The 58,939-nt window shown below is 28.7% G+C and overlaps 7 protein-coding genes across 7 annotated transcripts; 3 read left to right on the top strand and 4 right to left on the bottom strand.

The window, feature by feature from the left end:
• Positions 1 to 1,774: 1,774 nt before the first annotated feature.
• Positions 1,775 to 3,565, bottom strand: MKS88_000559 (nucleolar protein 10; the record flags this gene model as incomplete). The annotated part of the gene is made up of 1 exon (XM_067216732.1): positions 1,775 to 3,565. One exon carries the CDS (start codon positions 3,563 to 3,565, stop codon positions 1,775 to 1,777), a length of 1,791 nt encoding a protein of 596 aa, XP_067075794.1.
• Positions 3,566 to 5,337: 1,772 nt separating this feature from the next.
• Positions 5,338 to 5,712, bottom strand: MKS88_000558 (uncharacterized protein; the record flags this gene model as incomplete). Its single annotated transcript, XM_067216721.1, has 1 exon — positions 5,338 to 5,712. The coding sequence occupies one exon, from the start codon at positions 5,710 to 5,712 to the stop codon at positions 5,338 to 5,340; it is 375 nt and encodes a 124-aa protein (XP_067075793.1).
• Positions 5,713 to 8,607: 2,895 nt separating this feature from the next.
• MKS88_000557 (sentrin-specific protease 2) lies at positions 8,608 to 14,766 on the top strand (the record flags this gene model as incomplete). The annotated part of the gene is made up of 4 exons (XM_067216709.1): positions 8,608 to 9,880; positions 10,015 to 10,360; positions 10,440 to 14,255; positions 14,655 to 14,766. 4 exons carry the CDS (start codon positions 8,608 to 8,610, stop codon positions 14,764 to 14,766), a joined length of 5,547 nt encoding a protein of 1,848 aa, XP_067075792.1.
• A 1,426-nt stretch (positions 14,767 to 16,192) lies between these two features.
• On the bottom strand, positions 16,193 to 18,883 carry MKS88_000556 (mannose-6-phosphate isomerase; the record flags this gene model as incomplete). Its single annotated transcript, XM_067216698.1, has 1 exon — positions 16,193 to 18,883. The coding sequence occupies one exon, from the start codon at positions 18,881 to 18,883 to the stop codon at positions 16,193 to 16,195; it is 2,691 nt and encodes an 896-aa protein (XP_067075791.1).
• Positions 18,884 to 26,538: 7,655 nt separating this feature from the next.
• On the top strand, positions 26,539 to 40,121 carry MKS88_000555 (uncharacterized protein; the record flags this gene model as incomplete). Its single annotated transcript, XM_067216688.1, has 2 exons — positions 26,539 to 37,315; positions 37,390 to 40,121. 2 exons carry the CDS (start codon positions 26,539 to 26,541, stop codon positions 40,119 to 40,121), a joined length of 13,509 nt encoding a protein of 4,502 aa, XP_067075790.1.
• A 4,003-nt stretch (positions 40,122 to 44,124) lies between these two features.
• Positions 44,125 to 48,337, top strand: MKS88_000554 (glutamate dehydrogenase; the record flags this gene model as incomplete). Its single annotated transcript, XM_067216677.1, has 3 exons — positions 44,125 to 45,502; positions 45,604 to 47,097; positions 47,184 to 48,337. 3 exons carry the CDS (start codon positions 44,125 to 44,127, stop codon positions 48,335 to 48,337), a joined length of 4,026 nt encoding a protein of 1,341 aa, XP_067075789.1.
• Positions 48,338 to 49,922: 1,585 nt separating this feature from the next.
• On the bottom strand, positions 49,923 to 58,076 carry MKS88_000553 (AP2 domain transcription factor; the record flags this gene model as incomplete). The annotated part of the gene is made up of 2 exons (XM_067216666.1): positions 49,923 to 50,076; positions 50,266 to 58,076. The coding sequence occupies 2 exons, from the start codon at positions 58,074 to 58,076 to the stop codon at positions 49,923 to 49,925; spliced, it is 7,965 nt and encodes a 2,654-aa protein (XP_067075788.1).
• Positions 58,077 to 58,939: the final 863 nt, after the last annotated feature.

Genomic DNA, 58,939 nt, shown 5'->3' with positions numbered 1-58,939 from the left:
AACCTGTAACTAGAACCGCAAAAAAGTTCAAAACGCAAAAAACAAAAATTAGCAATTGTCGTTAGGGTAAATAAACTTTTTTGTCAGTACATAATATTCTATGTAGTCATTTTATTTTAATTTGCTATATTTTGCTTTATTTTTCCTTATTTTGCTTAATTTTGCTTTATTTATTATTATTATTTTTTTTTTTTCCAAGTACAAGAAAGTCTAGTTTTACATGTTTTATTCAGTACCATGTGTCGAATTTCTAAAATTTTTTTTTTTTTTTTACTACAACTACAATTAGATCGGCACTTGTATACAACACTTTTGAAAAAAAAAAAAAAAAAAAGCGAAAAAGCGACAAAACAGTGAAACCACTAGGTGTAAACAAAAAAAAAAAAAAAAAAAAAATTAAACAAAATAAATAAATTATCAAATAAACAGATAAACTAATAAAAAAAATATATATATAAATAAATAAAATATAAATATAAAATAACAAAAATAACGTTAATTTAGATCTAATTTTTAATAATAAAGCAGAAATATTCTCCCCTACAGGAATCTTCATATTATAAAGGGTTTCTACTTTTATAGAATTAAATATATTCCTCACATAATTTTAGCCATTTCAACGAATTTACACTTGAATTTATTTTAATTTATTTTATTTTTCTCTTTATTTACTTATTTCTACCGATTTTCATACCATGACGCATTCGCCCATATTAAGTACATATATAAATATATACATATATATAATTTTTTTTATTTTTTTAAAAAGGACACACTTTCCAGATAACAACACACATTTGCCATTAATTTTTTTAGTTTTTTATTTTTTATTTTTTTTATTTTTTATTTTTTTTATTTTTTTGGTTTCTTCTCTTCATTTATTTAACTTCTTAACACGGTGTTACTATTTTTTTTTTTTTTTTTCTTGATTAGTTTAAATTTTCTCTATTTCATTTTGTTAATTAGGATTTTATGAGTACCTCTTATGCAGTAAAATTTATGTCGGATACTTGTTCAGACCCTTCAAGCTAGGCTCTTTTGTGTTAAAATACAATTATTGTTGTCATAACATGACAATGGGGAGAAGTTTATCCATTAGTTTATTCAAAGTTTTTTTTTTTTTTTTTTTTTTTTTTTTTCTTTGCCTCATTTGCTTTGAAAAAATTACAATCACCTATGCACACAAAATGATGCGTACACATTTCCAATCTAATCAGTCAATAAATGAATAATTTCTCATTTTATTTGGATTCCTTATTTACACTCTTCCTATTCGTAAGTTAACGTAAAAAGGGGCATTTTGTATATATATAATGTTCATAATTTTTAACAAAAAAAAAAAAAAAAAAAAAAAAAAAAAAAATTGCATGCGCTTAATTTATGGTAGCAAAAATAAGTACACGTCTATATAATGTCGATAAAAAAACTTAAACAAATCAAGAGGATTACCTTGTTAAGAATTAGAATACTAATGTCCTTCAGCCGCTTCGGTTTAATGGACAATAAATTAACAAACTAGTGTGGGAATATTACAGTTGAGAAGAGAGTTAGTGATCCGCTGGGAATTTCGTGTGAGCGCAGATAACATACATGGATAATACATACTCACGCATATACATACGTATATATACATATACACGCGTATACATACGTGCAAGTACACATGTGTTCACATCTATGCGAGGAGCGTGAATCGACGCGCGGGAAGAGGGTTGTACGGGACAGAATTTACCTCGTACGCACCTCTACTCAGAACATATGCTTCTCTGAACGACTAATCCAAATTTACCGTTTCCACCATGTAATCGGGATCGTAGAACAACTTGTTAAATCTCTCATCCTGTAACAATTCCTCTGCATCAACTAAAATTTTCTGTTTCTTATCAATCTTTTTGTTCACCTTCTTTAATAACTTGTCAACGTAATCTCTACTTATGAATGTTTGTTTATCAGGAATACGCATTTGTTGTTTATACTCTAATTTTTTCTGTATTAACGATTTTTTAACATACTCCTGGTCATCCATCTTGACCACGTTTTTAATATCAGTGTATACTTTACTCGGTATATAATGTCCATGTAAATATGGAATTAAATTTTTCGTCCCCTTCAGATGAGTTATTTGCAGTTGCTCCACTTGTTCGTTAGTTAAAAATATGTAATCATCGAAAATTTCCCCCGAACAGTTACTATTGTAGTTCAGCATACTACTATTACTGTTTATCGTACTACTGCCAATGTCATTATTAAGAACGTTCGTACCATCATAACTGTAATTGCCGTACCGTTCTTTCTCCTCCAGTTCCTCCGTTATACTGTCAAGGTAATTGCACCATTTCGGTGCCAAACCGATAAAAGGAATAAAATACAAAAAAACCTTCTTGTTGTCACATGGTATAAAACATAAACCTGAACTATCGTAAAATGTGAATGAGTTTATATTTATAGAGTCGCTATTTAATATCTTCATTTTTTTCCCACTCCTCATACTATTACTACTGGTACCACTGGCGCTAGTGTGCTCATCAGCGAAATTTATAATTTCAAAGGATAATAAATTTTGTTGCCTTTCTGAGTATATTTTAATACAGTTAGAATCGCATGACGCGACATACTCGTTATGGGTACATGTTATATCTTCGTCAATGTTTATATTAGCACCACACCATTTGTTACTATACAAATATTTATTATTGTTAATTTTAAGAAATTCAATTTTTTTAATGGCCAAATCGGTACAGTGATCCTTGACAAATAGTGGTTTACTATGCCTAATATCATACAGTTTAACGATCCCTTTTCCTGTTCCAACAGCTACTTTTAAACCGTTATTAGAAAAACAACAACTAGTTAATTCATCCTCCTCTTCATCTTCTTTATTTTGTACATTTAATATATTTAAGCATTTTTTAACTCTCTCATCCCATATTTCTAAAAAACCATCTGATCCACCAGTAGCAAATATAGGCAATTGTTTATTTTTACAAATAAAATTATTACAATAATTTTTTGTTTTAATCGAATTTTGATAACATCCCTTTTGTAAATTTAATATATATATATCTTCATATGATGTACAGATATACAAATCGGAATTATTCTTATTATACATTAAATTCCTTCCTTCTCTAGGTATACGCATTTTATAATATTTCCCTGCTGCATTATGAAATTCTAAATATCTATTCTTACAAAGAAAAACTAATTTCTCATAATTGTTTGTAAGAAATTCAAAATTTACTACTTCTTCATCAAAATGTCTTCTATGTTTTATGCACAATTCTTTCGTATCATATAAACCAACTTGAGGAGGGTACATTCCACTTATACATATGTACCTACCATCATCACTTATTTTTATTTCATCACTTTTTTTAGAAAATTCCAAATCATGTAATAACTCAATACTATTTTCATTATTTTTGTTACTACCATTTCCCCCTGACCCTTTCTTTTTTTTATTTTTTCCTCTGCCCTCAAAACTTCCCCTACCACCTTCTGGGGTTAGTCGCCCAGACGTCAGTGAGTATATTTTTATTCCATTGTTTATGAAAGATTTAATCATTTTTTTTAACTTGACTTATGTTGCATTCTTTTTAATACGTCGTAAGTTGCATTTGTTTTTCATATATATATGTTAAATTTATTTTTCATGCGTCCTACATTACTTCATTTTTTTTAATATGCCGTACATTGACGCATTTTTTTTTTTTTTTTCCCACCCCTACTAAAACGATGATAAAAAGCAGTACATGTAATATACTTTTTTTTATAAATATTTTTCACTCTTCTCACAAGGTATTTTCTGTTTACGGTTAAATTAAAAAAAAGAAAAAAAAAAAAATTAAAAATATATAAAATAAATATATATATAAATAAATATATATATAAATAAATATACATATAAATATATATACATATAAATAAATATACATATAAATAAATATACATATAAATAAATATACATATAAATAAATATACATATATGCGATTAAATATATATATGAATAAACAAGAAGGTTGAATATACGTGAACGTAGACTACCAATTTTTAAAGAAAATAGAGAAAAAAAAAAAAATTACTCAAAAATTTGTGCTTTACTCGTCCTTTAGAGTAAAGTGCGTTTAAGAATATATTCCACCTTTTGTAAGTTTTCAAATTTACCGCTAAACTGCCGTGAAATTTTTTCTTTTTTCTCTAGTATTTTTAAAATATATTATTTGTTTCAGCGACAGATTAGATTGGGATTACATTCGCTTAAACATGATTGTACGCTAGTCGTATTTTACGTACATGTATGTCGTAATGTTTTATGTATAAGTATAAATATACATTCTCATATGTATGTAATTATAAATATGCAAGCACGTATTATACGTATGTATTATGCATATACGTTAATGTGCCTCCTGCGTGACAATGCATTATACCGGGGGGCCTTCCGCGGTACAATTTCTCAACACTCGAGTATAGCTCTCCTCATTTCCTGTATTAACAACATCATAATTTTTTTGCTTTTCAATTTAAATTAATTTGTTCCAAATAAGATCAAAATTGTGGAAACTTTATAAGCAATTGTAAAAAATATAAGGCTATTGTTTTTTCCGTATCTTTTTATCTTTTTTTTTTTTCTTTTTTGTTCTTTATTGCTTGTTATGACTAGCATGAAGCGAAGTCTAAATGATAGCCCCATTTAGTGTGGATACATGCTTTTATACGTATGTTTATACGTATGTATATGCATATATAAACGCATTGTGCATATGTGCACATACAAACATTTGCGCATAGCTTGATTGCAATTACTATCCACTTGGTAAGTGTAAATTAGGGGTACTTATATAAATTGGACGATTTTCCTCCAAATTAGCATTTAAAAATTGTAAAAAAAAAAAAAAAGAAAGTAAAAATACCTAGTTCGTATTTTAAAAAAAAAAAAAATTTCTCTTTTAGTAAATTAATATCCAAATAAAAAAAAAGAAAGCACACTATACAATGTAACAAAAAAGCAGTAATTAACTTGATAGAAACATGACTTCGCTTATATATATGCATACATACATATACATATGCATATATTAGCAAAATATAAGTAACGGGGAAAATATATATGGCCAACGAAAAACATAAATGCGACAAAACGACGAAAAAATGAAAGCCACCCTTAATTTATATTCCCTTAAGTATGCATATACACGTAACATACTGGGGGGGATACTCACCTACATATGTGGCATTTAGGTGTATATGCACGTACAAAAATAAGTATAGTTCCATGAGCCCATATATGTGTATACACTGCAACGAGAAATAGAAAACTACTGCTAAAACGTTCCCTATTTGGGGGCAAAGAAAAACCAGTGCTTTGTGTATAAGGTCAAATTTGGAAGCATCACGAATATAGGTATTGTAAAAAAAAGAAAAGTGGAAAATTTTGGTAAAAATAAAATATCTGTTGAACTCATATTGTTACTATTATAATTTGAAAATAAAGATAACGGCAACATGCTAATTATATTTAATGAATTTATGTTTGACATATATTTGTTATCACTAGTATTCTTTATTGGTAAACTACTTAATCTAATGCTGAACGGTATAAATCCATTGTTCTTTCCTTCCCCATTTTTCTTACTTAATTTCTGGTCCTTTTTGTATATGTAGCGCAAAAGTGGGGAGGTGTATGATCTTTCTTCTAGGTTTATGTCCATTGAGGCTGACAAAAATGGGCAAGAAAATGAGTGCATATGTATGGGTTTATTTGTACGCATAAGCATATGAACAGGCGTATGAACAGGCGTATGAACAGGCGTATGAACAGGCGTATGAACAGGCGTATGAACAGGCGTATGAACAGGCGTATGAACAGGTGTATGAACATACGTATGTATATGCATACGTTTAATTGTATGTATACGGGCGTATTCGTTTGTACCCATACAAACAGATTTATTCACGCATCTCATATATGCAGATGGGTAATTTGTGCGGAAAAGTGTCAAATTTCTTACATGTTTTAGCAAAATTATTTTGCTTAACTCAGTATAAGAGACTTAACACGCATAACGGATTTTCTTTTTTTCCCTTTTTTTTCTTACTCTTTCCTTTTCTTGTCGTATTTTACAAAATTGCCAATGTACTCCTAATTTGTAATAATCACAATCGATCATTTACCAAAAGAAATACCTCAGTTTAATGACTTCTTCTTTTTCTTCTACTTTTTTTTTTTTTTTTTTTCAATGTTTTTCATACAAATAAGCTAAGTAATTGCAGGAATAATTTAAAGTGTGTATATTATCATTCTGATGGTTGAAATGAACAGGTAAACAGTAACTTTCACATTCGAAATTTTACGTGTTTTTATCAAAAAAGGAAAAAAAAAAATATATACATACATATATATATATATATATATATATATATATATATATATATATATATTATATATATATATATATATATATTAAAAAATTGAAATTTATTAAATAAATAAATAAAATTTTCTTCAGCAAGGAGCAAACGTAAAAACGTTATTTTTATTTGGGTTATATGAAATTTTTTTTTTTTTTTAAATGATATGTAGTGTGTCCCCTTCTCAAGGTACTCAAATATATGCATATTTTCATTCAATAGAGGATTCGATTCAATTTTGTAATTTCCTTCTTTTATGTTTTATTTTTAATTACTAAACACTGTTTAACAAATTAATTTATTTTGTTTTTCGAAAAGTACATTACATTTTGTGTCATAATACTACCACTAGATGGGGATTGATGTATAAAAAGTGATATACACCCAAACAAAAAAAATGTATCTTCAGTGTAAACATATATGTATACGCATACATGTAAATATACCAATATACATACATATACCAATATATGTACATATACACATACATGTATGTATATACCTATACATTCACTTATATACCTATGCATAAATATATATTCCTATACACACATATATATATACCTGTACATAAGTATATATGCCTACCCATATGTATATATGCCTACCCATATGTATATATGCCTACCCATATGTATATATGCCTACCCATATGTATATATGCCTACCTACATGTATATATTTCAATAATACAAGTGTACCAATAAGTTTGTACCTAAATATTCGTATAAACATATATATACCTAAATGCCTACGCTAATACACTTTTTGACAGTCGTCTATTTGCTGTGTTTTAAAATATTATAATAACTATTTCTAACTTTTATATCTCTTTGTCTACTAATTGCTATGAAATAATACACCCATTTTTATAAACCCCACACGAAAAAACAAAAAAAAAAAAGCAAAAATGAAGGAAAAACGAAGCATAAAAAATACTGTAATAAAATGCTGGAATGTATTTGTGAACTAAAGTTTTATGAAGTGTATAAACAGTTAATCTTTTATGTATTAGATCAATTTGCAATTATTTTTAAAAAAAAAAAAAAAAAAAAAAATTTCATTCTTTGTATGTACTTAATCATATTGCATAATTCCAACAAAATTTATGTCTTTAATTTCTGAAAATTTTGCAATAATCTAAAGAAAAATAAAAAGGAAACAAAGTTAACATAGAAATTTACGTAAAACCGAATTTTTTTTTTTTTTTTTTTCTTCTATTCGTTCCCTATGTTTTTAATGTATACGCATATATGCACATAGATATACCTAGACTGCATATTGTACATTGCATACATACATACGTATATATATATTGCATATATATATACATATATATGTATATATTTATATATGCGTATGCGTAACCTGAGTTATCTTCGTAACACATATAATACCGTATGTAAATTTTTATATATGCATACAGGCCATATGTGCGTACGAAAGCAAAAAAGCTAGGGTGGAATTATATATTGTTGAAAGGATATATGTAGAATACAACTAATATGTATTCTTTGATTTGATATGTAACAAATTAACCTATTATACCCATATATATATATATATATATATATATATATATATGTACGTATGTATGTATATACATATCGTGTTACACCTCATTGTAGCACATCATAGTCTATTCATGTAGAGAAATTATTTTGGCTTTTATAATTTTATAAAAAGAATACAAGTTGTTAAATATTTTAAAATATTCTTGTTAAAACAGTGAGTATATATGCATCCTTGTAAAATAAGGTAAACGAATTTTTATATAATAAAGGATATATGAACAATTATTTAAATACATTTTTTTTATTTACACACTTCTTTTCATTTCTGTGTCTTACTCTATAGTTTGTTATGTTAATTAAATATTTTCCAAACGTTTCTATGGAGATTATGTAAAAATCGCAGTGATCTTGTTTTCCCAATAAAAAAGATTATTTTCATTTTTAAATAAAAAAAATAATTATGTAGGATTAAAAAAAAGGCAAAAAAAAACAAAGGAACAGACACATAAACGAACATACGATCTATCATAAATGCTAATATAGAAACACGCAAAAAAAAAAAAAAAAAAAAAAAACACCATTAAAATAGCAAAAAAATAGTAAAAAAGCGAGTAATTAACTGAAATAGACAAACAACAAGATTAAACTTTTTTACAAACAATCACTTGGGGGGAGGAAACTATGAAAAATATGAAAAATACGGATAAAGAATATAAGCTTAAATGTGATATAAAAGATAAAAACAACTACAGCTATTTCGAAAGAGAGAGAAAATATAAAAAAGAAATATGCACAAATAATTTTTGCGAAATAGTGTCATCAGATGATAGTGATGAAAAGCTTGACGAAAATAACAATAATTTTATAATTGTTGAACTTATTTCTTATATTTGTGGAAACTCAAAAATTATTTCATTCTATCCAAGTACAAATAATAATAATTCTGGACAAAATAAATATCTGTATCATTTTTATAAAAAAAAAAAAGTCAAGTTGTATTTATGCTTAAATAAAGAAAATAATGAAATATATATATATGAAGTTCAGTGTAAATTCACCAAAAAAAAGGATTATCATAATGAACAAGATAAAGCGAAAGGAAACGCCAATTCGTGCAAATCAAATAAACACATAAGCGAAATTGATGGGAAAATTAAAACAGAAAGTAAAAATAACAGCAATAACGATAGCAGTAACAGTGGAAGTAGCAATAACGATGACGCATTTAATAATGAAGGCAGTAAACCTAGTTGCAATTTTTTATCATCACTCAAAGACCCTAAAGTTATCAATAAATTAACAGAACATAAAATAAAAAAAGAAGAACAAGAAGAAGAACAAGAAAAAGAACAAGAAAAAGAACAAGAAAAAGAACAAAAAGAAGAACAAGAAGAAGAACAAGAAGAACAAGAAAAAAAAAAAAAAAGAAACCAAAGTACAAATGCATCAAAAAAGATTTTTATTACAAAATTATTTGATAGTGTAAATTGTAGTTATGATTTGTCAACAATTGAATATACCAAATTAAATAATACTGATGACAAAACCTTAAATTCGCTGAAAAATATTTTAGAGCAAAAAATTAATAAAAGTCAAGAAAGAATATTTGAAATGCGGAAGGAAGTAGTAACAGGAGAGAAGATGGAGGTGCATATTGATATAGAAAAAAGTAAAATTAAGCAAAATGATATGAATAAAAATAATTATACATACAATGATAACTACAATACGCAACAATTTTTCAAAGAAAGTGATAGCGCTTTTTACGAAAAAATTAACGTGCAGGAAAAAAATATGACTTATTCAGAAAATTATGACAACGACATCATTATGACACAAAATGAAAGGGGAAGAAATACTAACTCTAAAAATGATAACGAAATAAAAATCCTATTTCTCCATTTTCATGAGCCCGCAAATATATTTATGAACCAGTTTGCCATTATTGATCAAGGTGCGGCTCCGCATGTGCACGCGAATACACACGTATAAATACGTACACACACACACACACACACACACACGTGTATGTATTTATGTAGCTATTAATTTTTTTTTCTTTTTTTTTTTTTTCCCCTTGCCGTTCAGGTAAAGAAGAAAATTTCATGAAACAAATAACGGGATTTTTGAATGATAAAAAATACCAGTACATAGAAAGGGAGTACACAAATATGAAAAGAAGAAACAAATATAAATCAATTCTTCGAAAGATAAAAAATGAGATGTTTACATATAGCTTTTTAGAAAATTATGAAAGTGATATAAGCATATGTAGCAACGACCTATTCTTCAGTGACACAGAAGTTGTAACAAGAGAAAATAACTTTGACATGAAAGAAGAAAAAAAAAAAAAAAAATTCTACTCCATTCACAAGAAACAATTTAAAAATCAAATGGCTAGTATTAAATTTAAATTTAAAAAATGGAGAAGAAAGTATGATACAGAAATATGTTTTGTGCAAAAAAGCAAATGCTCAAAAATTATCCAAGGAAATTTTTCATTTTAACAACAGTCATAACATACTCAACGAAAACAGAAAAAGTAATGGAGTAGGAAGGGAGAAAGAAAGATGTGATAGTATAAAGAATAGCACTATATTAAAAATACAGAATAACCAAAAAGATGTGAAGCAATCCTATTATCATACTAACAATAAACAAAGGAGTAGTAACTATCCATTCGTTAATAGTGGAGGCATATCATCTTATCAAAATGAAAATATATTAAAAGATAAACGAAAAAATTATGATAATCATTTAATTTTTAAATTTCAGCAAGAAAAAGATACAACGAAAAAAATAAAAATACAAAATGAGAATAGTGAAGAACAGATGATAATAAAGCGAAATAAAATATTAAGAGAAGAAAATAAAGAAAATTTCGCGGGTGAACTCAATAATTTCGAAATGAACAAACATTTTAATTATGACAAAGAAAAGGAAATAAGAAAAAGTTCAATCATATCAAACGAAAAGGGAAATTTATCAGAAGATATAATAAAAAACGAAAATTCACATAATGTAATAAAATCAAATGATAATATTAACATGCACAGTGCATGTAGTAACACATTTCAAGAAAATTGCCAATTAAATACTTGTTGTTCCTATTCGGATTTAGAAAAAACATCACGTAAATATTGCAATACTGAGATATGTGCAAATGATGAAGAAGAGTTAACATACACTAAAAAAAGAAGAATTCATAATGCTGAAAAATATGACGAATTGCAAAATAACAACAAAGATATTGTGTTTGAAAATTATAGAAATGGCAGAAATTATATTATTCGCTCTTCCCACACAGGGAATAGCGAATATGAACTGGTTAATTATGAAAAAGGAAGAGAAAATAATGGCAATAACGGTGATAATTGTAGTAATAATAGTATTATAGGCAAAGACACCAACAGTAGTAACGGTGCCAAGTGCAGCAGTAGTAACAGCAGCATGAAAAGCATCGGCAAAAGAAGTAATAATCGTTACAGTTGTGATAATCGAAACAGCTGCATCTCCAATGACTGTTATGATATAGGACATAAAAACGAAAAGGGTATGGTGCATAATAAATACTGTAACCCGAATAGGAACAACCATATTGAAGTAGACCAGGCTCACATGAACAATAATACTTATACTTCTGTCGAAGAAATATTCGTGGAAAATGACTTCATAGCAGAAGCGCATGCGCGCAAGAAGGTAGAAGGTGCCAACCCCGTGGGTGAGTTAATTAATGAAAGCAGTCGCATGAATGCGCGTACCAGTGCCAGTGGCTTTGACAACGGAGGTCATAACAACAGTGAAGGCGGTAGCAAAAGTGACCACGTGAGTAACAGTCTCACTGACTGCAGTAATCGCAGTAATCGCAGTAATCGCAGTAATAGCAGTAATCGCAGTAATCGCAGTAATAGAAGTAATAGCTGTAATAGCAGTAATAGCTGTAATAGCAGTAATAGCTGTAATAGCTGTAATAGCAGTAATAGCTGTAATAGCAGTAATCGCAGTAATAGCTGTAATAGCAGTAATCGCAGTAATCGAAGTAATCGCAGTAATCGCAGTAATCGCAGTAATAGCTGTAATAGCAGTAATCGCAGTAATAGCAGTAATAGCAGTAATCGCAGTAAACATAGTAGCCTCCGTAACCGCAGTAACCGACGTATCCTCTGTAATAGTAACGGGCTGAATGACGCATGCAGTATGGGAAGGGGTCATGTAGGGGATTATATGTCAAAACTGAGGAGTAATAGAAACAAAAAGAAAAATGAAGGCAAGTTAAGGAATGAAATAGATAATTCTTTGTTCTTAAAATATAAAGTGAATAATATGTTTGATATCATAAAAATAATATACTGTAATTGCAAAAATTTCAAGTACACAGATAAATTAAAATATTACATTACTACGTTTCTTAATTATTCCATAATTGAAAAAACGAAATTACAATTTATGCAAAAAGAGAGAACAATAGATATAGAAATACTAAAATATTATATATATAAGAAAATATTAGAAAAGAAAAATGTATGGAAATTAAATAATTATAAAATAGATGATTATAATATATTTCGTTTGAACAAATCTAAATATATTGACGATTCTATTATTGATTTTTTTAATAATTATATATATTCATTTGTTCTCAAATTTGATAAAAATAAAAATGATATATATATCTTTAATACATTCTTTTATAAAAAAATTGAATTGTATGATGATATTTTTAAAGCATATATTAACACAAATAGATGGATCAAAAAATTAAGTAAAAAAATATATGAATATAAGTATGTTTTCATTCCTATAAATATTGGTAATACTCACTGGTCCCTCGTTCTGCTTTATTTCCCTTTCAACAACAATTCACAGGAAAGTGAAGCTGGACAGGGGGAATCAAGAGAAGAAGTGAAAGAAGTAGTGGTACGAAATGAAGAAGTGGTACGAAATGAAGAAGTGGTACGAGATGATGTAGTGGTACGAGATGAAGAAGTGATACGAGATGAAGAAGTGATACGAGATGAAGAAGTGATACGAGATGATGTAGTGGTACAAGATGATGTAGTGGTACAAGATGATGTAGTGGTAAGGGACGGATGGAAAGACGACGCGCATGGATGGGAAAGAAAAAGAAGCCAAAACACAAAGGATCCCCAAAGAAGTGGAAAAGTAGCTGCAATAAATAGAAATCAACATTGCAAAGACAAACTTAACATTTTTGCTAATAAATTTAGAAGCAAATCAAATGATTCTTATTTTCTGAATACAACTATTTTTAAAAGCAATAGATATAAGAACAGTATTGTTTTGAAAAACCATTTATATTTTCTAAGTAGCAAAAGTAATGATGATAGAACAAAAAAGTGGTGTTTTGATAAATTACCTCGAAGCTCAAGTGACGCAGGTGAATATAGCGCTCCTTTATGCCCAATAAAGGAGGAAGTTTCTAACAGATGCTTCAGTCATAATAACAATTGCACTGATTATCGTAATGACAATCGCAATGATAATCGTAATGACAATCGCAATGACAATCGCAATGATAATCGTAATGACAATCGCAATGATAATCGTAATAACAACCACAATCACAGTAACCCTCGCAGTAAAACTGTTCATTTTAATAAAACAAAAAAAAAAATTGAGGAAAAAAAAAATGAAAATATCAAAACAGCTTATATGATATATCTAGATTCCTTATTCCCATCGGCCAAAGGAAATAAAATTTTGCAAAAATTAAAAAAATATATAGAGCATATATTCTTACGTGATCATATGACAACAGTCAAATCAGAAATGAAAAATGGCAAAGCAGTTCCGACTAATGCCACTTGCAGTACATCATCAACTCGTGTATCCACCGCGCACATTGCGGCTATTCATACTTCCTCTGCGCACACTGCGGCTACTCATACATCCACTGCGCACACTGCGGCTACTCATACATCCACTGCACACACTGCGGCTATTCATACATCCACTGCGCACACTGCGGCTACTCATACATCCACTGCTTCTACCTCCGCTGCTAACACCTCTAGCGATATTCCCAAAATATATTTCAAATTCGTTTACCCGAATATTATTCCCAAGCAGAACAACACATATGACTGCGGGATCTATATCATTCAGTTTGTTTTGCATCTATGCTTAAATAAGCATCTAGTTGAAAATGATTTAATCAAACCATATAAAGAACAAATCAAGGGAAGAATGAAAAACGAGAAAACCCATTTTAATTTTTCTAACCACTGTCGTGATAACAATTTTGTTTACTCAAAAACATATATGAGTAAACCATCCCCATGGTTTTGCCAAAAGGACATAAACAAAAAGTAAAATTTTTTAATATATGTATCTCACACATGTTAACCTGCATATTTCCCAATATACTATTTCCCTTATACTTCACCGTTAAACTGTGTGCTTAGTGTTTTTATATACCATTCTTTGTATGTATGTATGTATGTATGTATGTATGTATGTATGTATGTATGTATGTATGTATGTATGTATGTATGTATGTATGTATGTATGTATGTATGTATGTATGTATGTATATACTCATACACCCTTGTGTGTATAATAATTATCTTAGTTTTTCCCCTGCCCCGAATATTGCCATTTTCACTGCTTCCTATGTATACATATAAACGTATGAATATAAATACATATAATAGAGGTTACAATTTTATTTCCCCCTTTTCTTTCGCTCTTCCCTCCACCCATTACAGAAGAAAGCAAATGAAGAAAATGCTCTTATATATGAAGAATGTTATAAACTGGAAGTCAGACAACCATATTGAGGCCTTGAATTTGCTATTTTTAATGAACTATAACAATTAAGATAAAGCAAAATAAACAAACAAAATGTGCAAAACAAATATGGGTTGTGTATCCGAATCGCCCTACACAGCTCTTTTCGACCGAGCTGTTATTGAGTTATATTTTCTACCAGTGTACATGTACATTTGCTCATGTATGTATGTACATACATCTATAAATATCCGTGTACGTTCAAAAAAGCGTATTTATGTTACACATCCCCCCCCCTTTTGACCCCGCTAGTCCTGTTCGTATCTATCATATTTCAATAATTTGTATTCTGTATTGTTATTCTGTTTTTCCCTATTCTATTAATCTATTGCATTATGTTATGCTATCATATATTATTATGTTGTGTTATATTTCCCCTCTCTTTTTTTTCCAACATTCATTATGATATTATCCCCCGATTTTTTATTAATTCAAAACTTTTTTTTTTATTTGTTTTTTTTCCACTTTTAAACATTTTTCAAAATTTAAAAAAAAAAAAAAAAAAGAGAACAAAATGAGACAAACCTGTTGAGCATAAATAGCTAATGTATTTATAAACAGCTTTAAAAAAAAAAAAATAGAAAAAAACGCTATAATTTTCCATCTAGCCATAATTAAAGATCGCGGTTTATATAATATCATATGATAAGCACATAAATATATATATATCTATATCTATCTATATCTATATCTATATATATCTATATCTATCTATCTATATATATATATATATATCTATATATATCTATATCTATATATATCTATATATACTTTATTTAAAATCTATTCCTTAATATTGGTTATATAATAAGTCAAATTTTAATTATATGAAGTTAATACATACAACGAAACCTCCACAGAACAAAACAACATCATCACTGTTGAAAAAAAAAAAAAAAGGATAAATAAAACGAAGAGAATAAGCAAAAGATACAGAAAACGGAGAACGGGATGCGAAGAGGGGCGCGCTAAGACAATGATGAATAATCTGGAGAAGTAACAAAAAGCTAATTAGGGGTTAAAAAAATATAATTATTAAAAAGTGTCATTAAAAAATCAAAAGATGAATTATGATATATTAATAGGTGGGGATGAGAAGTTGAGAATTCTAAAAAAAAAAAAAAAAAGTAAAACTAAAAATAGGCATGAACGTGTAATAAGCATATCTCCTCCGAGGCATACATTTCCTCGTGCAATAAATATAACATATTTAAAGATGTAATGATAAAAAATGTTATAAATACTATAATAAAATAGGGGAATGTGAAAGTAAAAAAATGAATATCTAAGAATGCACAAGTAAATAATAAATAAATGCATAAAAAAATAATAAGTAATAAATAATTGTATACCTAAATAATGAATAAATACAAACGTAATTAATCAACAAATGACTGAAATGATTCAAGGCCAAGCAGAAAAACAGTGTAAAAAAAGAAACATGGACCAACATATATTATCGGGATGTGGCACAGTACAAAACTAATTCCTTATCACCATCTTCCTCATTAGAATATAAATTACATATCGTTACCATAATATTTGGAGCTATAATAAAGACAGTGCCTTTTTTTACACTTTTAATACTGGCTTTTTTTTTTTCATTTTTTCTTCCTTTGATTTTAACTTTTTTATTAGAAGCCAAAACAATACAAGAAGTAAAACTCGTGTAAGAGAACAAATAATTAACTGATTCATCTGGTCTAACTTTTATAAATAAAATTTTAAAATGCTTCATTTTATGATAACTATATGATATTATATTATAATTAATGAATTCTTTTTCTAATATAACTGGATAATTATTTTTATAATTAACATATTTAATAAAATTTAATTTATCTATTTCTTTATTCGTTAACCCTCCTCTAATTACTAAATCTGAGTTTGTCATACATTCTAAACAATGTCCAGAAATGTATGAATGAATAACTCCCGGTTTTATATACACAACATCACCATCTTTTAAATTTAAGAGTTGTAAAATAAAAATAAATATTCTCCCTCCATCATTCGGATAATATTTAGAAACATTATTTAGTATTTCAAATATGCTGTTAATAATATATTTTTCTGTTTCTTCACATACATTTTCGTAATTTTTTTTTTTACATATATCTGCATATAATTCTTCGGGTTTTTTCTTAAACACTTTTTCCTCTTTTATGTATGAAGCATATTTTTCATTATCTCTTATTATCGTGTTCACACAGATATTCAAAGCATCATTTTCAACAAGTAGTATTCGGTACGTTACGTATTTATACATGTGTTCATAAAAAGCTTTTATTTTCTTTACATTCTCGAATGCAGGCTCGTCGCTTTCACTCTGTTCATTCTGGTTATCGGCTTCTCCATCAATCCTGCTAGTATTTGCACTAGCGCTAGCTGTTACATTTGTCTCTACATTTGCTCCTCCACTCGCGCCTTCCTGCACACTTGTATTCTCTGCATTGGAAGCGTCCAGCAAGTTGCCATTACCCATAGAGCGCTGGACCTCATCAGAAACTATTTTCTGCTTGTCGGAATCCTCGTCAATGTCGGAATCGTTAAAATCTAAAATGTTTTTGTGCTCACTTAAAAGAGTACATAGCTTCTCCTTTTCTGTTTTTATCAAATTTCCTAAGTTAAAATTTTCTTTTAAAAAATTATCATTTTTGTGAAATGATGAAAAAAAGTTCTCATCAAAAACATATTTTTGAATGCACTCTGCATAATTGTCCACAACAGATATTATATCATGACATGGTCCATTTGCTCTTTTTAAAGAATAATTAATTATATATACATATATACGTGATAACATGTTCAAAATCTCATCTATATGCTCATCTTTTTTTGTATGAAATAAATCAAACAAGAGAAATATATCTTTCGGTTTTTCACTATTCACTTTTGTATTACATTTTACTGCATTGCCTACACGTTTTTTTTGTGCTATATTATGATCTTTTCCTAAAACTGTATTACTACTATTCATTTCCCCTACCTTACCTTTTCCTCCTTCTGTTCCTTCTCTACCACCTACTAATATTTCTTGTCCTCCTTGGCCATTTCCACCCTGATTCCTCACAAGAAAGAAGTTATAAAGCTCATTTATATTTTTTATTAAAAACGCTATTTTGAATATATTCATATAACCACAAAGTAAACTCATCGAATTAATACAAACGCACATTTCCGTTTTAAAAATTTTATCTTTATATAAAAGTGGGTTCACCGTATTAAGGTATAAAGTCTGCGTTTGGTTAGGATGTATTTGAATGCTTAACGGTTTCGATATAGATAACATTTTAAAAAGGTAAGGGAAGAGTGTATTTATATCTACTGTATCATTTACCATTTCATACGTTTCATATAAAGAATAATTTTTTAAAGATGCGCATTCAGCATCTGATGGTCTCTTTACACCCGCCTCTTTACTAGGAGTACTGATGATATTGTTATTATTGCTACTGCTATTGTTGTTATTGTTACTACTGCTATTGTTGTTATTGTTACTACTGCTATTGTTGTTATTGTTACTACTGCTACTGTTTTCATTATTTTTAATGTTGTTAATGATATCTATGTTATTGTTTACACCCTCAGATTTGGTTAATTCATTTTTGTCAATCGGTTTATTTTTTTTATCATCTCCTTTTTTATAAAAGTAATTCACAAGTTTACTACTTTTTCTGTATTTTTTATTTTCAAAAATTTTTATAAATTCTTCAATTTTTATAAAACTGTTTTTATAAAGAACTAAATTTGGACCTTTCTCATGATTTCCTATCCACAATTCTGCATATTTTTCATTTGAATCATATTTATTAATATTCGTATTTGAACCGCTTTCTCCTCCTTTGTTAATCTCTTCTTTTCGTTTCGTTTCATCGATGGCTGTTCCATCTAAATGTCGTCCATCCGTATTACTATTATTCTTACTATTACTACTATTATTTTTACTATTGTTCTTACTCTCCTCACTCTCAATATTGTATTCCTTTAAGTAATCTATGTTACCAGTGCCCTTTTTAATCATATCATAATTTTCCTTAACTATGTTTTTCATAATTTCATAAACCATCCCATCTTTTCCTTTACCCCATGCGTACTTCTGCACATAGGGAATGCATTCATTGATGCATAATTTTCTCGTCTTCATTTTCAAACCAGTTACGTGCGCTTCGTATATTAATTAGGATACATATGCATACATGCAAAAGGGTACATATACAAGTGCTCACATATATATATATATATATATATACAAATATTTATACGTGTGTATACATACACATGTACCTGTGTATGTGTACTCGAACGAAACGTCTTACGGATACTTGAGGAATTAAATTTTGGGGCTAGCACAACGGGCGCAACAGCAAAAAAAAAAAAAAAAAAAAAAAAAAAAAAAAAAAAAAAAAAAAAAAAAATAAAAAAAAAATTAAAAAAATGTAAAATATAAAATATAAAATAAAAAGTAAAAAATAAAAAATAAAAAATAAAAAAATGTAAAATATAAAAATAAAATTATACAAAATTAAAATACACAAAATTAATAACTATTCGACTAATTAAAAAATATTCCAAAATTAAAAATTATTTTCTTAACAGCACACTTTTGTGCAAATAACAAAACAGAATACTTTAAACACAAAAATTATAAAATAAACTCAAATATAAAAATAAAAAAATTTTTACTATATATCTTCAATAACACAAATAATTAGTCAATACTACTTATTCACAAATCTGTTCAATTTTTCTTACATGTATAGGTAAATATAAGCTTACCTTTCTTCAACTTACATACGCGTACATATATATATATGTATTTAAATATATTATGCAGAATATTCACAAGTATATATAAGTATTTATAAATATATATACGCATATACATATATATAAATAAACATATATCTATATATGTGTATACATTCTAACAGTATCCCAAATGACCTCCAATCTCTAACCTCGAGTATCTAAACACGTGTCTAACTTGTGTATCATTTATGTAACTTTAACTATTTATAACTTGTATTTCCTCCTTTTTTAAATTGATAATGTTTTAAAAAAATATAAAAGAAAAAAAAAAAGAGGAAATTTCAAATGCTTCATATGTACATACTATTTATCTGAACTTTTAAAAACATATATATTTCTTTAAAATGTTAATCTTCCTCATTTATAATTTATTCATAAAAAAACAATACAAGTAAATAATAATGTCATATTTTTTTTTTTTTCGCACAGCTACCACAAAAAAAAAAAAAAAAACTAAAAGAAATAATAATTAACGAAAGGAAATAATAATTAACGAAAGGAAATGATAATTAACGAAAGGAAATAATAATTAACGAAAGGAAATAATAATTAACAAAAGGAAATAATAATAAGCGAAAGGAAATTAAAAGAAAACGAAAGATACAAAAATCAAAAGATGTGAAGAATAAAAATTAATAACACTAAAAAAAAAAATATTTTAACGAACACTTAACACAAAAATACAAATTTACAAAAAGATATTTATAACTTATATTATTTACGTATCTTGAGTTTAATCTTAGCACTTCTTTATTATATATGCCCATTTAGCACGTTTACATACACTCGATAAAATAAAATAACGCAAAAATGTATTTAAAACAAATGTTTAAAATATTACATGTTTTCTTATTTTATTACTAAATAGAATAAGGTACTTTCCAAAAATTTTTATACCTTATGAAAAGTGCATTTTTTTTTCTTTTTTTTAACAAATATGTATTTAGGTATTTCTTAAAAAGGCTATTTAATGAATTATGCGAACCTCACTAACTTGTTTACGTTTTTTTCCTACTTGGTGTAATCTTTCACAATTTTGCTATTTTACGCTTATTGTAGGATACCTTTCTCATTTACAGAACGAATTACTAAATCGATTTAATTAATTGTATTAAATTAATTATAATGTATTTGATTCAATTTATTATTTTATGGTTTCGGCAGCAAACGGCATGCATATATATATATTATATAAATATATAGATGTACAAAACTTACTTAAAATTGCATACATTTACATATATTTTTCTCTTTTTCACCAGTTCATCATGTAGTCAATGTTTTCACATATGTTCATGATAAGCTAGTCATTTTTTAAAAATTTGCATTACTTCTTGAAAATTACCATATTTATAAGCTTTTATCTTCATAAAATTTTTTAAGCAGTATATATATAATATAATATGCATAAGCACAACTGTATTACATATATGTATATTTTATACATTCCATAATTTTTATAATAAATTTTATGAATTTGATTGCTCTCTCTTTTTCATATAATTTATATATATATATATATATATGTAATGCATATAATAAAATGTTTTTCAAAATATTCAGCCCTCACCGTTGCATTTTATAGTATATTTTTATTTTCTCTAAATTTACATTGTAAAATTTAAGAAGTTTATTCATACGTATTTTAATTTTATATATAATTTAATTTTTTTTTTTTTTTTATTTCATGTGGTATTTTATTTTTTAGCGTTTTTCTATGAAAAAAAAGGAACAAAAATTGTAAGCTTTACTCGGATATTGAAATTTATATGTAATATAATGTAAGGAGACGTATATATATAATAACATATACATTATTACAAGAACTTTTTTACGTATGTATAATAAGCCGATTGCATTAAAAATTCCTAGAGTATTCACCTTTTTATTTGTTTATGATAAGAAAAACGTTTTTGTTCTTTCTACAATTTACAGTGTACAGTGTATACAATATGTATAATATGCAATATGCAATATGCAATATATAATATACAATATACAGTATTTTATATAAATGTAAATTTAGCCTATATTACCCATATATGCGTTATTTCAATAACATGATAGAAAAAATGAAATTACCATTACAAAAAAAAATTCGTTCATTTTATATGCCATGAAATAAAAAAAGTTAATTTTATTCTTTTTTAATTTTCTACTATGTTAAAAATGGGTATTATGTATAAGTATATAAATATATATAATATATATAATGTTATATTTTTATGGCGTAGTCTCATTAATACATAATACATGCAAGTTAAAATTTTCTTCTAATTTTTTTTTTCTCTTTCGTTTTTGAGAAAAATATCATGATTTTATATCCGCATTAATTAGGGGGGCGGGGGAAAAAAATGCATGAAAATTATAAAAGAATTAAATAAAAATTATATATATGAATAGAAAAATATTTTACCTTAACAGTTCAGGAAAAACATACGGTGTAGTTTTTAAATTTACCATTTGTTCGAATTAAAAGATAAATTAGAACATATGTGTTTACTTTTTTGCTTTTCTGATGAAAACGTATATTATATTTACATATATATAAGTATTAGTAAAACACAAATTACGAACAAAGTACATATGAACAATATTACCAGAAACTGCTCTTAAAAAAGGAATATATTCTATATTATCATTTTTTATTTTATGCTGTACATAATTATAGATAATAATTGAACATGTGCGTGTGTTGTTTTATGTATTTTGAAAAATGGGAAGAAATAAGATCATTTTCCTTTTTTTTAAATTAAAAAAAACAAAATGAAATAAAAACAGAATAAAAACACGTAGAAAACTGGTAAATAAAAAAAGAAAAATTCTCCTACTTTTTGAATAATTCAATCAGCTGTTTTATTTTTTTATTTATTTTTTTTTTTTTTTAAATGGTCAAATTAGCTAAATTGTAGTTTACATTTATTTTTTTGTAGTAAAAAAAAAAAAAAAAAAAATACATGAATGTTCATATAAAAAATATTCTCTATACATAATTTTATATAATATATATATACATATGTACTTAAATAATATACAAACAAACATAAACATACGTTTACGTTTTATTGTATAAATTTTATTTTTTTAATATATGCACAAATTTATGTGGCGGTTTTTTTTTTTTTTTTTTTTTATAAGACCATATGTGTATATCCATTTAGGTGATTAAATATTTACCTAATGTTTGTAGCTTTAGAAAAATTCATAGATCATATATATATATGTATACTTATTTATATTTTAATGTATTATATAAATATATATATATATATTATATATGTATCGCTTCACTAACAAGCAATATTTGTTTTATATAATTATGATAAAATCATAAATATATTTTTCTTATTTTTACCTTTTTCCTTTTACTCTCAGTTATTATGACTTTATGGTTAATTTTTTTTTAATTTTATTACTACAATATCATTATTATATGTTTATTATGTTCAAGGGAGTTGGACTCTTTTCCCATTTGCATTATTCATATGAACAATTGTATGCAAATATACATATGTCATATTTGTACAGTTATGTGTACATATATGAGTACATTTACCTATTTATATATCACCACGTACAAGTATAATTGCGCTTACGGAGGATAAAAACGTCATTATAGAATCCTATGAAAAAGTAAATTTAACTGTCATGAGAAAAAAAAGTTTGCTTTATTATGCCAAAAAATTTACAACATAGATTTAAACATTTATTTTGTAGTAGGTAAAACATAATATATGCAACGTAATTATAACTAAATACATATGTATTTGTATATATATTATATATATATATATATATGTATATGTGTACGCGTATGTATTACATGCAAACTTTTTTTTTTTTTAAACTAGTTCAACATATTACATTAAGGGCTTTAAAAAAAAAAAAAAAAAAAAAATTCATTATTTTCCCTCATAGTAATTTGATGCCAATTAATTAAAATATTATATTTTAAAAAAAAAAATTTTAAGTTTAGTTAAAAGTTTATCATTTTTTCGTTTAAAAATAATTTTTCTCTTTTTTTTTTATTTTTGTTTATTTTAAAATTTTTACATTTTCATATTTGCTTATATTCACATTTTCATATTTGCTTATATTCACATTTTCATATTTTCATATTTTCGCATTTTCATTTTTTCATATTTTTTCATTTTCTTATTTTCTTGTTTTTTGTAAAAAATTGTAACATCAATAAGAAGACTGTATTTGCTACTAAGTTTTTTTTTTTTTTTTTAATTTTCACATGGCATGCAATTAATTAATGGAATCATTTATACTTTTTTTTTTTCCTTTTTTTTTTTTTTTTTCAACATGTATACATGCTTACATGTACTAGTACATATACGTTTATGTATATGTAAGTGTATACAAATTTGAAAACATAGCAATCAGCAGATTGTGATTGTGGTACAAGTATACATATTTATTACATGTACTTGTATATTTTTGTACATATAAGTACATATATATATACATATATACATGTGTACCGTGAAGTATATATGTAGATAGAAACCAAAAAACAACCTGGTAATTTATTAAAAGTTTAATGTATAATATAAATACGTAAACTATTTTAGAGAAAAAAAAAAAAAAAAAAAGAAAAAAAAAGATTTTTTCACTCATTTACTCACCCCTTAACGCTTCTTTTTTTAATCAAAACAAGAATTTGTTTTTGTAAAAAAAAAAAAAAAAATAAGCGTATAATGGAACGATTTTTTTACGTTATTCCATATATATGTACACATATGGATATATATAAATACCTTTACACATATGAATTAATATAAATATTTGTACACGTACGGAATTATATAAATACATGTACATATGTATTATATACATATATATTTTTGCGTACATACAAAAGTAAATATATATATATTTCACGCTCGCGCAAAAATGAGCGCAGCTTTGTTTTAAATGTAGATGTTTTTCTTCCACCAATTTTTGTTACATTTTTACATGTAATAACCATTTGTAAATTTTATATTCATTTGTTTATTCGTATTTATTTATTTTTTTTAAAAAAAAGGAAAAAGAAAAAATAGGAGAACAGAAGAGCAAAAAGTAATATAAATATAGAAGAGCTTATGGAAAGCGAAAGAAAAAAATAAATAAAAATAGGAATATAAGTATAAATGTAAGTATAAATGTAAGTATGAATGTAAGTATGAATGTAAGTATGAATATAAATATGAATCTAAATATGAATCTAAATATGAACATAAATATAAATTTATATATGAACATAAATACGAATTTAAATATGAATATAAATAAAAATATAAATAAAAGCGTAAATAAAAGCGTAAATATAAATTAAAATAAAAATATAAATATGAATAAAAATATATATAAAAATATATATATAGATATAAATATTAATAGAAGTAAAAATGTTAAAAACAAAATGTGAAAACTTTTTTTTTTTTTCATTCATATAAGTTTGTACTTGTAATAATAATTTCTAAATTTATGTTTTTTTTATTATTTCAATCATATATGTTTATATAGACAACAAATATATATTTTTTATTTAACGATAGCACTTATAGTTTATTCGTCAGTTAACATTTAAATGTTCTGCTGATTGTAGAAGTGTGCGTGTAGATATATAACTGCATATGTGTATATGTAAGGATATGTTTATCTTTCTATCCTTTTCCTTTATGTATGTATTTAAACATGTATGTATTTAAGCATGTATGTATTTAAGCATGTATGTATTTAAGCATGTATGTATTTAAGCATGTATGTATTTAAGCATGTATGTATTTAAGCATGTATGTATTTAAGCATGTATGTATTTAAGCATGTATATATTTAAGCATGTATGTATTTAAGCATGTATATATATATATATATATATATATATGCATGGGTAGGTGTAATAATGCTGAACGACTACTCTATAAATTAATTTTGTTACATATACTTGCATTTATATAAGTATAAATATATTTCCCTCTTGTTTTTATGTAAATGTGTTTGCATCTAAGTTACATCTATATGTTAGCTTTAATTCGATACAACACCAATTAATTTGAGCTTAGTTAATTTTTGAAGTGTAAATATACATGCATATGTATGTATGTATGAGTATGTATGCATATATATATATATATATATATGTATGCGTATATATGTATGTATTTGTATTTATGTATGTGTGTATAGGTATATACTCATTTCTACTTGTGTACACATATATGCCCATATCGATACGCATAGAGTTTTTCTCAAAATTAGAAGGAATATTAAAACAAATAACAGAAAGATCAAACATACACTATTTAATAAACACGTGATAGGTACGTATGTGCTCCTCATCCATTTGACTATATACGGCGGATTTGTTTGTTTAGAGCAACGATGCAACCTTTATGGTATTTAACGCTACTAAATATTCAAAGTTTATCAGTTAAAATTTAAATTAGTTTATTAAAAATTGGAAACTATCAGCCAAAAAATTAAATATTTAGCAAAGAAGTAGTAACAAAATAGCATCAAATTAATAACGAAGAAGTAGCAAGTTAGCAAATAAATAAAGCAAAAAAATCGGAGGTTGATTATTACGTTCCACAAATAAACGTCCCTATATTATAATTAAGAAAATGAGAAAGACTATGTTGCACCTATTATATTTTCACGTATAATGTTAAATTGTATTTTCTTTATAATTTTTTTTTTTTTTTTTGCCCGAATTGTAAGTAAGCTTTTCTCAAAATTCGAAGCATATAATTACCACAAAAAAAAAATAATAAATAAATAAAAAATAAAAGAAATAAAAAAATTAAACTGAAATAAATAGAATTAAATTAAATAGAAGTAATGTAAATTGAGGTAAACCAAATTGAAGTAAAGTAAATTGAGGTAAATTATATTGAAATAATTTTCATTAAATTATATTCAATCTAGATAAGGTGCAAAATAAGGGATAATACACGAGAAAAATTCTTATTCCTATGAGACTTGCATGCAGGTACAATGGAAAGAGAACATACTACAAGAGCGACAGTCCTATATATTACACAAAGCAAGAGTAACCACAGAAGGGAAGCACATCATCTCTATATTGGGAGATGGAAGCTAAGAGAAAAAATAAGAAAACAGGTAAACGAAGAAATGAATGGTCATAATGTTAGGAAGCTCGTTCTATTAAGTAAAAGGAACACCCCTGTGAAATATAAAAATCGATATATTAAAGTAAAAAAAGCAAATAACGATATATTTAAAAGGGTATATGTAAAGTTAAGAGGCGTTAATAATTGTAGTAGTAATAATAATTGTAGAAGTAATAATAATTGTAGTAATAATAATAATTGTAGTAGTAATAATAATTGTAGTAGTAATAATAATTGTAGTAGTAATAATAATTGTAGTAGTAATAATAATTGTAGTAGTAATAATAATTGTAGTAGTAATAATAATTGTAGAAGTAATAATAATTGTAGAAGTAATAATAATTGTAGTAGTAATAATAATTATAATACCACTTTGAAAGACTATACAAATAGAGCCAAAAAAAAAGAGAAGGCAAGAAAAAGGAGTGAGAAAAATAACTCGAACAGAATTATTTATTTTACATTTAATAATCGTATAGACACGAAGCGACAACAAAATGGTATTATAAAAAAGAATGAAAAAAATGAAAAAGAAAAAAAAAAAGAAAGAAAGAAAAAAAAAAAAAAAAAAAAAAAAAAAATAGCTTTACATGTGATGAACCGCATTATTCCTCTTGATAAAAAAATTATGAACAGGGATAGGAAAAAAAGAAATAACGCAGATTTTGACATTTTTCGTATGAATGAAAAAAAAATTTTCAAAGATGAATACAATTTCAATATAAATAATATGGGTAGCAATAAATTAATATATGATGCTGTTAATTTTGGATGTAACAGCACCATTTTAAGAAAACAAAATAATACTATCAAAAGTTTTAGAAATGTAAATGGATTAATAGACGAAGGGATAATATTTGAAAAAAAATCTTTACTAAAAAAAAAAGCAAATGAATGCTTATGGAGCATGCAGAAATATGATAACTCGTTAAAGAATCATTCATATTGCCTTATTCATGATAGTACTAATGTCAATGATGAGTCTTTCCCTGGTAATACTAATGACAACAATAGTAGTACCCGTAACAACGAGATGAATAATGAAATTATTCCTTATGATGATAATCGGGGCAAAAATAATGGCAGTGACAACAACAAAGGGGATAGAGAAAATGAAGGTGATGGAGGAGATAACAGTAACGATAAAGATGAAGATAAGGAAGATGATGATGATAAAGAAGATAAGGAAGATGATGATGATAAAGAAGATAAGGAAGATGATGATGATAAAGAAGATAAGGAAGATGATGATGATAAAGAAGATGAGGAAGACGATGATGATGAAGAAGATGAGGAAGACGATGATGATGAAGAAGATGAAGAAGACGATGATGAAGAAGACGATGAGGACGAAGAAGTAGACAACGAAGACGACAAAGACGATGGGAGAAAACAAAACATGAAGTGCATAAAACGAAGCAGGAGCTTTAAATCGAACAGCACCATGTATACAAGCGTAAGTAGCGAACTGTCAAATAGTCATTACCGAAAAAGGAAAGTGTCTAAATGTTTGTCTACGTCAAATGACAATGATTCGCTGATGTTTAACCTGTTCGATGACGAGTTAACTTATTTTTACCCCAACAATTCAAATAGTTTTAATTTCACAAGCAGCGATTATGACGAACCTGAAGTGTGCATCGGCAATAACAGCAATGATGTTGGTATTAATAATGTTAACGGGAATAATATTGGCGGAAATAATATTGGCGGAAATAATATTGGCGGAAATAATATTGGCGGAAATAATATTGGCGGAAATAATACTGGCGGAAATAATACTGGAGGAAATAATACTGGCGGAAATAATACTGGCGGAAATAATACTGGCGGCAGTGGTAACAGCAACACTGTTGGTAGTAATAATAATGTTAACAGTAGACACAAAATTGGTCTGCATGGAGTAGCAGAAGGCGATGGAAATGATATTCAGGAGCATGTACATCAAGGTGATACGTCCTACTATTACACAAGAAGAAACAAAAATCAAGGGAACAATGGAGGAGAAAAAATTATTTACAAGGAAAGGGGTATGGGAACGAAGGATAATCGGATGGAGGAGTGTCGAATGAAGGATAGTCAGAAGGAGGAGTGTCAACTAGAGAAGTATCAGTTGCAGCGACGGATAAGGGAGAATCATTGCATAGAAACGAAGCGTGGAACGAAGAGAAACGGAAAATATAACAACCCTTTAGCGTACAGCTCCTCGAGCGACGACATGTGCTCAGATAATTACAGCTCCAGTAGTGCAAAACATTTTTGCATGCATAAGAATAAGATAGATATTTCAAAAAGAAGAAATGACAATATATTTGTATATAAAGAGGAGAACATCCTTTTATTAAAAAAAGCTCATGAAAATAATAATACAAATTATAATGATATCATTTATCATATAAATACAATAATGAATGTAAATAAAAAAATAAAAGTAGTAATTATAGGTGCTGGATTATCAGGATTATCTGCAGCATATATTCTACAAAACCATAATATTGACGTGACGGTATATGAAGCCAGAAATAGAATAGGTGGGAAATTTGTTTTTTCAAAAAATTATGGAAAAAGGTATGTAGGGGAAGTGAACTTATATGTTAATAGAAATAATCCTCTAATAAATTTTTGTATAAAAAAAAATATATACACAAATAATATAAATCGTCATCTTTATAAACATTATATTTATTATAAGGACAAAAGGATCTATATATATGAATTGAGAAATGAATTTTTTAAAGTCATTAGTAAATTAAGAAATTATTATGAACATGTATGCAATTTGAAAACTTTTTCTGATATAAAAAATAAAAAAAAATTGTTATATGCTTCTCTAGGTGAAGTAATAACTGTAATAATACAAAAAATGAAAAAAGAAAAAAATTATAAATATATCTATGTGCAATTATATATATCGTATCTGGAGTCCCATTGCGGTATTAATATCTATTCCTTGTCAATACAGTACATTTTTCATAATATTAATTTTTTAGACATTTTTAAGAATATTTGCTGCACTTTCGAATTGACCAAAATTATAAAAAAATTAAAACAAAATGTAAGGATAGAAAAAAATAAAATTGTTAATAAAATTTATTCGTATAATGATAACATAAAACTTGGCTTTAAAAATCATGTGGACAGTAAGCTCTACGATTACTGCATTGTCGCGGTGCCCCTCGGGGTCTTAAAGGAGAGTGTGCGATATTATGGCAAGGGGGCAAGCAGAGGAACAGGAAACAAGGGAGGGGGAAGAAAGGGTGGAGGAAGCAAAATAGTAGGAAGCAGAGGAGTAGGTAACAAGGGTGACAGGGGAGGCACAAATTTAGAAGGTCAGGGTGAGTTGTCCCTTAAAAATGAGAACAACTATAAGATCATTAATGAGGGGAGTACTTGTAATGATTATGGAACGAACTGCATAACGAATGAGCATGGAAATTTGCTGGTAGTACGACGAGATGATAGAAACAAAGAAGTAGTTGACATAGAGAACAACGAACTGTATAATGTTAGTGACTACATTATTAACAATATAGACTTGACCACAAACGAGTTTAGAAGCAATATGCAAATGAAATGTGAAAGTGCGGGAAATGACTATTCGGGGGTAGAAGACTACAAGAATTGTCCCCTTGGATCGGTACACACGGCCAGTAATGTAGATGCACATGCAGGTGGAACTATAAAAGAAAATGTAAATGCAGTTATAAATAAAAATGAAAACATTAATGAGATGGGGGTAGTGGATCGAGGGGGAGAAGCGAATCAAATGAATACTAATAGCATCTTTCCCCACAAAAACAGCGAAGTGCAGGTAAGGAAGTCTGGCAAGGAGGACGGGCCTCGTACCGAGGGGGGGTACATGAATCGCGTTAAATGCAGTCATCACAATGAAAATATAGTGGATGACAGCAACACATACTTGTATAATAAAAGAGAACCGTTTAAATATGATGAAGAGTACACGGAAAAATCGAATAAGCTATCCCCATTTGACAGAGAAGGTAGGAAGGAAAAGGAGGAACATCAAGAAAAAAATAGCTATAATATCCAAATTAATAGCACATTTGTTCATAAAAAAGAAGCTAAAGATAATAAGTCGACAAAAATGGCCTTTCCAAATAAAGAAAAGACACAAAGAAAGAAACAGATAGAACACATAAAAAAAAGACAAAAGGGAAAGAAAAAAAAATACTCAAGAAAAAATAAAAAAATAAAAAATTTTTTACAAGAACGAAATACTGGATTAATAGAATTCATTCCTAAATTACCTGAATGGAAAGTGAATAGTATTAAAAGATTAAAAGTTTCAAAAAACAATAAAATTGTTATTACTCTTAAGGAAAGAATTATCAATAGCGACCAGAATGTAACTATATTTTTTAACCAGTCCAAGGGTGGAAAGAGAAGGAGCACATGGGGAAGAGATGCATTTGACAGGGACTCAACGGACGGTGCGCTAAAGGCGATAGGTGAAAGAAGCAGTTACCACGATGGTAGAGATTGCAGCTACAGTAACTACAACAACTATTGCAACTCTAACTTCAAATGTCATTGTAACTGCAGGGGGGGCGAGTCCTCGAACGTGCTAGAAACAAATAGAGGTATCGACAGTGCACAGTATAACTTGAAGGACAAAGATGTCCAGAATAAGGAAGCAAACATAGAAGCAGTAGACACAAAGGAGACCGAGTGCGGGAAGAAGCAGGAGCTGGAGGAACTACGACTAGACTCCCATCTTAGCAGCGGAAACGAGCTTCTTATCAATTATTTCACTCATGGAAATATAAATTCAAGTGAAGAACTGCGTTCCAATGCCAACCAGATAAATGGATTGACAAATATGCCCAATGACATTTCGAGCGCAGAGAACATTATTCCGCATATTAAGGAAAACGGGGTGAATGAAGTGAACGATATGAGTAACGTGTGTAACGTGAGTAACGTGAGTAACGTGAGTAACGTGAGTAACGTGAGTAACGTGAGTAACGTGAGTAACGTGAGTAACGTGAATAACGTAAGCAACGTAAGCAACGTAAGCAACATGAATGGGGTTAACGATATCAGAGGAAGTAACAGGTTCTCGTTAGCTTATGAGAAGGAGAGTACAGTGATAAAGTGCTTAAAGAAAGGGCGTTTAATAGACAGTGGAAAACACTATATATCATATACCAACGAAAGAGAGATAAAAAAGTACAGTCACATGACAATTTATAGCACGCATCCAGTTATAGCGCTCTTTTTAAGAAAGAAATATAGTAAAGCAATAATTCGAATGAAACGAAAGAGAGTAATAAATGATTGTAGATATTTTTTAAAAAGTATATTACCACATGTGAAAATAGAAAAGATAATTTTTTATGATTGGATGAATAACAAATTTTCTAGAGGAGTAAACTCCTTTTTAGGGAAAAATGGTTTAATAATAGATAAAGATATTTTGTCATTTCCAGTGAGTAATAGATTATTATTTGCAGGAGAGCATACACATAATAGTGATTGTAATTCTTTGGTCAGTGCCTTTCTGAGTGGCAAGAGGGAGGCATATAGAATAATTGAAAAAATTAATAAAGTAGTGTACATGAACAAGTTGACAAAGTGTTTTTACAACAGAGATGAAGTGACAGTAGGCACACCATTGATGCCCGATTGGGGAGAGGAAGGATTAGGTGCTTCATCAGGAGTGGAAGGAGCAACAGCAGTGGCGGTAGGAGCATATTCAGGAGCGACTAGCACACTAGAAATTCCAAACGGTAGAGGATACATAAAACATTGCAAAGAAATAGTAATAAAAAACATTGAAACTGATTTTTTCGTATATATATATGATGATGAAGTAATTGGATTAAATAAAAATGAATATGAAACTTGGTTTGATAATGTAAGATGTATATTTTGTAATCAGACTCAAACGATAAGCAAATATTTTATAGGTATTATAAAGTTGAAACATAGAAATGGGAAATATTTAAAATATACTTGTCATAAAGATTGTTTGTATTTCAATAATTACACATATAATCATACATATGGTAATAGATATTTCAATTTAACAATTTTGTTTAATCATTTATTTCATAAAAAATGTTCAGTCTGTTTACTAAATTTTCCATCATTAAAATGTAGTATTTACAATTGTAATAATTTTATTCATTTAAATTGTGCATATAGTTATTTATCATGGCCTAATTTCTGCAAGACAAGTAGACATGAAATACTCTACTGTTACAAACATCAATATATGCATGGTCTTTACCACAATTATTATGAAGAACATTGTGTTCGAAGAAGGAGGAAATGTTGTATCACTGGAGGGTTGTGCCACAAGGAAAAATGCACAACGAGGAGAAACCAGAGAAAAAGGAGAAGAAATAAAGTAAATATGAAAAAGAGTAATCAAATTGGTGATAGTAGCTCGTGTAATGGTAGTACTAACAGTGGTAGCCATAATGGAAGTAGTACTAACAGTGGTAGTTACAACGGTAGTGCTATTGACAGTGGTGGAAGCCATAACACTGGTATTAATGATAACTATGATGATAACTATAATGATAATTGTGTCAAACGAAACAACGAAATTAATGACGATTGCAATATCGAGGGAAGTCACAACGTTATCGGTATGATTAGTAAGAGCAGAGACCACCAAGTTATGCATTCTAATATACACAGGAAAAAAGTGTACACTATTTTGGACCACAACACAGAGAAAGAGTACAATCAGTCGAAGGAGGATTCCTACATTTGTAAAAACAAACGCTGCCGAAGAGCTCTCAGGTATAAGAACATTCATTATGCTTATAATGTCCAAAGCGATGAATACCCAGGTAACTTTATTAACCCTAGAAGAAAAAGCCATAACAAACATAGTAGTACGAAGAGACCATTTATAGATCATCTGAGTGACAATGTGCATTCGAATATTAGCAAGTTTTTATCCTATTACCAAAACAAACATAATAGTAATTCATATATGGACTTGTCAACTATTCTAAAAAATGTTAATTATATAAATGACAACCTGTTCAGATATATGATCAAAAAATATAGAAGGATGTTTCCTCAGCATTGTTGTAACCATAATATACTATGCAGTAGTAGTTACAATTGTTATTATAATATTAACGAAGAGAAAAAGAAGTTTATAGATAGAAGTTTGCTAGGCTTGAAATATTTAAATAAAAATATTTGCGCTCTAGAGCAAGAAAGATGTACACATGTCGACATCAGCAATGATGGTGGTGTGTATAGTGAGCATGATGAGTATGGTATGCATAATGCCTATAGTATGCATGATGTGTATGGCACGCATGGTAAGTATGGTGCACATGGTAAGTATAGTGCACATGGTGAGTATAGTGCACATGGTGAGTATAGTGCACATGGTGAGTATAGTACACATGGTGATTATAGTACACATGATGAGCGTTGTAATCGTGGTTATCGTGATAAACTTGTAGAGGGAAATTACGAGGATTTAGAAAATGGCATTAATAATAAGAACAATGAAAGCAGTTACAGGAACAATATTAGGAAGAACGGGATGCATATGAATAATGCCCACTTGAATGATAATGTTATTGGCAATAACATTGACGATCATATTGATGATCATATTGACGATCATATTGATGATCATATTGACGATAATGTTGACGATAATGTTGACGATAATATTGTCCATAGTATTGGTCATAGTATTAAAGATAACAGTGAGAATAACAGTAATAGTAATGGTGATAACATTGATCAGAATGACAGTAGTAATGTTATACCATATACGTTTACTTATCAACAGCAAACCCCACCGAGTCATCTCAGCAGTCTGCATACCACTCTGTTTACGAAGGAACATATTGAATTTTTGAAAAATATGCAAAAGAATAGTAAAAGGAATATGACGGCAAGGACCAGCAGGCATAATTACATCTTCTGCAGAAGCGGTGAAGATGTACACGTATGCACAAGTGATAACTGTAGAAATAGCAATTACAATCGTAGCATTAACATGCACAATAGAAGTAACAGGTATAGTGATAACATTGGCAAGAATGGATGCTACGACGGTAGGAATGGCCACCTGAGAAGAGAAGGGGGAAATTATGACGATAATTACAACAGTGAATATAATAATATTAATAATAATAGTATTAATAATAATAGTATTAATAATAATAGTATTAATAATAATAGTATTAATAATAATAATATTAATAATAATAATATTAATAATAATAATAGTATTAATAATAATAATATTAATAATAATAATAGTATTAATAATAATAATATTAATAATAATAATAATAATAATAATAATAATAATAATAATAATAATAATAATAATAATAATAATAATAATAATATTAATAATAATAATAATAATAATAATAATAATAATAACAATAATAATAATAATAACAATAATAATAATAATAATAATAATAATAATAATAATAATAATAATAATAATAATAATAACAGTAACAATTCAAATAACGAGAACCCCTTTTTGCAGTCCGCAAATGTTGGAGCATTAAATAGTAAGATGCAGCAAGCTAAAGAAGCATACTATAGTAATGAAACAAGGGATAAGGATGAACGTAAATCTAATAGCTGTCAATTGCATGGGAAACAGAAAAACAACTACATGGGTGAAGAGAATAACCATGTTCTAGTAGAAAACAGTTATATACCCCCAAAGGACATAAAAAAAACGAACAAGTCGATGAATCAACTCGATAAGATGCTCTCAGCATATAATGCAAATAACAGTTTAGTGTACCGTTTAATTTATAATTATTATAAAGAAATAAATAAAACGAAACAAGAGTCAATGCATTCCTATTTTCACCCCTCTGATGAAAATAAGCAAAGTAATGAAATTCATGCTGAAAGCAGTAGCATCCACCAACCTAGTAAGCACCCATATGATGATCACGTTATGAAGCATAAAAACGCGATCACTACTGCAGAACAGGGAAGCATGTACGAAAGTAAGCGCGATAAGTATTATATGCACGAACACAACGATAGCGGTAGAGGGACCTACACCAAAAGCAGTCGAAAAAGTAGTACGCCTAATAATATCAATACTCGTGGTAGAAAAGTGAAGGATATGCCCTCCACGTATGACAGAAGGGAAAACAGAGTAGATAACATAATGGCCGATCGAACGAACGACCGAGTGAACGACCGAGTGAACGACCGAGTGAACGACCGAGTGAATGACCAAGTGAATGATCGAGTGAATGATGACGTACATCATTTGAACAAATTCCTTTTCAAGGCTGTAAACCATAACAACTTAAATAAAAACAAAAACAAGCCTTGCAGCAATTATGCGCACATACAAAATGAAACGAAATTAGGGTTAGAAATTTTGAATCCTCCTCCTCTTCATTCAAGTGGCGAATCCAATAAGAGTAAGACTTATGTACTGAGTAATAATACAAAAAGCAGCGATAACGTAAACAAACACGTTAGTGCGAACATAACCAATATTGGTGGAAAAGGCAGCGATATAGTTAGTGATGTAGTTAGCGGTGCAGTTAGTGGTCACAGTAGCAGTAGAGCTGCCAAGGATCCGAAGGACAGTGCTCTTTTAAATCCGTTCGATTTGAAAAACAATAAAGGAGGAGTGGACCATAACAAATTAGAGTTACTGTACAAATTATATCTGGAACACATATATATAAATAATAAAAGTAAAAAAAAAAATATGAACATGCAAAAGGAAAATAATGAAAAATTATTTCGAAACAAGTTGTTAGAGAATTACTACCAAATACTGAATGGTAATTTGAACTCGCAGAATTTTAATAAAAATTATATAATGACAAATGAGCAGTTAGGAGCAGACAAAAATGTCAAGAATGATGTTAAAAGGAAAGGAAAAAAACAAGATTCCTTTTATTTGTCCAAGAAGAAGGAATATACTAATAACACGATTCCAGAGGAGGAGGGAGAAGCCCGCGACGAGAAAGAAACAAGCATATCGAATATGTCAAACGTGTCGAATGAAGAAGAAGACAGTGCGAACATTTTTAAAACATCCTCAAAGTTAGAAGATAATGTGTACAATAGAAGTGAACCATTTACTACTCATATACCTCTTACATCCCTCACACACTGTATGGACTCATTCGGAGTGAGCAGCAAAAGTAAGGGGAGCAAGTATCGTAGTGTAGATAACGATGATCAGCGCTTTGTTTATGAACAATTTGATGGCGAGGTAAATAAGTCAACTACAGATTTTTTAAATTTAGAAAATAACGAAATGAGTTTAGAGGAAAGTAATAATGAAACAATGTATAGGAGCACCAAAGAGATGAACGATTTAAAAAAGCGCTTACTTTATCATAAACGAAATCATAATAGGAAAAATGAAAAGGATCATCCGAATACTGCACCCAAAGCAGAAGCAATGAAGACACAACATGAAAAGAACGTAATGGAGAATATATATATGGTGGATGAAAGCATAGCAGAAGAAGAAGGAGAAGGAAAGGGAGGACAAGAACAGAAGCAACAGAAGCAGAAACAGAAACAAAAGCAACAACAACATAATGATGAGCTTCTTTTCGAAAAAGAAAAAAAGAAAAAAAAAAAAAAAGAAAAAAGGAGCAAACAGCAGAGGAAATGTATCATTTCAAAACACAAATGATGTATGATCAACTGAAAAATACTGATTCTTATAAAATTTTTAAAGACTTAGATGTCAAAAATAAAGAGCATATGATATCCCTTCTTTTGAATATGAAAAATGAAGCTTCAGTTGAACTTAGAAACGACAAAGGGGCAAGGAATGATATAAAGAATAATGAGCAGTTGAACAATCAAAGTAGAAGTGTTAGTTACCAAAAGAGTTATACTGATGAATATGTAAGCGATTTACCGAACGAAGGTGAAAGGGATCATTTCAAGGGGGACTACACTAGAAACGATGGTACTGTGATTGCTCCGGTTGCTCCAGTTGCTTCGGTTCCTTCTGCTTCTGTTTCATCCTTTGCTTCACCTGTGGAGGTTGGTCATAGCAGTAGTAGGGATGGGAAGACTGAGAACAGGAGGAATGTCTTATCATCTCATGTAAACAACGAAATCAAAGTCAGAAAAGGTCTAACAGATTCTAACTCAGTTGATTCAAAGTATAACCTAAGAAAAAAACATAAACATGTTAATTATGTTGTTATTGGAGGGGAACAAGGAGAGCAAAAGAAAAATGACAAACAAAACGAAGAACAAAATGAAGATCAAAGCGCAGGTCAGAACGTAGATATACAATTACCACTAAAAATACAAGAAGCAATAGGTTTCTCTCGTACAAATAATGTTAAAATAAGTGACAATATTATAAGCAATAATTTGAGCTCAACACGAGGGGGAAGATGTAGCGTTGGTAGTCATAGTAATACTGTCGGCAGTGATAGTACCATCGGTAGTAGTAGCAGTACTATAGGCAGTAGTAGTGGCATTAGTTCGAATGGGAATAATAAACACCCAGTCGGAACTAAGAAACAGCAATTCGAACAGTCGTCTCAAATTTGTAACGAAATGAAAAATGAAGAAGTAAAGAAGAAGAAAAAAAAAACAAAGGAAGTGGAGGAGAAAAAAAAAAAAAAAAAAAAAAAAAAAAGAAATTATTTGAACAAAACAAATGGTTTAGTCAAACCAAATATGAAGCTTCTAACAAGTGCGCTTCTAATGCATAATGAAAAAAAGAATGAGGAAAAAAACATGACAATTCTTCCACCACATACATATGAATATCTAACGCATGTGGATTTTAAAGAACGAAATGATGACTGTTATTATAAGAATAAATATACCAACAACCAAGATAAAAATGATGCTGACCATTTCGATGATTCACTGTCTAATAAAATTAAAACAGATAGAAGTAACAACGATTCAGAACAGAATATTGTGTTTAGTGAGAGTAGACCAATGGACGAATATAAAAGAGGAAAGGAGGAGCTAAAAAAATATATGCTTCTTCATAGTGATTTACCTTCTGTTGGTCATAATACTTACGGAAATGGAAATGGAATTCATGGAAGCGATAACAACATAGTGATGTCAAGTATTAGGAACCGTACTACAGCACTGAGAGACGCACTAAAAAAGAATGCCCAAAGTAGAGTGAGCGAAAGTCAGAATGAAATGAACGAATATAAGAGCAATGTGGACGATATGTATAGCAGAGTGGGCGATGTGCACAGCAGAGTAAACGAAAGTCAAAGTAAGATGAAGGAAAATGCACTCGGTGAAAATTATTATGAACATGTTAATGTAAATAAGAAGAAAAATAATTTTGAAAAGATCATAGAACTGCTACATGCAAATAAAGATATGCTGACAGGGAAATATTTAAATGATATGAAAAATAATAAAAATACTGAATACTGTAATAATGTAAATATAGAAAAAATTATGGAAGAGGTTGTATTGCTTGCAGATGAACAGTTGTCAAAGGATCAAACTACAAATGATGTAATAAAGAGAAAAAATAGTAATAATAAAAAAAAACAAAGCAGTCATAATAATTTTGATCCTTTAAAAAATTTCCCTTATGATGAGAAAGCTATAAAAAAGAGTGTTAACATTACTGGAATAATGCCAATGGATAGTAACAGTGACAAAAGGAATAATAACATGCTTGATCAAGTTGACAAGAATGTAGAGAGAGGAACGAGTAATGGAAACGGGATTTGCAGCAGCATGGATGATGAATACTTGGTTGACAGCAGAAATGGAAAAACAGATACCAGAATAGATGATGACAAAGGTGTAGTCACACATACTAGTTGCAGTAGTAGTAGTAGACGTAATGCCATCATGCCTAACAATAACAGTGATAACGATAGTATGAAAAGGAAAGTTTTTTATGGTAACTGTTATAGCCAACACGATGAACACAGTGAGAAATATCAGAATACGAAAAATAAGAATAACACTGGCAATGATAATAATAATATTAGCAGCATCAACAATAATATTAGCAGCGTCAACAATAATATTAGCAGCATTAACAATAACAGTAGCAGCATTAACAATAACAGTAGCAGCATTAACAATAACAGTAGCAGCATCAACAATAACAGTAGCAGCATCAACAATAACAGTTGCAGTGGTAATACCGAGGTGTTACTACCGAACGACGGTGATATCGTCAATAAATATAAGGGCTATAACTTAAGTTCACTAGATGATATACAGAGTAAGTATGAAGTAGATCTAAATAGTAGCTTAATTGGAAAGCAAGCTACATACAGTATAATTAAATACAATTTAACAAAAAATAACCTTATTAATAACGTTTTAAGTGATATGAAATCTAACCTATCACAAAATAATTTGATGAAAAACATGAATAACTGTAGCTACCCAAGTGCATCCGATGAGACAGAGAATCTCCCACTTTATCAAAGAAAGAGGAGAAAGCTTTAGGTGAGCAGTTAAAAAAAAAAAAAACAAGCACATACTCATGTACATTCGTAACATGCACATTTAACATACATACTTTAACATACGTACTTAACATATTTGTATGTAAAATCGGCGTGAATTCATTTAAAGGCGATTTTTTCTGTTCACGTGCCTTTATTTACATCTTAAAATATAATTTAATTTTTATTCCTCTATTTCATGTAAAAATATGTGGGATATATATATATATATATGTATATTCATTTTTTATTTGTACTGTAGTAAGACACACTTAACTAAAATATTTCAGTTATGTATAATATTATATACTTGCCCTTTAATTTTTTTTTTACCCAACACAGGCTTATGCACCGCATCAGAACGTATATTCGTTTTCACATACATACATGCACATGTGCATATATATATACATATACTTACCTATACATATATGCATACGTGTATACATTTTTATAAGCATTTTCTATTTCTATGTTATTGTTTTATTCTTTTAAAAAGCTATTTTAGTAAATCTTTTAATAGATATCTTTCAAGATTCCTTTTGTTCCTAAATTTTATTTGCATATATTTTTATGTTCCAAGTTCTCTTTAATATAACGGGAAAATAAGAAAAAATTGTTATATATGCACGTGTTATGTAAGTATACATACACATAATATATATATTAATGCATAAATACATATGTACACATATTTGTAGCCACAGCTACACCATTTGTTTCCTCTTTACACGTTTCTTCTATTATTAATATAATTATGTTTTCTCCTTACAACTCAGATGTAGTAATTAACTCATTGTTATAATTTTATCATGTGTTTTTAAAAAAAATATAACATAATACTGTACTCAAAATATACAAAGTAGCAAAATTTAAGTTTCATCTATTTTGTTCTTTTTGCCGTTATTCATAAAATGAAAAAAAAAAAAAAAAAAAAAAAAAACTCTGTAAATAAGTATATGCAACCTTATTCTTATTTTTGCTTAACGAATAATAGTTATATTACAAATTTTTTAACCAAAAAAAAAAAAAAAAAAAATATATATATATATATATTACATACATATAATATATATACGTTTCTTAAAATATAGGAAAAACAGTAGCCCTCATTTGAATATAATTTATGTACACATTATTCCTTATTGTAAGGGGTCAGTTAATCAGTAAGAACAAAAGAATATGAGTTCTTTACCTATGTTCATTTCTCAATACTAAGAAAAACTGTGTGCTCAAAAGATGTTTGTTAAATTGGTATTATTAATTGTTCATTTTAAAAAATCAAAAGGTAAAAACAATAGAGATAACACAAAATATTGAAAAATGATGGCATAAATGGAGGGAGCAAATAAAGGATTAAAAAAATATATATATATATATATATAAATATATTACGCTCTAAAAATGAGAAACCAAAATGTACAAAATAGAAAAAATAAAAAGATCATAGATTAAAAAAAAAAAATTGCAAAAATTGGAAAAATAGTAACGCGCCAACAAATATATTAAATTTGCAACAGTCATTTTTTAAATTATAATAAATTTTTTTTTAAAAATTGAATTGCAGTGTTCTTTAATTTATTTTAAAAAAAAAGAAAAAAAGAAAAAAAGGAAAAGGAAAAAATAGTATATAGAATAATATAAAACTAGTTATATAGATATATATGTAGATATATTAATAGGCATATAAATAAATAGGAATATAAATAAATAGGAATATAAATAAATAGGAATATAAATAAATAGGAATATAAATAAATAGGAATATAAATAAATAGGAATATAAATAAATAGGAATATAAATAAATAGGAATATAAATAAATAGGAATATATATAAATATAGTAATATATAAAAATAGGCATGTAAATATATGTATATAAATAAATAGGTGTACAAATAGATAAATAAAAAGGTATATAAATAGATAAATAATAAATAGATATGTAGATAAATATATATGTATATGTATGTATGTAAATTTTCATGTACATTTATTATATTTAAACATGTATGTAAATAAATATATAAACTATAGATTATATGCAACTGGAAACTTCTTAATTTTTAAAAATTATAAAATAGTTTTTAATTAATACAATTTAATTATGTCAATTTAAGCAAAACTTGATTTCTCATTATTATAAATAATTAAATAAACCCTTCATTAAAATTTTCTACAATTTTATTACTTAAGCGTATGAACATTTATTATACCGAACTTGTTAAAAAAAAAAAAAAAAAATTATGTACAAATATATATTTATATATTAATATTACATTTATTTTGTATAACAAAATTTTAACAGAAGATTTAAAAAAGCTTTTGCTAAAATATATGTAACTACTGCTGTATAGCTGTCAATTTTATTTAGTCCTTTTATTTGCACTACAATAATTTAAAATAAAATTAATAGTCTGTTGTATGCTCAAAATGAATATTCTTTTTTCTAGGGATAAAAGAAAATTGTTATTACCTATTTATGGTAACATTGATATATAAACTTATATTTTTTTTTTAAGTACAGTTTTTATTTTTAATTTATATGAAATGAAAATTTGACTCTATACATAAAAGTTATACGAAAATGTAATGTTATTTTCACACATATTATTAATTTGAAGTTAACATGCTTAAATGGTGAGTGCAGCCAAATATGAAAAGCTTTTCATTTTATTATGTTTGCTTAAAAAATTTTTTTTTTTTTTTTCCCTTCCCTTCCTCTCCTTCACGTCATATTCTCGTTCCTTCTATGCCTTTTCCACATTTTCTATCTTCTATTTACTTTTTTATTTTTTATTTTTTTTTTTTGCTTATTTTGCTTGCCCTTTTTTGACGTTTTTGCCTTGCCTTATTTTGACTCCTCTTCACGCTATTACCTTTTCGCATTTTTTCCTTGCTTGTTCATTTTTTTTTTTTTTTTTTTTTTTTTTTTTTTTTTTTTTTTTTTTTTTTTTTTTTTTTTTTTTTTTTTTTTTTTGGTTTCCCCCATATTATGTACAGGTGTACAATAATATAAACATGCACATTCATATTTTTTGCATGAACAACACTACATGTTAAATGTTCATGTAAATTAGTGAGAGAACAACATTTCTCCAACCCCGCTTTACATAATATATTGAATAAAAAAACAAAAAAAATAGAAAAAACGGAAGAAACAGAAGAAATGTAAAAAAAAAAAACAAATATAACAGAAGAACAAAAAAAAACATATATAACAAAATAATAGAAAAAACATATATAACAAAATAATAGAAAAAACAAAAATAACAGAAGAACAAAAAAATAAAAATAACTGAAGAACAAAAAAATAAAAATAACTGAAGAACAAAACAAAAATAACAGAAGAACAAAACAAAAATAACAAAAAAATAGAAAAAATATAAAAAGCAGAAAAGGCAGAAAAAGCAGAAAAGGCAGAAAAAGCAGAAAAGGCAGAAAAAGCAGAAAAAGCAGAAAAAGCAGAAAAAGCAGAACAAAATAAAAATAACAAAAAAATAGAAAAAACAGAAAAAGCAAAAGAAAAAAAGGGAAAAAAGAATATCCTCCCCCTACTTCATATACACCCAGTTCACACATTAAAAATATGTGAGATAGTTTGTGACTGTACATACCTGTATTTTCTTACTCATGTACACATTAATTCATGCCTTCTCTGAAAAAGCAAACTTGAAGAACGGTTTATAAGAATCTAAATAAAACAAAAAAAGAAACAACGAAACAACGAAACAACGAAACAACGAAACAACGAAACAACGAAACAACGAAACAACGAAACAACGAAACAAAGAAACAACGAAACAAAGAAACAATCATATAATACAAAAAAAGAATAATCAAGGTATATATAGATGGTACAAAAAAGAATAAGCAATCTAAATAAGTACAAAATAAAGCATATATATAAGCAACGTAGTAGGACAAAGCTCAGTGCAAACATATAGTACGCACACAAGCATAAACACACATACACCACACGCAGCATAAAACGACTGCAAAAGATGGACGTGGAAAATACGTCACCCCTGAATCTCACAATGAGCAGTACTGATCATCAGTGCTTTGAGAGTGAGCCATTTTCGAACAACAGCATAACGTGGAAAGATAAATACGCAGAAACAAAAGAATTGTTGAGAAGTTATAATTTATTTTCAGACCATTTAATAAATTATAGTATCGATTTTTATTTCAACAAATTGGGTTTCAATAGATTTCACTTTGAGGAAACAAGCCCCGAGTTGATAAGTAAAGTAGTTGTGTGTATAATAACAGCAAAAATAAATGAGCAGTATTCCAGTGATAAGTATTTTCCAATTTTTGAAGAGAAACATGACAACTTTATATTTATAATTACACGAGTGTTTGCTGATGATAACAAAACGAGATTAAATTACAAGATGGAAAAGAAAATAGAAGAGAAATATTTCAATTTTAGTGATATGTCTAAACACTGCTACAGGTTAAAAAGTTTTAGATCAGTTCACTCGCTTTTTGATAAAGAGCATACATATCAAGAACCATTGAGAACCTATATATTAGAGCTTCCAACATATAATGATGATATAATTAGTGAAAATGAAACGGATTTAAAAAAGTTAACGGATGTAAACTTTTATAATTATATAAAAGGAACAAAATGTGAGGAAATTTATTACGAATTGAACAAAGCAGTACTATATGATTTAACTGGACAGTTCATACAAACGAATTATTATATAACATCCGAAACAACATTTTCTTTAACAATAGCTGTTAAGAGGAGTAATGTTATATCGAGCATTTTTTCACTAATAGGAGACTGCTTAAATATGCATAGATGTTTTTCGTATTCCAAGTATGTTGAACCGTTGAAGAATGGCGTTTTGTTAATAATATTAAATGTTAATGTAATTACTAATACAGAACAAGAAAGAAAAAATTTATTATTAGAAAGAAGGATACAGAAAATACTCAAGTCTTTGAAAACGTTGTGTTTATTTAATGACTCTAAGTTTATTCAACTATCAGTGAAGAGAATATTTACTGCAGAAGAGTCAGCATACATTTTTATTATTATTAAATTTATTGCTTTTTTTTCAACAAATTCTTTTTCTAGTTATAAAAAGGTGGAGAACGCTTTACACATGAGAAATGACAACAGTAGTAGTAGTAATTCTATTCTTAACGATTTTTACATAATCAAAGAAAAGCTAAAAAGTTCAAAGTATACCAAAGAGGAAATTTTAAACTGTGCTTTAAGTAATGTGAAAACGATTAAATTGCTCTTTGCTAATTTTGAAAGAAAATTAAATAAAAAGTATAGTAAAGAAGAACAACAACAAGAACAAAAGAAAAAAAAAAAGCACAACCACATGATGATGACACGTCAGCATCATCACAGTATGAACATATTAAAGATAGTAAATATATTATTGATGAAATTGAAGATAATCATCATAAAAATATACTACAATATTTTTATATGTTTGAAAAATATGCAGTAAAGACTAATTTTTTTGTAATGCACAAAATTAGTTTTGCTGTATCTTTTGATGGTGCTTTGTTAAAAGATTCTATATATGATAGTCATCCGTATTCTATCGTTATGATTTTAGGATTACATTTTGTTGGTTTCCATATTCGATTCAGTAAAATATCTAGGGGAGGAATTAGAATAGTTATATCAAATAATATGAACTCGTATATGCACAATTATAACAATTTATTTGATGAAGCATATAATTTAGCATATACACAAAATTTTAAAAATAAAGATATACCAGAAGGAGGGAGCAAAGGAATTATTCTACTAGACGCAGATGTTTGCAACAATGCAAATACCAAATATATAAAAAATTTATGTTTCTACTCGTATGTTAATTCAATATTAGATCTACTAATTAATGAAGAACCTGAAAAGGTGCTCTCCGTTTCTGTAGGTTCAAGTAATGAAAAAAATTTTAATAACACCACTACGTTGGAAAATGCAAGTGTTGATGCAGGTCAGGAGAGGCTCCTTACACCTATGCCACATGTGAAAAGACTACATGCAATGAATAGAAGCGCGATGGACAACGGTACTGTAGGAAGCGGAGTGATAAGCAGCAGGGTGCAAAACAACGAACTGAACGATAACGATAACAGAAGCGACAATCGCAGTAATAGCAAAAGTCGAGCGGATAGTTGCCACGTGAACAGAAACAACAACAATATTATGAACGGCAGTAGAAGTAGAAGTAGTAGTAGTACCATTCGTAGCGGTAGTAGTAGTAGGAACAATAACAACAGTAATAGTAATATTGTTATTGATGATGGAGTAGTGGGAAACCATAGAGTAGAACACAATACAGGAGATAGGCAAAAAAGTAGCAGGTACTATTCATACATCAATGGAACAACAGAAGATGCTGTTCAAAAAATTATGAGCTCCAAACTTAACAAAAGGAGTGGTAGTAAAAGTGGCGATAGGATAGTGGTGGCTCTATCAGGAAATGGAAGAAAAAAATGTAATGGGAAAGAAGGAGAAAAGAATAAAGAAGCAGAGAAGAAAGGAGAAGAAGTAGTTGATGCTTCTGAGGTAGATGAAACTGTTGAAGAAGAGGATGAAGATTTAATATTTCTGGGACCAGATGAAAACACAGGTTCAGATCAACTTATGGACTGGGCATGTATAATTGCAAAGAAGAGAAATTATTCTTATTGGAAAACATTTTCAACAGGTAAGCTACGAAAAAATGGGGGAGTTCCGCATGACTTATATGGTATGACTACTCTAGGTATAGAAACATATATAAAAAAATTATGTGAAAAATTAAATATAAAAGAAGAAAATATAGCTAGATCTGTGGTTGGAGGTCCAGATGGAGATTTGGGTAGTAATGCCATATTACAATCAAAAACTAAAATAATTTCTATCATTGACGGTTCGGGAGTTCTATATGATAAAGAGGGGTTAAATAAGGAGGAATTAATACGACTAGCTAAAATGAGAAATGGTGAGCAGGAAAAAAAAAAAAAATTATAAATAAAAAAAATAAGGTACAGAATGGATCTCTAAGCGGATCACAGAGAGGAGTAGTAGAGCAGACATCCACCGTGCCACAGAATAACAAAAGAGTAAATACGTGTTGCATATTATATGATGATAAGTACCTTTCAAAGAATGGATTTAAGATAGGTATTGAAGATCATAATGTAGAAATATTTGGAAAAATAATTAAAAGTGGATTAGATTTTAGAAATACGTTCTTTTTAAATCCACTTAATGCATGTGATATTTTTAATCCTTGTGGAGGTAGACCTCATTCTATTAACGTTTTTAATGTTAATAATATTATTATTAATGGTGAATGTATTTATAAATACATTGTTGAAGGAGCAAATGTATTCATATCAGATGATGCAAGGAATATTCTTGAAAGTAAAAATGTTATTCTCTTTAAAGATGCTTCCACAAATAAAGGAGGAGTTATATCTAGTAGTTTGGAAGTACTAGCTGGATTAGTTTTAAATGACAAACAGTATATCCAGTTAATGTGTTCTCCTGATAGTGATATAACACTAGTAGAAGAAAATGAGTTTATATTTATGAATCTTAACCAAAAAAAAAATCATTCACTTTCTTTTACAAGGTCGATGATTTTAAATGACGACGATTTGGAAATAGACACTTCTGCCGCTGCTGCTGCTGATGATAATGATGATGGCAAAGAAGGATATAAAGAGCAACATGATGTTAACAATACAGTAACACTTGATAATGAGGAGCATAAAGCAGCTGTCAGAGGGCAGAACCCACAAGAAGGAGGAGAAAACGTTTCCCACTTTTACAAAGAATACGTAAAAGAAATACAGAAAAAAATTAGGCATTATTGTGAGCTCGAGTTTGAATCCCTTTGGAGTGAAACAAGAAGAACAAAAACTCCTATATCACAAGCAACCAATATATTATCAAAAAAAATTAGCGAATTGAAAAAAGATATATTATCCTCAGATACCTTATGCACAGATTACAAATTGATGAAAAAGGTCCTTCGAGATGTTATACCACCAACCTTATTAAAAATTGTAACATTTGATCAAATTTTTGAAAGGGTTCCTTATATTTATCTTAGGTCCCTATTTGCATCTGCACTGGCTTCCAATTACTACTACTCCCAACAATTCCTGAATGACCTTTCTGTCTTTAACTTTTTTGAGTACATTCGAAAGATGCAGAGTCAGTGCGAAAATTAGGGGAATTTCACAAAAAAAAAAAAAAAAAAAGGGAAAAAAAGAAAAAATAATAAAATAATGAGAGAACTGAGCATCATATGTACATGCATACTTACATACATGCGTACGTACATACTTGCATATATAAATGAAGTAGCGCGACTTGTATTTTCGTATTTAATCGTAAAGGTGAGACAGGTACAAATCTGAGGGGATGCTTATACAGTATACAGTAATAAAATATGTGTACATAATTTGAATAAAAGTATTTGCTCATTACAGTATATACACTACTGCCTCTAGCATCGTGCAAACAAACACATAAATGCTAACATGAGAGAAAATTGCAAATGGGAAAAAAATGTGAGCATCTCGGATGCTTCTCAAATTGTGAAAAAATATTCCTTCCCCCCTATTATTTTTGCTTCCATACTTTTTTACCTTTTTTGTATTTGCATTTAATAACAGCGAAAACGACCAATTCCTCCGTGCGGTCGCTAATATATATATATATATACATGCCACACAGCAAATGTGTTTATTTTTATTTTATTTTATATTTTATTTTTATTTTTTTTCCTCACCCCACTCATTATACATGTAATTCGTTTTTGCAAAATGTTTGGTAAATGATTTGTATTTATTCGCTTATTTATTTGCTTATTTATTTGCCTATTTATTCGCTTATTTATTTGCTTATTTATTTGCCTATTTATTCGCTTATTTATTTGCTTATTTATTCGCTTATTTATTTGCCTATTTATTCGCTTATTTATTTGCTTATTTATTCGCTTATTTATTCGCTTATTTATTCGCTTATTTATTTGCTTATTTATTCGTTCAATCATTTGAGTACTCATTCGCTTATTTATTTGAGTTTGCGTTTATAGGACTCTTTTCTGTTCTCGGCTGTACGTAGCAGTGTATACATGTTGTATGCCCACAAATACATATGCATATATTATATGTACATATGTGTGTATATATATATGTACATGTTTACACTTTTTCGCTTATAAAACTTAAACTTAAAAAATTTGCATTTTAGTTTGTTAACGTACTGCTTGCACTCACTCGTACGTCACACACATAAAGGTTTTTGTTTTTTTAAAAATAGACAAAAAAAAAAAAAAAAAAAAAATGAAAAAATGTAGAAAAGAAAAATAATTAACTAAAAAAAAGAAAAAAAGAAAATAGCTTAACACATAAAAACAATCAAAATGAAGAAAATAAACGTGAAAAAAAGAAAAAAAAAATACATATACGTATGTATATATAAGTATATGTATGTATATATAGAGACCGAGAAGAGTGAGAAATAACGACTGAAAAAAGATAACGAAGGGAAGAGAATAATCTTAACAAAAAAAAACTTTATAATAGACCAAAAAAAAAAAAAAAAAAAGGCGAAAAAGAGGATTATACCAAAAATGGGATATAATAAAAAAAACAACAAAACAAATAAAATTTTCAGAGCACAAAATGGAAAAATGGGAGATAGCACACACTCATTATATCCCTATACACGGGCACAATATAAATGGGATGAATATTTATTTTTTTTTTTTTTTTGCATGTGCACATTATTTTTCACTATGCAAAGGGTTCATTTCATATTCTTCTTATTCATCTCATACTTAAGCTGAACTGCTAAATCTCTTGCTACGTTAAACCCGTAAATACGCGGAGAGAATCCCCTCGTTTTTCTTTTGTCGTTTTCCATGTACATAACACGCCATAATCTCCTGTTTGTGTCGTACCTGATGGAGTGTAAAAAGGGAAAAGAAATAATGAAAAAAAAATGAGCTAATGCGATCATACACACATAGACACGTACATATATAAATACACGATGTAACATTAGCTCACGAAAATGGGAAAATTTTCGCTTCATTTTCTATTCTTTTTTTTTTTTTCTTTTTTTTTTTTTTTAATGCTGATATTCGTACCAGACTCCTGAGACCTTCTCTCCATTTTCGTTATAGGCACCAGTTTCGACTTTTTCAAAACCAAAACTTACATCGTGTAATTTCTTTTTCATTTTTGTCGTCCTCCTCGATGATTCAACAGTTTTGTTCTTTTCCATTTCTTTGTTTAAAAAAAATATATTATCACTACTTTTACTCGGTACAACTTCTTCTTTCGTATTACTTTTCTCTTCTTGTAAAATCGCATTTTTTGGTTTCCTTCCTTTTTTCTTTTTAATTTTTGTTTCGTTTTGTGGTTCCTCATAACTACCAGCAATGGCGATCTGCTCATTTTTGTTATCAGAATTGTTTAACTCCTTGACCTTCTCATTTTTTTCATAATAGTTCAATGCTCCATAACCAGATGGATAAATGCCCTCCAAGCGGTTAAAACCATTTTTGTTGTTTCCACTTCCCATATCATCTAGCTGTTCTAAGGGAGCGTCATTACATTTGTCACTACTCTTATCATTCTTCTCATTAATCTTTTCATCATTCTTCTCGCCATTCTTCTCACTGTTACGTTCATCCTTCTCGTCAATCTGCTTTCCATTATGATCGCCTCCTCTTCCTCCACCACTCGTGCATCCGCTAACATAATCGTTGTTACTCTTTCCACCGCTAAACATCATTACGTTCTTTGCTAGGTATCCTAGGTCGGTACCCACCTTTCGCTTTGAACACTTGGTGTACTTGAAAACATTTTTAAAATTGATCTTTTTTTCATCCCCTATCCCCTTAGGTTTTATAAAGCCTATATTCATATCGTGCTTATTACAGTCATTGCTGCTACTATTGTTACTGCTACTGTTACTGCTACTGTTACTGCTGCCGCTATCAATGCAGCTATCAATGCCGCTCACCGGAAGCGCTTTCTTATAACTGAAACTGACTCCTTTCCGATGAAACTTATCCTCTTTATGTGGGGAATCATTCACCAGTAAATAACTGCTACTACTCTTTATATTTGACAACTCTCCCTCTTTGATATTTTCATTATCTTCTCCTCTCTTTATAATATTTTTAGATTCAGCTTCTTGGGCAGTAGTAATAATAATACCCTTTTTCTCAGTCTCAATATTATTATAAACAGTACAGTCTTTCATGTTGAAAATGTTACAAGCATTCATGGTAGAAGTAGTCACAATATTATTCTTACTCGTTCCTTCAATCCCCTCGTTCTTACTATCTAAGTTACCTTCATTAGTTAATTGCGAATGCATCATGAGTTCATCTTTATATTGACCATTTATACGACTGTGACTGTTGTTATTACTTGATAAGAAATTTATTTCCATTCCTTTTTTATTTGAATGGGCATCTATATCTGTCCTACTCCTTCTTTTAACAGGAGTAGAAGTACTATTATCATAATTTTTGCTATTTTGATTAAATTTATTTTTCTGATCTATACAATTGACATCATTTAATGATATAATGTTCACTGACTTTTCATATAATTTATTTGCAATGCATGCACTCTCTATCTGCTTATCCATCATTCTGAAAACTCTCTTCTCACTTATCACATTCATCTTGTTCGCTCTTTTGTTACTGTAGTTGTATTTATTTCTAATACTTCTATTATTATCCTGAATACCATCTAGAAGACTTTTGCGCTTCGTACCGCATTTTTCCACCACGGGGATGGGATTCCCTCTATTGCTTCTTCTACTGTTATTGCTACTGTTGTTATCATCACTGTCGTTATGATTATTGTTGTTACTATTACTCTTTTTATTATCATTCTTGTTAATATTAATATCATTGTTGCTGCTAATATCCATACTTCCTCTGCTGCTACTACTGCTGCTACTACTGCTACTACTACTGTAACTGTTCTCATTGCTACTTCTACTCTTGCTGTTCTTATTACCCCTTCTTTCTCTTCCAATGCTTCCAATCTTGTTGTTGCTAACGGAGTTGTATCCTCCTGTGTAACTGACCCAGTCCTTTCTCTCCGTCCTCACCATCTCGTCACTTGCATCCGCTTCATTCGAACAAATATTATCTGCAGAATAGTTGTTTCTCATCAGAACGTTCTCACTGCTATTGATGTTATCGTTGCTGTTGTTTCCGCTGCTCCTACTATTGCCATTGCTACTCTTTGTATCCGTGGTTTGCTTTCCTTTGCTACTGTCTATAGTTTCAAATGAGTAATTAATCGAACTGTTGGGGTTGTTCTGACCATTCAGATCATTGAGAACATTAACTTCGCTGTAGCTGTTGTTACACTCCTTCATGTTACTCATAATCCTTGGACGGGACACACAGATCTGAAGGGTGCTGCTTGCATTCGTAGCAAGGTTGTTAGGATTGTTACTACTATTGCTGGTACTACTTCCGTTGTTGCTTACACCAATGGCAGTTCTCGCACTCTTTTTATTCGCCTTATGTTCGCTCACGTTTAAGCTGCATTCTTGGACGCTTTCAGTGCTACACCCCTTATCACTACAGCTGCTATTGTTATGGTTACTGCTATTGTTATGGTTACTGCTATTGTTTTGGTTACTGCTATTGTTATGGTTACTGCTACTCTTTTGGTTACTGCTATTGTTATTACTTCTACTACTGCCAACATTGTTAGTACATCCTTTATGCAAGAGTTGTTCTTTACCCTCAACAGAATAACTAAAAAATGTTTTGCCCTTTTCATAATTTGCACTAGCGTCTTTGTTTACATCCTTTCCCACATGGCTGTTCTTAGAGGTTCCATTGTCATCAGTAATGTGAATGTTATTTGTTTCTTTATTATCATGGTTATCATTGTTATTATCATCCACACACTTGTAGTAAATCGAGCAATGATTGTATTTATTTTTCTCATTACAATCATTACTTGTACTTACGCTAATTTTCTGAATGCTCTTATTTTCGTATACGATATGCTTATACGAGTTAGTCCCCTTACATACGTTTAACTGCTCACTAAGGTGCTGACTTGTATTCTGACTAGGTTTCTGACTAAGCAGTTTTGTATTTTCAAATTTCCGATGGAATGTTTTAGTCTTGATCATTTTATTATATCCACTATCCTTACCATCCTTAGTATTATTATCTAGATCATTTCCCATCATTTTATTTTCAACTAACACAATCCCTACCTTTTCTTCATGTAGTGAATATCTGTCATCAATTTGTTGTAAGTGTGCCATTTTTTTATTATTACCTAACGAATCCGTTAGATTTTTATTTTTATAAATTTCATATTTCATAAAATAATCATTTAATCCACATGTATTATTAGTCATCAACCCTTGGTCCTTCATTCTTTCTTCATATGGTGTGCTAGAACTATCTTTGTAACTATCACTCTGTATTTTTGTGCTTATATTTTTATACTTCTCTACCAAATCATGCATATGACAACTTGATGTGTTCGTATGATTAGGATTCTGCTCAAATTGCAGTTCATGATGAGGATCATTATACTGATCATGGTGATAACTATTCTGATGACTTTCCTTTAAATATACTGTTCCCCTCTCATCGCTAGTATTTGTATTATTCATTCCTACAGTGCCAGCTACTCTGTTATTCATATCATCATTTAATAACAATGTCCCATTTTTTTTAATTTCCCTCATTTTGCTATCCCAAGGGTAATGCCCCTTGTCATTTATACAAATATTACAGGAAGCATTAGTACAAACATTCGCACATACATTCGCACATACATTCGAACTAAAATTCGCACATACATTCGAACTAACATTCGAACTAACATTCGAACTAACATTCAAACTAACATTTTCACTAACATTCGCGCTAGCACTTAAGCATATATTGCCGATGGCATCTGTTGAGTTACTTCCTCCTATATGAACTTTTCGCACCTCTTTTATAACATCAGTTGTATTAAAATCGCCGCCTTTTAGATTTTCCGACGAGAGCTTGACCTCCTTCTCGTTAGTGCAGGTATGCTTCTGCGTGTCAATGAAACTATTATTGGGTACACAATTTTGTTTAGTGTTTGCGTTGTAGCTGTTAGAATTGTAATTGTTAGCATTATAACTTCCATAACTGTAGCTATTTCCACCATACCGATTATTTCCATCACCAGCCCCCCTGCCAATGCCGCCCATACCGCCTACACCTCCCCCACTTTTATCGCTGTTATCCCCATTATCCTTATTATCATCGTTATTCCCATCACAGTCATTTCCCTTACCACTACTGTCATCACTATGAGCAACATCGACCTTCATTTTGTCAGTGCTCCCCTCCTCATTAACAAAACCGCTCTTAGCACTTCCTCTACCACTTTTTGAAACATTGTTTTTTTTAGCGCTTTTTCTATTTCTTCTTCTTTTGGGTGAGTTAGTAATATTATTCATGTAGTAGTAGTTGCCATCAACATAATCCAAAGGTATGCTGCTGTTTTTCGATTTTTTATTTTTTACATTTCTTAAGTTTGGTAAGATGTTAGGAATATTTCCCCCCTCAACGTTTAGAGGCACTTTGGTTTTAAACATGTTTTTAACTTGATCCACAACCATATTGCTATATGTACTGTTGTTACCACTACTGATACCATCGCCACTTACATTGTTGTTCATGTGGTCCACCTTATCGATGTCGCTCCTATAGTACGAGCTCTTTGATGTGGCTGCTCTCAGATTATTCAAGTTACTATTATTGAAAATATGCATACTGTTTTCATTATTTACGTGGAACATATCATTGAACTCGTAACTTCCATTGCCATTATCATAACCATTACCATTACCAGTGCTACAATTCCGATAGGCATAGGGTGAATACATATTGTTAAAATACAATTCTTTAGATAAATTGTTTGTGTAATAGTTTTTCTTTTTTTCTTGTCCATCTTTCGCTTCATGACCTTTACCACTATCAACAACATTTTTATTATACTTACATTCATTTACGTTAGCGCCATAATGCTTGTCAGTCCTTAGAAGAGACGAGCTGTTGTTTAAGTAATAATAATTCTGCATATTGTTCATTAAATTGTTATTGCTACTTCTATTATTGCTACTTCTATTATTGCTACTTCTGTTATTGCTACTTCTGTTATTGCTACTTCTGTTATTGCTACTTCTACTGTTGCTACTTCTACTGTTGCTACTTCTAATGTTGCTACTTCTAATGTTGCTGCTTTTGTTATCATTTTTATTTATGCTTTCGTCACTACCACGAGGCATATTTTTAAATTCCTTCTCCTTTAAATTATGACCATACTCATTCTTATTATTATAGTTTTCACAAATATTGAAATTACTATATTTATTTTTGCCATAAAAAGCTATCCTCGAGTTACTATCTATCTCCCTACTATAACTCTCCATACTAATAGAGTTTTCAAATGAGGGAAAGGCATGCCCACCAGCAGATCCAACAGAAATAGCTGTAGCAGCCGCAGCACTTGCAACATCATTACCATCCATGTTGCATAATTTACCCTGCACTTCCTGCATCTTTTTAAGGTTAAGATCGTTTTTGCACATTATGCTGTTATGAAGTCCCTGATTCAAATGACCGTTACTCTTACTATTAATGGCGATGTTCGTTCCGCTATTCATGCTATTGCTTCCGTTGTTTCCACCATTTCCACTGTTACCCCCATTATAGTACCTGTAACCTGCATTATCATTGCAGTTTCCGATATAGGAAGCAACGTAATTATCCGAGTTATTCCATCTTAAAGAACTATCATATGTATTTCCTCCGACGCTTGTGTTGTTGGCAAAGGTACACATATCACCTGCATCCAAAAATTCGTTTACATTTTTTTGATTTGTTTTTCTCTTTCTAATTTTTACATTACTAAACTTTTCATTCAACCCTTTAAAAGGGTAATTCAAACTATTATCATTTATTATATAACTTTTGCTTGCTAACTCTTCATTAGTACTATTATTTAGAATGAGCTGCTGCTTATGTTGCTTAACCTGCTTAACTTGCTTAGCCTGCTTAGTATTTCTTCCCTTGCTTCCACTGTTTGCTGCTATGTTATCTGCATCCTCCACAATCTCTTCATTGTCATTCGTTTTACAGTTTTTATTATTTCTATGGGCTGTAACGTTTCGCTTATATTTTCTTTTTTTCTTTTCATTTTTTAATAGTAAATTTAAACCTTTTTTTAATTTACAAAAAAACAATTTATTCCTTAAGTATCTTTTAGATGGCGAGTTATCAAAAGAGTCAGATGAGTAGGCATATTTACAATGACTTACACTAGTTTTTATCATTTTTTTATTTTGATTTTTTTTTTTACAAAAATGAAAATTTTTAGCTGTAAAAGGGTAATATATATCACTCATGCTGAAATATACTTGCTCCTTGTTCATATAATTTTCAATAATTTCCAAAATTCTTTTTTTTTCCTCTTCCATGGACTCTTCTGTGATATCACCACAAACCTGTGTATCGTTATTATTCTTTTCTTCATCCACTGAATGGCCCTTGTTTTTATTTATTCCAACTAATATTTTTTTTTCATTCTTCAGTTCTTTTGCTTTTTTGTTCTTTACGCTATTCTCTTCAGCACGTGCTACCCCCACTGCTTCTTCCACTCCTACTGCTACTTCATCTGCACATGAACCCTTCGAAATATCATTAACATTTGTGTCATTTTGAACTATTGATGAATGCATACCATTATTCTTAACATCCACATTATCCGCACAAAAATTAGAAGCACCATCTATGTTTTTCTTCTCATGTAATATATCATTTATATCATTTATCATTAAACTGTCCTTATGATTTCTAATAATGAAGGTCGCGTCTTTATTCTCTTCATCTTCTTTCAATGTTACAAATTTTTCCTTTCCCCCTTCATCCTCTTCATCGCATGGTGCTTTGTGCACTTCCTCTATTGCATGTACATCTTGTGCTTCGAGCATATAGGTATCCTCCCCCTTTTCAAATATCATTTCACCACACTCCTTATTTTCATTATTATTTGTATTTTCCTTCCTTTCCGCTTCATAATGCAAAGTATTGTTTTCTAACGTTTTGCTTATCTCATTATTATCATTTTTATTTTTATGATTACTTGGCAATTTTTTTATTTTTTTTGTTTTCTCTTCCTTTTCTTCCTTTACATTTTGAGCTTTAATACATTGCTCACTTTGCGCCTTTTCATCTTTTTCCAGTTTTTTTATTAAATAACTTTTTTCTTTTATTTTATGTTTCTTTTTCTTATCCTTGTTAAAAATAAAATTGTGTATAAAATAGTATATCATTTTTATTATATCCTGTTCAGAATAATTTTCCTCATTATGACCATGTTCAGGTAATACATTTAAAAGGAAATTCTCATTTTTGTCACTTAAACTTATTTCCTTGCACCACTTTGGTAGGAAATTAACACCTTCACAGTTATAGCTTTTATTATTATGACTGTCAGAAACAACATGAGCATTAGCAGCACCATTCGCGGTAGCATGCATAGCACTGCTGCTCAAGCGGTGTTCACTATGTACATTTTGAACATTTTTTTTCCTATCACTTACCGCACAATTATTGCCTATACTTTCAAATCTCCCGAAAGAAATATGTTTTTTCTTCTTTTTATAGTTATATTGACTCTTCGATAAATTCAAAGTCACGTCTGGCTGATTAATTTCTAATTCTTTATTTGTTCCACTTTGTGTAAATTTTTCATTATCCTTATTTTTTGCTCTATTTTTCAAATATATATTAAAATAATAATTTCTGAATGCATATATTAACAAATGGAAATACTTGAATGGGAAATTATGTAACACCTTTTCTTCGTCTAGAAAATTTTCAAGCAACAGATTCATTTCGAATTCTTCCATTGTTTACACTTAAATCTTGTATATCATATGTCGCGTTGAAGTATTTGAGATTATTATGTACACATGTGCATATACGTGTACATATACACATTCATATACGCATATACACATTCATATACGCCTATACACATACATATACGCATATACACATACATATACACATACATATACGCATATACACATACATATACGCATATACACATACATATACGCATATACACATACATATATGCATATACACATATATATACACATACACATATATATATACATACACATATATATATACATACACTTGTATGTGCATATATCTTCACACACGCTTATATGCACAAACCTACGCATGCATTTATGTATATTCTATCTTATGTACATATACATGTACGCACATATCTACTTGCAAAAATGGGGAGGGGGGAATAACCTTTTTAATAAAATTTATATATTAATTTAAATAATAAACGTTCACGTATAAATATATTTTACATATACACACATGTAATAGGCTTATTTTATAAATGCCCATTTAAGTGTGCTTTATAAATACACATGTACGCCTATTTTATATATACATATATATGTGTACTTCATCTATATATATGTATTTCATATTACATATTTATAAATATGCTACTACATTTTACACCAAAAAATTTCTCATAAATAATACACATAAAAAACAAATAATTAAAAAAAAATTGTCATTCATTTTTTCCTTAACATATTTTTGCACATTTATAATTTTACATACACCTAAAATTAATAAAAATATATAAATAAATATACAAATAAATATACAAATAAATATATAAATAAATATACAAATAAATATACAAATAAATATATAAATAAATATACAAATA

This window comes from Plasmodium brasilianum, chromosome 1, assembly GCF_023973825.1.
Source record: "Plasmodium brasilianum strain Bolivian I chromosome 1, whole genome shotgun sequence".
NCBI classification, from domain to species: Eukaryota; Apicomplexa; class Aconoidasida; order Haemosporida; family Plasmodiidae; genus Plasmodium; species Plasmodium brasilianum.
This window is presented reverse-complemented; position numbering and strand designations above follow the sequence as displayed.